Raw genomic sequence first — 72,089 nt, 5'->3', positions numbered from 1 at the left:
GGAACTCTTACTAAAGTAAAGTTGCTGAAAAGGTCATGGTTGAAAAGTTGGTACCTGTCATAAATCAAAAGGTGATGACATGGCAGACAAGGGCAGAACACAGGTTACACAAAAATGGCATTACTTGTAACATCTTGGATTTTTTGTATTTGTATTCGTTTATGTTTAAACCGATTCGGGAATGTAATTCGGATCTTTCAAACTATTTAAAACTAGTATTTGTTGGTATTTAACTTAGTTTAACTTATTTTATAATTTCATAACTTTCAATCATGCCAAATAGTTTTTAGAAACTCTTAAAATCGCTTAAAATGGCTAAAAATGCAGTTTCGGGAACTACAGGGACTAATTTTGCCAATTCTTTCCTATTTTCGATTAAATTAACGAAACTTAGACTCCAAGAAATGTTATTGCAGATCCCAAGTCATTTTCTTATTGTCCAAACCGAATTATTTTAGTTATTGTACCCGATTTTCTCATTAATAGCTTATTTCGTTTCTTAATCGAGTGGATTACTTCATAAACAAGTTATAATTCATTATACTTAATCAAAACACATCTCTAAACCCTGAAAACATCAGCCACCATCCCCTAATCTTGAAATCCACCTTCTACTTTATCAATTTCATAAAGATTGTTCAAGTTCTTTTATCTACGGTTTGACTTTGATGTTCAAGACCACTTTGACTTCGATTATCTCTTGTTCCATTCATCTTTTGGATAAGTTGTCTTCATGAAAAATGTTGGTTAATATCTAAAAAACAAAAGCCCTCAATAAATTTTACTGATTAATGGGATTTTATCGATCAATTGCTTTCCAACCCATTTAAGGGCAAAAAGTCAATTTTAAAGATTTTTCAATGACTATATCTTCTTATTGGAATTATCTTTCGGACCAGAAGACTTTTATGTTTGTTTCAAAATTTTGAATGTCCGGACCAAAACCCAACTCCTGACTCTCTGTTCGGATTCTGGTCAGTATCAGCTCGCTTATTTACTGAAAACCTCATAACCGGAGATCAAAGTAATTTTGATGATTCAATAATGTTATTAATTTGATAATGTTATTTCTTGAATTAGAAGTTCGTAGTTACTTCGACTGGATGAATCGTATCAATGGAATAATTAAGTCATAGTTCATTGGTTGAATATATCATTAACCATTTTTTTTTGTATGAGGAACTTATCATGAATCCATTGATTTCTGTTGCTTCCGTAATTGCTGCTGGATTGGCTGAAGGGCTTGCTTCTATTGGACCAAGAGTTGGTCAAGGTACTGCTGCGGGTCAAGCTGTAGAAGGTATCGCGAGACAGCCCAAGGTGGAAGGAAAATTACGAGGTACTTTATTGATACATCCGTTTGGATTGATTCCAATGACTATGTTCTCGGTTTTGACTCTATTTTATTTTGTATAAGTCTCAAGTCTGGTTGGATCAAAAAAATCATCCTGTTAACTTTGCTCGTTTATTATATCTCTCGGTTATTCACTTAATCGTCAAGGTGAGAAGCCATTCCCCATTCTTTACAACTTTTAAACGTTTTGGGGACACTTGCATACTTATCAGTATTTATATACTATATATTCGTACTAACAAACTATGAGTGTTGTGTGCTATCAATTAAATGTTAATTGCTTAATTGTTTACTTTATCGCATTCGGAGATGTCCATCATAATCACATTAAAGTATGATCATACGCCGTCTTAGTAGCCAAAGCCTGATTCGTATGGTGATGGTCAATCAACACCCACATTTGTATGTGCTAGTCATTGTAGCCAATGCCCGATTCGCAAGGTAACGGTCAACTGACACAACTATTTGCTCATAGTTTGATTGATTCACACGCACATTATTTTGTTTGCTCATTTTTTATATATTACTATTAGTGTCAAAACTGGTGACTTTTCTCACTCAACCTCATGTTGACAAATCTATATTATTTTGTACGCATTTGCAAGTTATCATTTGGTTTGAAGCTAAAATGAAGAAACAGTTAGAGAGACCTAAGTTAATAAATTAAAAGATATTTGTGTTCTATTTTTACTTTGGTAATTTGTTTAAACTTTGTATACTTGATTGAAATTTTGTAATAAATAAATAATTAGATATTGTCATATTTAACTTATATGATAGTGTCTTGTGAGCTGTGAACCAACGGTTCGCACCCTAGCATTTCCGCCTTAGGTTGGGTGTGATAGTACTAGTATGCATAAGCTGAAAGAAGAGTTGACCCGTTCCCCTTAAGAAGCTTAAGCTTCTCCAGAGAAGCTTCCGACTGCCTTTAAAAGGAACATTCCAGCCAAAGGTATCCCATCTTCATCCATCCTATTTCTCTCTACTCTCTCTTCATACTTACTCCTACAATCTCATTATCGTATCATATCACTGATTCTCACGAAGGAGGTTGATCGTAGGAGACCTCCCTCCCACGGTGAGACTAACCAGTCATGTTTACTTTGATTCTTGGCAAGTCAGGAAGCTCTGTTAGTGAATACTCTTGGACCGCCATACCTTTATTGTTGGCTATACTCGATGTAGCAACAGCTACTTTACTAAATCCAACTCACTTACATCCAACCATTCCATCAACAACTTTAACTTAAGTTCAAGCTACACAAAGCTACATCGTCCCAAATTCTCCAAATCCTAATGATAAACTATCCAATCTCTTAAGATACAAACACAAAATTGAAATTACAAAAAACTAAGATCACACAAAAATCATACAACATCCGGTAGAAATCTAACATAATTTGCATAAACGAAATCTTATACACAAGCTGCATTAGCCAGCTAGTCATATCAATTAAACCTAAGTCTAAACAAAGCAATTTAATATATGCATAACCTTACCTAAAACAGAAGCATGCGTCTCAATTTCATATGCTTAGGCTATGTGTAGTGGTTTTAACTAATTGTTTAGTTAAAATGCCACATAGACGCATGCGTCTCAATTTCATATGCTTTGGCTATGTGGGTTCACATTTCATTTTAACTAACTGTATTTATTAGTCCATCACTTTTTTATATACTTGTATTTTGTTATTTAATATACATGATAATTTAAATAATAAAATCACACAATTTAATACTAAAACATTTTACAAAAATAAAAGTTACAAACATGTAGGAATAAAAAAAAGGATGCTTGAAATAAGAAAAAAAAAGGATACTTGAAATGAAAAAGAAGATACTAGATCGGGGGAACCGGTTCTTCGGGTAGAACAAAATCAAGTTTATTGTCGGTGTCAATTATATTTATTTGGGCACAAGAAGGGAAAAAGAAGTCGGGTCTTGGTTGTGGGGTTACGGGTAGTGGTCGGTACACGATTTCATTCGTGCTTGTGTTGGAATAGTGCGGGTTGTTGCGATTATTCGTGACACGTATGTTTACGTAAAGCAGGTTGTTTGGATTGAAAGCGTTCATCGCATGGATCTTTTGGTTGTTTGGGTTCACAATTGCAAGAGATAGATGTAGAAAATATAAAGTTAGATATTTTTTGGTGTGATAAAAACTAAAAATTATTGAAATCGTTAGTTTATAATTTACATGGTGAAAAATGTAATTTAAGTTCTTTTTACTTTTTTGTATTTTCAAATATATATTCAAATGGCTGCTCCATATTTAAATACACTCCAAAAATGATTCCACCAAGTATCCTAAATTGATCAATTTACTCTAGGATTCACGCCGCTATGGGCTTGGCGAGCATAAGCCTTGCGCCTATATTGAAAACTTTGTAATGGAGTTTAACAAGAAATTGGCAGCTGCATCATCCTTTTAGCATTTCATTTATCAACCACTACGTGTAGTCTTACATCTAAATAAAAGGTTTAACAAGAGAATCCATAATTCAAACTGAATGATCAGTGATAAGCTATAAAACCTATGCAATCTAGAGAATCAATAAATTACAATGAATCCTAAAACTAAATAACTAAAGAGTGTACGAATAATGGAAGAAAAATTTAAACAAATTGTATCCCGTGTTTTTTAAGGGTATAAAATGACACTTAAACATGACACACAAATATGTGTGCCATCTTTTCTTCATTTTTTTTAAAGATTTTTATGGCCCGCACATACGTTTATACGTCAAGTATTCATTATGTGTCATGTTTAGCGTGTCATTGAAGGTTCATTTTCTAGTAGTGATTTTTGCACCCACACTATATACATGTATGAAAACACTGTGGATACAGAGGCGGATTTACGGCATGGCTGTCACACCTCAACCTAAGGCGGAAATGCCAGGGTGCGAACAGTGATTCATAGCTCACAAGGTACTATCATGCAATATAGATATGACAATATCTAATTAATTTATTTATTTCAAATTTCAAATAAAGTGCACAAGTTTCAAACTTATTCACATTATTTTAAATCCCGACTCATCCTTGAGTCCTCACTAGCACAATTCTATTACACTTCTCTATTATCTCACATTGGCTCATTCCCACAACTTACTCATTATCTCGTGAGGTTTCATCTTTAATCCTCATAGAATGTCTTCCCTAAGGATCTATTATTGTAACTAATTTCGTTCATTTGTTTCTCACGATCGTCGTTCGACTACAAGAATCGCCAAGGAGTTTGTTGCTACTATGTCGTTAATCAAACAACCGCCAACCTCAACAAAACCAAAATTCCCCGAACAAGAAATCTTATACTAACTCATATCCGTTATAATGTTATTATCATCTCTCATTTATTTCCATATTCTCAAACTATAAACTATCAATTGTATTTCAATCCCTACCCTCAACTTTAACTATAAATATTTTATTACTTCTTTTTTTTTTCTCAATCTCATGTTAGTTCTCACAACTTACTTTCCACTTTATAAATATTTATTATTAAAATTTAATTATTGTAAATTTGATTATTATTAACTAAATTTTTCATCCTCCAAATTTAATTTCCATTAGTAAATTAAATCTTCCATTAATTAATTTAATTTTTATCATTAAATTGATTTTTGATTAAATATCCATGGAAATCCATGTATAACTCGATCACTCACTTTATTTATTGATTAATTTTCGCTATTTAGTTGAAATTTAACGGTGGTTCGTAAATATTTCAACTCCCTAATTTGATTTTTGATACACCTTGAAAATTTTGAACGTTTTAATGATAACTTCGTGGTTGTTATAATAGTCATGGTGGTTCATGCATTTCAGCCTCGCGTTTATCTTATTTTATTATATTATTTCACTTCTTATTTTTTGTATCATAATTAATTTAATATTCATTATTTACTTGAATTTCCATTATAAATCATCAATAATTCAAATTACTTATTTCATATAATATTTATAACAATTTTGTGAAAATAGGAAGATCTCTCGTAATTCGTGGATTCTTCAATTACCCACCTTATATTTTATCTAAATTTTAAAGATTCAATTGAAATAGGACTATCTCGGTGATTCGGGAATATCCGTTTCCCAATTCAATCTATTAATGATTGGTTTGAATGCGTACATTTTCGCATTTTCATTAATATTACAATTATTATTTACTAATTATTATAATATTCTAAATTGAATTAATCTCATCTCAAAAATCACAACTTAAAAAGCTATAACTTTATATCAATTTCTCTTTAATTTCATAAGTTCTCAAACTAACCAAACTCGACTCATCAAAATTATCGTTAAGTATGTTTAAACTTGTGCTCTTGGATTTAAAAATTTTTCCTAAATATTACGATATTTAACAGATTTCACATGTCATTTTGAGATTTGTTGTTAATTAAACATTTGCGCATACCATCTCATGAATCAAGTTCCTTTATCTGTCAAGGTTAACTTCTCATAATAACCTACTTCAGTTTAAATGTCTGCTTCAAGAAATCCATTTCACTCTTCAAAATTTATATTTTGGTAATACAAGATGTCTTTAGAAATTTCCCTGTTTTATTAATCAACCTCGTACATTTATTAATTATCTTATGAATTTATATTTGAAATTATCAAAGCGTTTGCTTCTTGTAAAATGATGGTTTTCAATGTTTTATTAAACCACATGATGAAACAAGTTATGCGGACCATCCGACGATAAGAGTAATTATGGTCCGGAACATAATTATCCAAGTCCTCGCATGGAAATGATAACACGTACAATTGTATGTCAGGATCTAGAACCTAAGGTAGCTTGGGTAACTGTACGAATGATGAGATGATAAGGACATGGTGGATACGCCGCTGGTATATCCTATATATAAGTTCCCTTATCGGATTGTCATCTGTAGCGTTGCTTCGATTATTAGAAGTTCTATGTAATGATATTTTCCTTTAAAAGTTTAATTATTTTCAAAACAATGATGTTTGGTTCTCCTTAATTTCGGGACGAAATTTCCTAAAGTAGGGGAGACTTTAACATCTCGGATTTTTTGTTCACGATTAACCCGATTCGGGAACGTTATTCGGACCCTTATTATTTATAAGATCAAATAATTATAAGTATTTAAGATATAAGACTTTCATTTTATACCCTTTATGTTTTAAAAGTTGTTAGTTCCTTGTTTAAACTTTACAATAATCAATTTTAATCACATTTGATAATATAAGGACTAAACTTGAAAAAAAAATCAAAAGTTTTTCTTGGTTTCCCGGAGCGCCGCATGGCCGGAGGTCAGCTTGGTCGTCGCGCCCCGAGGTGGTGGGTCTGCACAGTTTGTGTATGTTTATACTGTTTCCTAGTTCGTTTTTGGCATACGAATCGCTAATTTTTGGCATAAATTGAGTAAATTAAAGTCCAAGAAAACTAACATAGCCTAGATACAAGTCCATATTCATTCCTCCTTGATCAATCACGAAAATTTACTGATCTTTCCTTGATTTCGTCATTAAATTACTTATTCGGTTACTTAAACCAACAAACTAACCAAAGTGGTTTGTTTTTGCATTTATTACATAAACAAGCCTCATATTCTCTGTCATAAACTTTCCTCATACCCTAATATATTAACCCTAGCCATCAACTACCTCTACCATACTTCATCTTCTTCGGTTTTTGCGTTATTGTTGAAGATACAAGCTCATACGGTTTGACTTTGCTTATACATCAACCTTTGACTTCCGTTTCTCATCGATTCAAGCCTTATCCGGGTAAGTTATCTTCTGTGAAATCATTCATATATAATCTCTAGTCAATAAAATTCAATCAATTTTGGTGATAGAAGGGTGTTGACTGGTTAATTTGTTTAAAACTCGTTAAAGGGCAAAACAATCAACAAGTTTGACTATTCGTTTTCTCATACTTCTGGTGGGATTCAACGTTCGGTCCAGAAGACTTTTATTCTCGTAACGAAATTATAAAGCTACTAACCAAATCCGACTTCCGACTCGCTATTCGGATTCTGGTCAGTACCGACTCGTTTAAATCTTAAATTTAACATAACCGGAGTTCTAAACATCCGTTTGGATTGATTCCAGCGGCCACGAGTTCGTTTTTACTTATATTATCATATATCAAAGTTTTAGGTTCTTATTGTTTATCTTGTTTGACGCATTTATGGACGAATCGCTTAAAATTTACTCATTTATTCGTAATTATATTCACTTGCCTTTAATCTAAGGTGAGTTTGATCATTCCCCTTTTTATCTATTGTTTTAAAACGTTTTTGGGATATATGTGTACTTATTCATATTTTCTATTATTTATTATACACAAACTCGCAAACATAATCATTGTGTGTATATCAATTAAATGATAATTGCTAATTGCTACTTGTTTAATTTTTTACTTTATCGCATTCGGAGAGGTCCAGCATTTTCGAGTTGTGAGCAATCAGCTCACGCCCCGGCATTTTCGCCTTAGGTTGGGGTGTGGCATGACCAGAATCCGAACAGCGAGTCGGAATTCGGGTTTTGGTCAGTAGCCTTAAAATATCAAGATAAAAATAAAATTCTTCTGGACCGAAGCTATTTTCAATTAGAAGATATAGTATTTGAAAAATCTTTAAAATTGACATTTATGCCCTTAAACGGGTCGGAAAGCAATTGACCGACAAAACCCCATCAATCAGTAAAATTGATTGAGGACTTTTGTTATTTGGATATAAACCAACATTTTTCATGAAGACAACTTACCCAAACGATGAATAGAACAAGAGATCATCGAGGTCAAAGTAGTCTTGAACATCAAATCAAAGTCAAACCGTAGACGAAAGAAATTGAAGAAACCGGCAATTGAGGAAGGGAATTTCGTGGGATATAGGGATGATGGCTGGTATTGAAGTAATAATTTAGGGTTTTATGATATGTCTTGTTTAAATATTAAGGGTTAAGGCTTGTTTATTAGGAAATAGCTCGTTTAGGAAACCAAATAATCAATTAATAACAAAATCGGGTATAATAACATAAGGATTTCGGTTTGGACAAGAAGAAAACAACTTGGGATCTGCAATAACATTTCTTGGAGTTTAATTTTCGTTAATTTAATCAAAAATAGGAAAGAATTGGCAAAATTAGTCCATGTGGTTCCCGAAAATGCGATTTTTAACCTTTTTAAGCGATTTTAAAGGTTGTTAAGGACTATTTGGCATGATTAAAAGTTATGAAATTATAAAATAAGTTAAACCAAGTTAAATACTAATAAATACAAGTTTTAAATATATATATATATGTAGGAAAACACTTTTCAATTAAGTTTTATAAGTTATTTTATAAAAGTGTTTTATTTTTCATTTTAGTTATTATTTTCTCATAATAGCAAATTTCAACGTTTTCGAGTCAGTTGTGACGCGAACCGTCTAGAATCAAACTTTACTATATTGTCCTCCTTTTCTACAATAACTTATGTTATGTACAAGTATTTTTTTAACTTTAGGGGATTTTCTAAAATAGTCCTTAAATGTCGTGTCGGTTTGCGTCAAATGAGTTGGATATTTCGACTATTTAAGCAAACGAGAACCAAACTAAATCAAGCAAAGCATCTAAATCATATAATGTACCAAACATGATCATCTTAACTTTTCTAAACCTAAAAAGTTCCAGAATTAATCATATGGCATGAACAATGCGTTTTTAGTAGCCTAAGATGGTCACTTTTGCATGTAACATGTTTATAGTAATAGTTTTTATTCATATAATGACTAAATTATTTAACGTTTATCATGTATCATTTATGAAACTTTAAAATTAGACTATGAAGTTATTAATTTGCTCTTTGTCCTACCTTTAATGATAAAACTAAATTTGAACTTTATGGATACATCATAAGCATGCATTTTTTTAACACCCACTTTACATCAAATCCTTCAACTAGCATGTTTTCCAATTTTTGACCTAAAAAAATTTGACATTATCATACATATAATATAATTCAAGATTCAATTATACATGCATAATATATCAAATTTCATACATACTCTCTTCTCTCTCCATCGGCTCCCTTTCTCTTTCTCTTAAAAATCCGAGTTCTATTAACATATAGTTCATGTTATGATCTACTCTAACATCAAAAGTATAAAAGTGAAAGCAACATGCACATGCATGGATAAACACACATACCTACCTGCACTCTATATATTTTTAAAATAAACCCATTTTATTTTTCAAGTTTCATAAAAAAATCAAAATAATCTAATACTAAATCAAGAAATTAAACAACACTTAAGCATTATGGATCATAAGAGCTAATACACATATGTGTATGTATGTGGGTGTGTGGCAACCCCACACTCACACACACACACATTCATGGCATACACACACACTTCATATTTCACACCAAATTTCATTTTCTTAAAATTAGTTTGTTTGTGTGAAGACTTTTAAGCTTGAAAGACATCATTTAAGCATATAAGTTGGAAAAACTCATAAAATGGTTGCCTTTGGTTTCTAGTGTGAGTGAAAAAGATGATGACTTTCTTGAGTGCGTGTTTGCTTATGGTGCTCTAATCCTCCTATCTTGCTTCTATATTCTTCTACTTGACCATGTTTCTTGATTTTTCACCTAGTTTAAATGTGATAATTGAAAGATGGTGATAGAAAGAGGGTGTGGAGGTGGGTACGGTTTTATAGAGAGAGGAAACGGGGGCCAAAGAGGTGATGTGGATTATAGTCTTAAAAGGTGGAAGTTTGATGGTGATGTAGGATTATCTGGCATCACATGGATAGTACAATACACTTTCTAGGCTAATGATGAAGAGTGTGGTATCATGCAACCAATGGGCACAAGTGGAAAAAGGGTGGTCGGTTTTTGGAGTTGAGTGATGAAGGTTTTTGTGTAGTTTAGGTGGATTTTAAACAAGGTCCTAACTTTATCGGTTCACGTTTTGCGAATTTTGATTAAGCAAACGAACTCTGTTTCAAACAATTTTATCATGTTTTATCCGATATTGGATTCCTGACAATATGGACTAAAGAAACTAAAATTTGGTGACAATTGAGTTCGAGTTCGTCCGGTGTCTGACACTGACTTTTGAACTGCTAACTTTACAAAAAAAAATTTCGAAACAAATATTCTAAAATAAGTTTACGGATTTTCTAGGGACGCCGCTCAATTTCTAAAACACCGGCCTATACGCAGCGTATAGGCCGGTGTTTCTAGAAAATCCAACCAATTTTGTCTTATTATGTTTTTTTTTTATTTTTTTCTTTGTTATTTTGTTATTATTATTATTATTATTATATATTAATAATAATATATAATTAATTAATTATTTATTATTTAATATCCTTTCGGTGAAAAACAGTTAACACATATATTTACCAAAAATCATTGTTAAATCCGTACAAATAAAAGAAAATACGACAACTAAAACATAAAATCTACGTGAAGTCCCCCATGTCCATGCCCATGTCGTCGTCGTGGCCCATGAGCCCCCCGAACGTGTCGCCAACGTCAGCGTCGTCCTCTCCCCTGCGCCTCGGCCCCGAACCGTCCGGGACATCCACGTCGTCGCCCCGTCCGTGTCTCACGCCAGACGTGCTCGCCTCGTGGTCAAAACTGGGGGTGGTGGCGGTGGCGGTGGCACGGTGTACTTCTGTCCAGACAGCTCCGCTACCCGATTGGCAACAAGCCAATCGATCTAGCGCGACATATGGCTCATCCGCCAATCAATCTGGCGCGACATCCACCTCATCTCCAACTCTAGGGCCTCCAACCTAGCGTCGGTGGCGAGACCCAGACGCACCGCGCGATATGTGTGTGGAACGTGCTGCGTTGGCCCCTAACAACAAAACCACATAAATACGTTTAATACGAAGTGGAATTAAAAGAAACGATAAAACGATAATATATTAAAACGTACCTAAGATGCGCCCGGATCCTCACGTCCGGCACCACCGTGGTCAAAATCCCCGCCGGCCCCCTCCCCCGCGTCGACAGGCTCATAGACAAGCTCCACCTCCGGTGCCGCGATCGGGGGAGGCTCGACTAAAGGCACCGGGACGTAAGGCGCACGTGCCCCTGCCCCGGCCACCAGTCGGTCCCGCGGGCCGTGGGGCCCGGGGAACGAACGCACAATGTGCATGCCGCCGCAACGCGGGCGGTCCAGCGGGCAGGGAGGGGTCGGAGTGATACGCAGGCCATCCACCAGGTCTCCATGGCCCAGAGATATCGCAAGCTGGGTGACGTACCCGCCACCCATCAAGGACCCTCGTCCCTGCCTGAACTAGTAGGCGACAAAATAGTCTGCAAACCCCCTAGCGAGGTTGCAGTGCCTGTGAGTCAGCAGACACCTCAAAAAAAAAGGTCGCGTAGGCTGCAGTGATCCGCGCCCTGATTGCGACTCGCAATGGACATCGCAATCAGTTTGTGAAGGTACCTGTGTAATATAAGATAATATAATTTATTAACAATAATAATAATTATATTATATTATATTATATTATATTATATTATATTATATTATATTATATTATATGTTAAAGCCGAACCTCGTAACTAACTTTTTGTTGCCCGTTTGCCTGCCACTTTATTGTAATCGTTTTATAGTAAATTATATAAAACTTCGATATTATTTTATGTATTATATTATATTATATATTACGTGAACGTACCTGTGCAGCGGGCCCCTAATAGACGAGACCTTGGAATTGGTGTCCAAGGTCCTATCCCCGAAGTCGTGATCACTGATGCCCCGCCACCATACCCGCAGCTCGTCCTCTGGCATCTGGTGGATGCTCTCCGTGTATATCGGGTTGCGTACCTCCTGCGCGGTGTATAAGCCCAGAGCAACCGCGAACTCCTCCATCGAGAGATGGACGTCATGCCCGAACATGCGAAAGTAAACCTCCGACTGTGTCATATCGCCTGGCACCCTCATCTCAATCTCTACCGTACCAGGCGCTCGGGGCCTGCAATAATATAATATAATATAATATAATATAATATAATATAATATAATATAATATAATATAATATAATAAAAACATAACAATGTGGAGTAAACTTACGTAACGCGTATCGTGTAGTAAACCTCCAGTGTCAGCTCCCGGTGAGCTGATAGTGGCATACTGAAGCATCGGCCCTAGGGCGTATCCTGTCCAATGTACTCAGCCGCCCGCTGGTGCGCGTCACAGGACTCCAAAAACGGGCAGGATATAATCGTGTTGGGAAACGGGTGCATCTGGCGTAGGCGAATGTATCGTGTGTGGGCGGAAGTACCCTCATCAAACTGCAGATGAGGGTAGGTGAGCAACACGTCGTTGCCCTCGAGGGGTCCGCGGCCCCGACCGTGGCCCCGGCCACGACATAGCCCTGGCCCCGCCCGAGCAGCTCAAGCTCGTGCTCAATCTCGTCGTCCACAAACTATAATAATAACAAATAATAATAATAATAATTAAAACAATAACAATTATAATAAATACTAATAATAAATATTAATAATAATATTTATAACAAATAATAATAATAATAATAATAATTATTATTATAAAAATATTAATAATAATAACAATAATAAAAAATGCTAATAATAAATACTAATAATAAATATTAATAATAATATTTATAATAATATTAATATTAATAATAATATTATTAATAATAATAAAAATAAACAGAAAAAAAATTATATCAGACGCCGCGTATAGGCCTATACGTGGCGTCTGATAGTCCCTGTAAACCGACGGCCGGACTCCGGCCGACAGTTTTATCCATCCAAACAACATAATCATCATCATCACATCATCAACAACACATCTTCATCATCATGATAACCTAATCATCACCACTAATATAATATTAAAAAATTACCTCCATATCGTGTCGGTGTCGGGTGAAATCTCGTCGGCTCGTTTGCTATTCCGGTCGGTGTCCGTTCGATATAGGCTCGTGTGTGGATGCTCGGTTGTTCGCGTGGGAGTTTTGAAATTTGAAAGTGTGGCAGCTGAGCAGGCGTCTACTGATATAAGGGGTCCTAGACGCGGCGTATAGGCCTATACGCGGCGTCTTAGGCCTATTTTTTTTTAATTATCATTATTTATTATTATTTATTATTTATTAGTTATTAATATTAATATTAATTTGTTATTTAGTTATTATTATTTTTTTTATTATTTTTTATATTATTTAGTTATTAATATTAATATTAATTTGTTATTTAATTATTGTTATTTAATTTTATTAAAATTATTATTTATTATTTATTATTATTATTATAGACTTTTTGTCCATTGATATAATGTCTTATATAAGCTGTCTAGATCTACATTAGAGGATTCCCTTCACCAACCCTGGCGTATGTCTTCGTACTCCTTCAAACGATGTCCGAACCGTGATTTCCATTCGAGCGCCGCTTGTACGGCTCTTCTTTCCCAATTAGGGTTTGGCGTAGGCATTGGGAAATCCCATACCAGGTTGATATATTTCCAGTGATCACCTCTCCAATTAGCGATGCCTTTAACCTGTGGATCCGGAACCAAGTCATGACTGATTCTCAATGGGAAGTAAGATTCGGTCTGATTGCCAACTAGGTTAACTAACACACACGCGTATGTTTGAGCAGCCACGTGCCCATGACCGGGTAAGCTGAACCAACGACTCGACGGCGCGGTTTGACCGTATTGTAGTATGGAATGTTGGAATGAACCCAGCTGTAAAATCTGTCATCCTCTTTGTTGAACATCGCCCTCCACCACCCTTCGTTCGTTTCCAGCTCGTTCTGCATCGCCCACCTAATATCCGGCCAAACTTTCTCATGTATCCCCAAACCCACTACGATTGATCGAAAACCGCAGTTACCGTCTGGCGTACGTTTTGAGGTCTGAGACGAACGGCTGGGCCCAGCTAGGAATGATGCTCCTAAGCGTTTCTATCGCCGGTACTTGCGCTGGCGAAACCATCAAAGGAAACCCGAGGTAAGCTCCCGTAGGTTTCGATGTCTTAGGTCGTCCACGAGGAGTTTTAAACCGCGACGCTGATTAGGACAACGAACAAATCAGCGAGGATGAGGTGGGGGTTTCTTGGCTGGGCCCATGTGACGAGGATGGGTTGTAAGAGCTATGTCTGGGGAGATCTGGAGCGGGGGTGTATGCACTGTGCCTCGGGGGATTTGGTTTTTTGGGACGCCCCCGAGGATCCTCTCTTTTTTTCTGGCTCCTTCTTTTTAAATCTCCCTGGAATAGCAGACAAGAGCCTAGCGAAAAAACTTTTCTTTTGATTAGGGTCATCTATGGACAATAGCGTATCTGTGATGTCCCGTAGACCTGCTGCGTAGTCTGGCTCTTCGTTCGGCGGATAGGCTGGATCAAAATTAAGCCTCCTCCAGAATGGGTCAACATCCTCTATTGGGATACACGTGTCGTTAACTATGTATATCTCAATCCGACAAGCACATGGCAGCCCCAAAGACGAATACAAATGGTGGTCGCATGAAGCGCCGCCTCACGCATCTTGTGTATCAACCCATACTCGTTCACAAGTAGACCCAGAGCGTGAATCGACACCCTGTTTATTAGCTTCTTCAACCAGACGTGCTGTCGATGTCTTTCCATGACCTTCGAACGGGAGGCTTCAAAAGATTTACTGATTTCTTTCATCTATGAGTTGACCATTTTAAGGATTTGACTGGCAATTGTGTTAAGCGAGTTGTTGCTTCCATTGATGTACCTTTTCAGATTTGGGTGCTGGCTCTCAACTCGGTTCGTCGTAGTTTCGCCGTAGTTTCGGCGTTCGTCGATCCAGCAGGCTACAAACTTGTGTTTGTATGGATCCAGTCAGCTCTTGCGAATGTATTGCCAGACCTCTCAAAAATAAAGGGAAACGTTATTAACACGTATGTTTAGGCTATTAAAAACTGTCAGGTGATACGAAGGACTCACCGGCTCTATCATCCCGTATCAAATGACGCTCCATGTTGAGGTGACGGTGGTCGTAGTCCTGAATCGTCGGCGACTGATACAGGACCTTCCACCAGTACGCAAAGTCCGTCCCCATTTCCGTACTATATAGGCCCTTAAATTTTCTCCTTATATTCTCGGATATGTGCCACCTGCATAAATTTTTGGTGGCATTAGGGAAGACCGCGTCGCATGCGTTCATGAGGGTCTGGTCCGCATCAGTCAGGATCACGCGTGGCTCCATGCAGTCGTAAAGCATTTGTTTAAGTTTCTCCGGAGCCCAGCCGAAGTTCCTCTGCCGTTCCCTGATCACAAACGCGGCGGCGATACAAAACGACTGTGATGTCGAGGTCACACCAATAAACTGAACCAACGGCCAGTCGTACATGTTGGTGTTGTACGTCGTGTCAACCATCAGCACCTCAGGGAACGCACGCCACATCTTATGCGACTTACTATGACAGAACAAAATTTCCTCCGTCCTGTCGTCGGTATCACTCTCCCGGGTATAGAACGTGAAACCGTTGCCTGCGAGAAAGTTTTCCAGCACCTGCATTGGATGAAATAAAACTTTGCTAAATATTACAAGCACGACAAGTACACATTAAAACTACAAGTGCTTTGAACTACCTTCATAGGGGTGTCGCCTAGTAGCCCATCCCTCCTAATCTTGGCGGTGTGGTTGTATATATCTTTTAATACAGGTTGCACACCAGGAAACTTTTCGCGGAGGGCTGCTTCGATTTCTTGCAGCTTCACGCCGGCCCTGTGTAAACTCTCAACCATAACCAGCTGGTCGGTGTTCATTTTTCTAAAAGACGCACACCCCTCCTCGAATTCAACGAGATCGTGGTTGTGAGTCTCATTTACCACTTGAACCCTCCAACATGCAACCCTCAAGTCGTGCCTGCCCAGGATCTTAAACGGACAACATTTTTGATGCTGCCGGTACGTCTCACCGTCGCCTTTATTTTGGGTTAGCCTCCACGATTGCATGCAAGGTCCACGGCGTTTTTCCTTGACCGCTGGACCACAACAACAAACCTATGCTCTCGTCCTCTAATTTTTACCCATTTCTCCAGCTCCTCGCGGCTCTCAAAAATCTGAAACAGTTTTACGCTAATTCTTAAGCCGTTTATTAAATAACATACAAACAAATAATTTTAACTTAAACAAAACACACGGTGTCTTACAGCATCTGTTTTATACGAAACCTTCACCTCGCGTATGTAGTCGTCATCGTACCCATCTTCGTTATTTGGGTTTGGCCCGGCATAATCATTTCGCCCGTGGTGCGATGAAGACTCGGTTCCATAAAACGGATCATTTGCTAATGGTGGCTGGTACGATGACGTAGCCTGACCTCCATAATCCGACCAGGCGACAGATGATGGGTACGAAAGCTGTCTACCGTAATCCGACACGAAGTACTCCTACCATACATAAATTAGAAATTCAAACAACAGTGTCAGTGGTAATAATTAATAATAATAATAATACCTATAATAATATAAAATATAATATTTTAATAATAAATAAGAATATTAAAATAATAATAACGAAGCCTGGTTCAAGTTTGGCAAGCCCGGCGAGCCAGTGTTACCATAAAACTGTTCAGGCTGGGTATCATACCCGACATACTCCTAACAAAACGTAATGCAGCATGTGTTAGTAAAAAAAAACTACCAAATTCATACTAAATAAATATATAACGAAACCTGGTTCAAGTCGGGTGACCACGACATGCCAGGCTGATCGTTAGCGGCGTAACCCGGGTCCTCCTCTGGAAATAAATGGTTAAACCAAGACATTCTGGGTGTATATAGCACAAATTTTGTGTTGTTTTTTGTTGAACGATGAAACATACAACAAAGACATTTATAATAAAGAAAGGAAGGAGGGAAAGGAGGGGAGCCGGCCTCCAATAATTCAGCAACATCAAGACGCCGTGTATAGAACTATACGCGGCGTCTAAGGTACGAGTTGACAACCTAGCCCAGCTTTAGCAGGGCAGGTTGTACAAACTAAGACGCCGCGTATAGACCTATACGCGGCGTCTTTCTCTTAAAAAGACGCTGCGGAAAGGTCTACAGGCGGCCGATAGGGGAGCTTTTCTAGAAAAACCCACCAGCTTGTCTTGTTATGTTTTTTGTTTTTTTTTATTTTCTTTTTTTTTTGCTATTTATAATCATTATTATTAATATTATTTTAATTATGAATAATATATTATTATTCACAATTCGACAAAGCGTGTTCGGTAGCAGGCCTTATATGGGAAAATTGACATTGCAAAACGACCCTTCAATTTATTGGCTGCTATCGTTATGGACATCTTGAATCAGTTACGGTGATTGCCTTGGAAAAAACTGACAGTGCCAAACGAACCCTTTCTTGGATGCTCTCGGTATCGGCACCTCAAATCCGACTCTTCAATATCTTCAAACTCTAACGGTCTTGACCTTCGGCCACCACCGGCAACCGTAGTTGTGTTCACTCGAACACATATCAGTCGTCACTAAGCTTAAGCTTAGGCTTGTTATTAGTTTTATTTTTAGTTGTGGGTATTCTAAGTTGGTCATGTTGCGTATATTAAAGAATTATCGGTGTATGTATATACGTATACATATATAGTAGATGTGCGTTATAAGAATTCATTGCGCCTACATAACCAGCACCAGATCGAGATGCTAGTTTGATGAGTTTCAATCTCTCGGATCCGCGGTATCCGTTAACGGCAGCGAGAACGTGAGCCCATACTTTGGACAGATAAGTGAAAATTCGGTCATTGCTCCAGCTCAACGAGCACCAGACTGAGATATTAGCCGGGACTTACCTGAACCGGTTGACACGTATGCTGACGTGGATTTAGGCTCCGTGCTGGTGCTAATATTAACACGTTTGCATAATACACAATGAAAGCACAAACTCAAACAACAATCCATACAATAGCAATTAGTCAAACAAGAAGAAGAGAAAAATAATGAAGACAATTGCTATTGTATGGATTGTTATTTGAGTTTGTGCTTTCATTGTGTATTATGCAAACGTGTCAACGAATGCTGTAAACAAACGTGTTAATATCCGGGTCAGAACCGAACCTAAATCCACGTCTGCATACGTGTCAACCGGTTCAGCTAAGTGCGAACTAATATCTCAATCTGGTGCTCGTTATGTTGGAACAATGACCGAATTTCCACCTATCTGTCCAAAGTAGGGGCTCCCGTTCTCGCTGCCGTTAGCGGATACCGCGGATCCGAGATATTCAAACTCATCAAACTAGCGTCTCGATCTGGTGCTGGTTATCTCGACGCAATGAATTCTTATACCGCACATCTACTATATATATATATATACGTATATATATAAGCCGATAATTCTTTAATATACGCAACATGAACAACTTAGAATACCCCCAACTAAAAATAAAACTAATAACAAGCCTAAGCTTAAGCTTAGTGACGACTGATATGTGTTCGAGTGAACACAACTACGGTTGTCAGTGGTGACCGGCGGTCAAGACCGTTGGAGTTCGAAGAAACCAAAGAGCCAGATTTGAGATGTCGATAACGAAAGCAGCCAAGAAATTGAAAGTTCGTTTGGAAATGCCAGTTTTCCCAAGTAAGCCACTGTAACTGATTGAAGATGCCCATAACGAAAGCAGCCAATAATTTAAAAGTTCGTTTCGCACTGTCAATTTTCCCAAATAAGTCCTGCTACTAAACGCCCTTTATCGAATTTCCAATAATAATATGTTATTGATAATTAAATATTATTAATATTAATAATAATCATAAATAACATTAATAATGACAAAAGAAAAGAAAATAAATAAAAAAAGGAAAAAAACCCATAATAAGACAACATTGGTGGGCTTTTCTAGAAAAACTCACTAACATAAATATAACATAATACAATAAAACATAATACAATATAATAATAGTATTATATTATATTATATTATATTATACAATACGCTATACAAACGTACCTCCGAATGTCTTGCGTCGCCGCCTAACCCCGGCATCTGACTCTCTGGCGTACATCAGGTACCTAATAATAATAATATTTTAGTACTAATAATAATAGAAAACTAAATACTTTAATACTAATAATTATATGTTTAGAATAAAAATAATAATAATATAATAATTAATATTTTAATAGTATTTTACTATAATTATTTTAATAATAATAATAATAATAATAAAAATATAATAATTTATATTTAAATAGTTTTCAAATATTATTATTTTAATAATAATACTATTTTAATAAATACAATAATAGTATTTTATTTTACTAACAATAATATTTTCATAACAACAATATCTTAATAATAATATTAATATTTTAATAGTAATAACATAATAAAAATTTTAGCGCTAACGGTAACAATACGGGAAATCTATTTTAAGTTTAGGAGGCCCGGCGAACTAGGGTTACCGTCAAACGGTCGGTGCCTAGACAAATTTCTAAAGTAAACCATTCACCAAATCTCTGTCCTAACATCTACAACTATGTCATAACATGTAAAAAATAAAGATAAAACGAAAACTGGTTTAACTCCGACTGACCGTTAGCGCCGTCCGGCATCTCCTCGTCCGACTCCGAAAACATACAAGGTTTAACTCCGACTGACCGTTACTCATCCGGCATCTCCTCGTCTGACTTTGGAAACATATATAGTTGTTGGTGTTGGTTGAATGAAGAGGGTGAGGGTTAAGAAAAAAAAATAAAGGAAAAAAGAAATGGTGGAGGGGGAGGGGAGGGAGCCGGGCTCCAAAAATATACAAAAGACAATACACCGCGTATAGGTCTATACACGACGTATAGCCCATACGATCCAACCACCCTATGACAGGCCAGGCTAGGACGTCAAATCGTACCCTAAAACGCCGCGTATAGACCTATACGCGGCGTCTAGGGTGGTGGTGGGGCGGTGTCCCTAGCAGGACCCTAAGTTTAGGGTATCACTTATTACTAATGTTCTTATAATAATTATGGTTTTTCGAGTCATTCCTAACACGTTTGGTCATTTAACAGTATTTAAGTTATTACCGTTGTTCGTTTCGCGTAGTGTTCACTATACGACAAATTTAAACTTTTTTGAACATTTAGTAATATATTTCTCATAATTTTGCCAATTTGGACTTAAAAAAATATTTTATTTATATAATTATTTTATTACATAATTACGGTTACATTAGTTGCTAATTTTTGCCGACTGCCACAGAACACTTGTTAACTTAAGAAGAGTGCATATTAAACACCTATTAACTTAAAAGGAGTGCATGCATTACTTCTTACTTAAAAAGAGTGCATAATAAACCTAGATAACCTGCTATCCATGTCCAATATCAATAATTGAAACACAAAATAAAGGTTAAGTGACCTAACTAGAACAAAACTTTATACCAGTGATCTGTCACACCCCAACCTAAGGCGGAAATGCCGGGGCATTAACAAAATTAGTGAATTCAAATTTGGTTGCAAATAAAGTGAAACCAACCCGTTCACAAGTCTTTATTACTCTTTAGCACCCCCAAATGGACAATTGTGTTCGTTTATTTAAATTTAAGCGAATAAAACTGAACAAAGATAAACGAACATGTATGAACAAATATAAATAAACACAAATATAAACAAACTTAAATGAAAACACTTAAATGAACACAAATTAACAAACATTCATTGCTGCAATCTTAAATGAACACTTAAATGAAAACACATAAATAAACGAACATAAATGAACGAATAGAACATGTGTTCATGTTCGTTCGTTTAATTAAACGAACACAAATTTTTTGTTCATGTTCGTTCGTTTATTAAATAAACGAACATAAACAAACTTTCCGCTGAGCAGTTCACGAATAGTTCACCAAACGTTCGGTTTATTTACATGCTTAACGATCATTAACAAGATTAGTAACATTAGTGAATTCAAATTTAGTTGCAAACAAAATAAAACCAACCAGTTCACAACTCCGTCTTTATTGCTCTTTAGCACCCCCAAATTTCAAAACCCCAAAAATGTTATCGTTCTTCCACTCGTTCGACAACAATGCATCCATAGAAATCAAACAATGACTCTCTTCAACCGATTATTATCATCATCATCATCATCATCATCCTCCTCTTCATCTTCAATCTCAATCCAATCACTCACCACTCTCATCAAATCCGGCATAAACCCAACTCCTAAACACTACACCAACTTCCTCATTCACCTCATCAAATCCAAGCAATTCCAATTCATCACACACTTCATATCCCAATTAACCTCCACCCAAGAACCCACAACCCATCTTCAAAATCGGATCTTGGATACATTAATTCAAGGCTTTTGCACCCATGACCAAAACCCAGAAAGGGGTTTCTCAGTTTTGCAACATTTCATGAAAAAAGATGGTGTTTTGCCTTCAAAGTTTGCAGTTTGTGCTTTAATTAGGGCTTTTTGTGAACAGGGTATGATGGATAGAGCAATTGAGGTTGTGGGGTTGATGAAAAGTGAGAAATTTGAGTACCCTTTTGATGAATTTGTTATTAGTTGTGTTGTTTCCGGGTTTCTTAATGTCGGAAAATATGATCTTGCTGTAGGGTTTTATGAAAAGGTTGCGAATTTGAATGGTGTGGAGATGAAGATGAATGTTGTTGGTTATACTTGTCTTTTGAGTGCTTATTGTAGGTTAGAAAGATTCGAAAAGGTTTACGATTTATGTTACGAAATTGAGAAGAATGGGTTGGGATATGATGTTGTGTTTTACGGTTGTTTGGTTCACGAGTATTTTAAAGTGGGAGTTGTGGATTTAGCTTTGGGGAAACATAAAGAAATAATGGAAAAGAAGGTTGAACCGGATGCAGTTAGTTACACGATACTTATAAATGGTTTTTCAAAGGAAGGGTTAGTGGAAAAGGGTGTGGGATTTTTGCATAAAATGGGAAAGGACGGGATTAAACCGAATTTGATTACGTATACGACGATCATGTTGGGATTTTGCAAGAAAGGTAAGTTAGAAGAGGCGTTAAATGTGTTTAAGGTTGTTGAGGATTTGGGGATGAAAGCAGATGAATATGTGTATGCTACATTGATTGATGGTTTTTGTAGGGTACATGATTTTGATAATGTGTTTCGTTTGCTTGATGAAATGAATGAAAAGGGTGTCCATCCAAGTGTTGTCACGTATAACACGATAATTAACGCTTTGTGTAAATCCGGTAGGACAGCTGAGGCGTGTGACATTTCGAGAAATGTTAATGGAGATGTTATTACTTATAGTACATTGTTGCATGGTTATATTAAAGAAAAAGATTCCTTAGGGTTGTTAACGACAAAGAAGAGACTTGAAGAAGCGGGAATTCATATGGATGTTATTATGTGCAACGTGCTTATCAAAGCATTGTTTACAGTAGGATCGTTTGAGGACGTAAATGGAATTTACAGGGGCATGCCAGAGATGGGATTGGTTCCAAACCATGTTACTTATTGTACTTTGATCGACGGGTATTGTAAAGCCAGTAGGATTGAGGATGCACTTGAGATATTTGACGAGTTTCGGATGACATCATCAGACTCAATCGCGTGTTACAATTGCATCATCAGTGGCCTCTGCAAGGGGAATATGATTGATATCGCGATTCAAGTCTTTTTCGAGCTTAATGAAAGAGGTATGCCCCTGGATCTTGGTATTTGTAGAATTTTACTAAAGTCGATATCAAGAACCGTGGGCCCACAAGGGATTTTGGATTTTGTTTCAAAGATTGGAAATTTGGGGGCCGAATTTATTCATATAATATGCAATGATGCTCTTTGTTTTCTATGTGATGAAGGCTTTTCTGAATCTGTTAACGACTTGTACACTTTTATGCGGAAAAATGGATTTGTTTTGACCGCGATGTCTTATAATTCACTCTTGGAATTGCTTTTTAAGGATGAAAAAACACGTCTTTCCATCATTTGCTTAAGTGATTTTGTGAAAAAGTTTGGAACTTTTGAGCCTAGAGTAAGCAAGATCATCTTAAACCACTTGTGTATGAAAGACGTACAACTTGCCATCAAGTTTCTTGAATCAAGAACCGCAAAAACAGAAAATCTTACTTTCTCGGTTTCAATTCTTGAGAAACTAATAAAGACCGGTAGGACCCACGACGCGTTTAAACTTTTGATGGGATCAAAAGAAAGATTGCCCTTTATGGATGTTTGTAACATCCGGAAATTTCAAAGGTAATATTAATTATATTACTTATTAATAGATGGGAAGTTTACTCGGGTTATCAGGAAATAAATAAAAGAAAGTTATGTTTAGTTATTTAATGTCGAGTAAGGAACGGGTCTTGGGCTTAGTTATTTTATGAACTCGGCCTGTCTCGACCCGTAGGAAGCCAACCCGAGCCTAACCAAACCCGTAGTATATAAACGAAAGTTCTTGACACTTCCACCATTTTCACCATCTTCCTTCACTTACACCCACCCAAACACTCTCATTTCTAGAGAGAGAAGCTAGAGAGAGAAAGTTCTCAAATCACAAATCCGAGTCCACAATCTTGTTCCTAATCGTTTTTGGTAAGTCCCTCTCGAGAATCATCCGTTTTCATAACCATTTTCGACCTCAAATCGAGCAAAAACTCCCATTTTCGTAACTTGAGTTTTCGGGTCAAAAACCGCCTTGTTTTGGTGTCAAAATGCAAGCTTTTGTGTTTAAAAGTACTAGGAATCGATAGCCCTTTCAATCCCGAGCATTTCCATGTCAAAAACTTCGATTTTGGGTCGAAATCTGGAAAATCCGGAAAAAACCCGTAGGTTTCTCCGTCGCCCAGCTTGAAGGAGTCGAATCAGTCCATTCGATCGAATGAGTCAATCGAACCAGTCCATTCGATCGAATGAGTCAATCGAACCAGTCCATTCGATCGAATAAGAAAGCAACCGAATGGTCTCCGCCTCATTCGACCGAATGAGATCCGTATTCGATCGAACGAGTATCTATCCGATCGAACGAGTGCCATGTTCGATCGAACGAGTTTTCCCAGCTGGTTCGATCGAGTGTGTGTCTAGTTCGATCGAGTGTGCCTCAGATTCGATCGAATATGTCCCTATTCGATCGAATCAAGCCAGAACCAAGTTGTTTCCAAGTTCGCCTAAGGTTTAACTTCGCCTGAAGTGAAGTTCGTTTATAAAATGAATTAAAAACCTAATGGAAAATGTGTTAAGGCAGTTATCGAAAATAAAATTTTTCCAAGCTGACCTGGCAGCTTAACCCCAGCCAGGGGCTCTGCCCCTTGGACCCCGCTAGGGGCTGCCGCCCCTAGAACCCCGCTGCCAGGGGCGCTGCCCCCGGACCCCCGTTCGTTGTGGGTCATATATAGATAGAAATACAAACGAGTAGCAGTAGTTAATTGATATGTGTAAATATTATACAGTTAGCCGAGCCCAGTTAAAGAAAGGAATTACAATCAACGGAGAACGTAACCGTGTTCAGGTGAGTTTCTAGCCCTCTTATGTGTTATGTTTTCGGGGCTGTGTGCATACTCAATATGTTGTTAATACGCTTATCCTAAGAGATAAGTGTATGCCTTATGTGAATGATATGATATGTATGAATGATTGCTTGATGTTACGTGAACGATCTTCGGATATTGCACGTACTGTCAGGTTGTAACGCTATGTGTAAGGTAAGTATGATATGTATGTTTACGTGTATGAACGTGATAAAGATAATAAAAGAAAGAAATGATAATGTATGGTTGTATGGTAACGAAGAGGGAATCGAACCCTACTAATATTCGAGAACTAGGGAACCGAACCCTACTAATGTTCGAGGAAAGAGGGTACCGAGCCCTAATAATACTCGAGGAAAGAGGGTACCGAGCCCTAATAATACTCGAGGAAGGAGGGTACCGAGCCCTAATAATACTCGAGGAAGGAGGGTACCGAGCCCTAATAATACTCGAGGAAAGAGGGTACCGAGCCCTAATAATACTCGAGGAAGGAGGGTACCGAGCCCTAATAATACTCGAGGAATGTAGGGCGTAATGCTCTTTATAACATAAGATATGAAAGTAAGTTAATACAAAAGAAAGTAAGAAAGTATGAAAGTAAGAAAGTATGAATGTAAGAAAGTAAGAAAGTATGAAAGTAAGAAAGTATGAAAGTATAAAAGTATGAATGAAAGGATGAATATATTGTTATGTGAATGGTATGATTATGTGATTATCTAGAACTCACTCAGCGTAGCTGACTTTTAGTATGCACGCAGGTGAGTAGAATGAGGCAGCTCGCTTGAGGGGACACATGGCACTGAACGAGAGTCTGGCATCTGAAGACTTGTGATGTGTTAACTTTAATGCTTTAATGTGAAAGACAATGAATGTTTTGAGACCAATTATGAATTATGTAATGTTTTATGAAAGTTTTACATTCCGCGTAAATGTTTTAAATAACTCTGATATTTAGAACTGTGTTTATGAGTAAATCCAACACGAAAGTAGGGTTACCGGTAACGGGGCCTTACAAGTTGGTATCAGAGCATAAGTTCGAGAGATTTAAGCATCCTACATGCTTAGACTCGAACAGAAAATGGGATTTAAGTAAGAAAGGAAAGAAGATGCCAGTTCAAGAATGCCATGTGTCGCTCAAGCAAGATCAGTAAAGGTAAGGTGTATGATTAAATGATATATGTTAATGAGAAAGGAAAGATATGAGAACGTCAGGGATAGGAATAATTGATTGTTTGATTTGACAAACTGCTTAAGTAGAACCAGCACAAATAGACTCATAAAGGGAAGTGTATAGGACACGGAAAGTAACGTGATCAGCTAATCACAACTGGCCACTGTTATTACCTGTTAGCCTTACTATCCTTGTACTAGATAGTTCCTTGAGTGATGATGTTTGTGTTTTCCCTTTTAGATTACGATGGCTGGAGCAAAAAGGTTTGTTGGTAAGGGAGGTCACACTGGACGTCCTCTTGGAATACGCGTTGTCCGAGAACCTTCTGAAGAACTAGTTACTACCACGAAAAAGGATAAAAGTGAAACTTTGCAAGGACCAAGCAGCAATGAAGGGTATCAGCTGGATCCTGTTACTCAATTTGCCATTTCTTACGCTGTAGCTGCTGCAGAGAAGAAAATTCGTACTGACAAGTCTGCCGAAAACCATGCAAGGGCCACTGAGAAGGCAGGAGGAGACGGAAAGAAGGGTGATGATTATAAGGGAGGAGCGAAAGGAACCAAAGGATCTGTAGATGTCGTGGAGTATGCGGGGAAGAAGATACTAAAGGTCGCGGGAAGGGAAACATGCAAAGTGTGCGGGAAGATGCACCTAGGAGAATGCAAGGCTGGTCCAAATCAGTGCTACCGATGTGGGAAGAAGGGACACATAACTCGTGATTGCACCGGGAACCAGAAATGTTATAAGTGTGGTAAGTCGGGTCACTTAGCTAGGGATTGTGGGGGAGCAAGAACGGTGGGGGAAAAGAAGAAAAAGAACCCAACTCCAGAACCAGAGGAAGCCGATGAGGTGGATCCACGCAAAAAGAAGGCAAGGCAAGAGGGGTTCACTGCTTGTGAAAAATGTGGGAAGAGACACCCCGGAGAGTGCAGAAAGGGATTAGGTGTTTGCTACAGGTGTGGAAGAGCAGGACATTCCTCTGGGGAATGTAATGATTACCATAGGTGTCACAACTGTGGAGGACGTGGGCACCTAGCAAGGGATTGCAAGAAGCCAAAGGAAGGACATGAAGGAGAAAAGAAGGAGAAGAAATGGGCTACCTCTGCTAAGCGGTCTGGCGAGATGGTGACAACAACTGATGAGAGGAAGGCCAAAGTTGGGAACAAGGATGCATGTAAGACGTGTGGGCAAGTGCACCTGGGAGAATGTAAGACTGGGACAGACAGGTGCTATCGGTGTGGAAAGAGTGGGCATTATTCTCGAGAATGCCCTGATCGTCCAAAGTGCTTCAAATGCGGAAAAGCTGACCACATGGCTAGGGATTGCAAGGAATCAGGGGCGGTAGGTGCGAAAGGATGAAGACTTTGGGAAACTGCAGAGAGGAACACCTGATGAAGGAATAATTGCTCATGCAATGGTTCTATTAAATTACATTTGCTTAAGAACTTGTTTTGTGTTAAGGTTTAAAACTTATGTTTATCTGTGGTGTGTAATTATTTTGAGTTTGGTTAAGAATGATTATCATGTTATGGTGAAATGTTGATTTAGACAATAGTGTTAAAAGTACTAATCGAAACCCTTAGAAGGATGAGATGAGTCTTGGTGCATCGAGGGTCTCATGGACAAGCTACCTTAAATAGCTAAAACACATGACCACCATTCGATGGCTGTAAAGTCGGAAGTAGGAAGGGTAACTCAGAAAGCGAAGGCAATTCTATAAAACGTGTAAATGTAAGAAGTTTTCCTTTTATAGGGAATAAGTTAGGTTTCGGGGACGAAACCTCTTTAAGGAGGGAAGACTTGTAACATCCGGAAATTTCAAAGGTAATATTAATTATATTACTTATTAATAGATGGGAAGTTTACTCGGGTTATCAGGAAATAAATAAAAGAAAGTTATGTTTAGTTATTTAATGTCGAGTAAGGAACGGGTCTTGGGCTTAGTTATTTTATGAACTCGGCCTGTCTCGACCCGTAGGAAGCCAACCCGAGCCTAACCAAACCCGTAGTATATAAACGAAAGTTCTTGACACTTCCACCATTTTCACCATCTTCCTTCACTTACACCCACCCAAACACTCTCATTTCTAGAGAGAGAAGCTAGAGAGAGAAAGTTCTCAAATCACAAATCCGAGTCCACAATCTTGTTCCTAATCGTTTTTGGTAAGTCCCTCTCGAGAATCATCCGTTTTCATAACCATTTTCGACCTCAAATCGAGCAAAAACTCCCATTTTCGTAACTTGAGTTTTCGGGTCAAAAACCGCCTTGTTTTGGTGTCAAAATGCAAGCTTTTGTGTTTAAAAGTACTAGGAATCGATAGCCCTTTCAATCCCGAGCATTTCCATGTCAAAAACTTCGATTTTGGGTCGAAATCTGGAAAATCCGGAAAAAACCCGTAGGTTTCTCCGTCGCCCAGCTTGAAGGAGTCGAATCAGTCCATTCGATCGAATGAGTCAATCGAACCAGTCCATTCGATCGAATGAGTCAATCGAACCAGTCCATTCGATCGAATAAGAAAGCAACCGAATGGTCTCCGCCTCATTCGACCGAATGAGATCCGTATTCGATCGAACGAGTATCTATCCGATCGAACGAGTGCCATGTTCGATCGAACGAGTTTTCCCAGCTGGTTCGATCGAGTGTGTGTCTAGTTCGATCGAGTGTGCCTCAGATTCGATCGAATATGTCCCTATTCGATCGAATCAAGCCAGAACCAAGTTGTTTCCAAGTTCGCCTAAGGTTTAACTTCGCCTGAAGTGAAGTTCGTTTATAAAATGAATTAAAAACCTAATGGAAAATGTGTTAAGGCAGTTATCGAAAATAAAATTTTTCCAAGCTGACCTGGCAGCTTAACCCCAGCCAGGGGCTCTGCCCCTTGGACCCCGCTAGGGGCTGCCGCCCCTAGAACCCCGCTGCCAGGGGCGCTGCCCCCGGACCCCCGTTCGTTGTGGGTCATATATAGATAGAAATACAAACGAGTAGCAGTAGTTAATTGATATGTGTAAATATTATACAGTTAGCCGAGCCCAGTTAAAGAAAGGAATTACAATCAACGGAGAACGTAACCGTGTTCAGGTGAGTTTCTAGCCCTCTTATGTGTTATGTTTTCGGGGCTGTGTGCATACTCAATATGTTGTTAATACGCTTATCCTAAGAGATAAGTGTATGCCTTATGTGAATGATATGATATGTATGAATGATTGCTTGATGTTACGTGAACGATCTTCGGATATTGCACGTACTGTCAGGTTGTAACGCTATGTGTAAGGTAAGTATGATATGTATGTTTACGTGTATGAACGTGATAAAGATAATAAAAGAAAGAAATGATAATGTATGGTTGTATGGTAACGAAGAGGGAATCGAACCCTACTAATATTCGAGAACTAGGGAACCGAACCCTACTAATGTTCGAGGAAAGAGGGTACCGAGCCCTAATAATACTCGAGGAAAGAGGGTACCGAGCCCTAATAATACTCGAGGAAGGAGGGTACCGAGCCCTAATAATACTCGAGGAAGGAGGGTACCGAGCCCTAATAATACTCGAGGAAAGAGGGTACCGAGCCCTAATAATACTCGAGGAAGGAGGGTACCGAGCCCTAATAATACTCGAGGAATGTAGGGCGTAATGCTCTTTATAACATAAGATATGAAAGTAAGTTAATACAAAAGAAAGTAAGAAAGTATGAAAGTAAGAAAGTATGAATGTAAGAAAGTAAGAAAGTATGAAAGTAAGAAAGTATGAAAGTATAAAAGTATGAATGAAAGGATGAATATATTGTTATGTGAATGGTATGATTATGTGATTATCTAGAACTCACTCAGCGTAGCTGACTTTTAGTATGCACGCAGGTGAGTAGAATGAGGCAGCTCGCTTGAGGGGACACATGGCACTGAACGAGAGTCTGGCATCTGAAGACTTGTGATGTGTTAACTTTAATGCTTTAATGTGAAAGACAATGAATGTTTTGAGACCAATTATGAATTATGTAATGTTTTATGAAAGTTTTACATTCCGCGTAAATGTTTTAAATAACTCTGATATTTAGAACTGTGTTTATGAGTAAATCCAACACGAAAGTAGGGTTACCGGTAACGGGGCCTTACAATGTTGTTGATTACACAATAGTTGTAAATGGTCTTTGTAAAGAAGGACATATTAGAAAAGCTTTAGAGGTATGCACTTTAGCTAAAAATTACGGAATTACCCTCAACACCGTCACTTATAACACAATCATCAACGGGCTATGCTGTCAAGGATGTTTTGTCGAAGCGTTTAGACTGTTTGACGCACTTGAAAATATTAACGTGACCCCCTCAGAGATCACGTACTCTACACTTATTGATTCTTTAAGCAAAGAAGGGTATCTTGACGATGCCAAGAAGCTTTTTGAAAGAATGGTTTTAAAGAATTTGAACCTTAATATACGCGTTTACAATTCTTTGATTAACGGTTATAGTAAAGTTGGAAACTTGTCACAAGTTTTGAAGATTGTAGATGAATTGGCTGAAAAAGGCGTTAAACCAGATGAATTTACGGTTAGTGTTGTGATTAATAGTTTTTGTAAAAGTGGTAATATGGAAGAGGCTCTGCAATATTATTTTGATTCCAAAGTGAACGGCTTTTCACCGGATTTATTGGGATTTTTTTATTTAATAAGAGGGTTATGTTCAAAAGGCAGAATGGAAGAATCTAGAGGCATCTTAAGGGAAATGCTTCAAAATGAAAAAGTTGTTGACTTGCTAAAAAATGTTGACACGGGAGATGAAACCGAGTCGGTTGACCGTTTTCTTGACTCTTTATGTGATCGGGGGAGTATTCGAGAAGCGGTTATGATTCTTGATGAAGTTGTAAGTTTGTTGTTTCCGGTTGGGAAAAAGGTTGATGAAATAGAGGTTCATGTTGTTGGATCTGAACCGTTGATTTCGAATGGTGATGATGACGTGGCGTGTGATGATTTTGATGGTTATTATAGCCTACTCGCATCACTTTGTTCAAGAGGGGAGTTAAAGAAAGCGAATAAAGTTGCTAAGCTAGTTACTGGTTTTGATGGCGGATGAGAGGGCGAAAATGTCATTTCGTTCGTGTCTTGGTGCATCTAGAGGTATGTTCTTTATGTGGCGGTTACTTGTACAAAAGTTGACCTGTTTTGACCAGTAACCCGGCTTGTCTGCATTGCCGACAAGGGGTGTCAACCGTGTTGATTGAATACTTGAATCCTTGAACCCGAACACGACCATGTATTTTTATTTGTGTCGATGATATAAACCTTAACTTGGACACACTTGAAATTGTGTAACTCGAACACAACCTGTTTAGCCCGTATATATAAACGGGTCAGATGAGTAGAGTAAATGTGTTATAAACGAGTTGGAGCCTGGAGCGGTGTAATAAATCGGTTAAATAGGTTGGTGGGTCGACTTGTTCAGTTAAATGGGTTAACGGGTTTAAACAGGTCAACCTGAAGATGGCCCATTAAATTAAACGGGTTAAACATGCCAGCCCGAACAGGACCCGCTTATTAAATGGCTTACATTTTGTGTTTCATAATCAAATTTGTAATAAACACAGTCACTAATTGGTGCAATGAATCCATAGTGCAGTGGAGTTGCTTCTGCATGGTTAATTGACCATTTTATCCCTCCCTGAGTCCTACGTGCTGTTGGAACAGGATCTTGCAGGTACATATCACTCTTCCAAAAATTTAACTTCATTTATAACTCAAAAATGTTTTCTATGATGTTGATGTAAAGTTGGAATTTAGTAGATTTATAATCTTCTAAGTCTTTAATTGGGGTCCAAGTCCACACTTGGTTGTGTTATATTGATATAAATTATAGTTTTAAACTAGTTTATAATCAATTTATTAGCTGGTCCCATATTTTGTATTATATTTGTTTACATTATATTAAAACTTTTTTAAAATTAATATAATACATTTGGTGAAATATTAATATTACTAAAAAATGTACAAATAACTGTTGAGGACAAATGCATTGCCAGGTCTTTTGTTACTAGAAATGAATGTAATTTAAAAATTGGCTTATCATTTGCATTGCAGGTGGCTCTAGGTAACGAGTTACAACGGATGACCGGATTGGAAACTCGTGCCTGCTTTTCGATGGAACTTCTGGGGCCCACGAGATCGTTTGCATAGATTGCAAATCAATCGCAACATGTTTGTGCCCTTTGACTGGCTTTTGAGGTGATAGTGCTAATAGAAGGGGATAAGGCGACTACGCGGTGGAATTTCGGACAGTTCGGGTTTGGTCTTGGATTTGGATGTTTTTAGACCCCTGTCCATAAAATTGAAAAGGTTTTTTTTCAAGTTGATCTATTTGATCTCTTTAATTAAAACAGAGTGACCATCAACACTTTTAATTAAACAAATCAACCCGCAAACGCATTTATAACCCTTCTCCCTTTTAAAACAACTTGCCAAACATGTTTTTGATCCGTCTCACACAACAAAACTTGCTTACTGGCAATTAGATCTCCCTTTGTTGGAAATAGTAGCTTAAAAATTGAGCCTTGTAAGTAACGAACCATTTCATTATAGATCTCAAATGACGCTATCTGAAGCCTAGCAAATGAAAGAGAAATAAAGTTGTGATATGCCTTAAAAAGATATTTTCACTCGTATAGCTTATGATACAAAAGAAAACTGCTCTATTTTAAATATACATCCGTTTCCAACAAAATTTATACCGAAATTTCGAGAAGAAAAAACTAAACACAACTATGTATTTGTGTTTTTTTTTAAGTTAATGAACATAAATTAATAGGAAAATCAAATTGAATAAAATTTAAATAATTTAAAGACTAATACTATTTGAAGTATAAGAAATGAAAATATGAAATTGAAACTAGCACTATGTTAACACCATGTTAATATACTTTAATATGTAGTGTAATTAAGATCTAATAATAATAATAATATAGGAACTAAAAAAAATAGAAGAGTTTGGAAAGGGAGTTGTCAGGTGTGTTCAAAATGTGAAGACTTTTTAATTAAGTTGGACAAAAACGTAAGAACCAATTTTTTTACATGTTTTTTTTTTCTTTTAACAGTAAAACTTTTCGGTTAAATTCCCTTTAATCTTATACTTTTTGATTTGAACTCACCACCTCATTTTTTGAATTGAGGGGCAAAAACTTCACCATTCACCAATACATCACTAGGTCACGGGCATACAATATTACTCGATTGTATGCAATTTTTATATATAAAATTATTTGAATGTGTTGAAGTTTGGTATTATGATATTTTAACAAATAACTCCGATTATTATTTTTTGAAGTTTAAAACATTAAAAGGTTTGACTGTCAACACCACTATTAAAAAACTAGGAACCTCATGCTTGCTTGACATGACAATGAGTTAATGTAATGGTGACAACATTAACACAATAGCTAGTTGCATAAGTGAGTCTGCGACACTTGATGTCATGATAAGGGAAAGATGTCCGAATAAGGAGGATGTTCTTGTTTTTTCATGTATTTTATTGAAATATCTGCTAAAGTAACTTTAGATAATCAGGTTAAGGTACATGTACTCATTCTTGTTTTATTTTCGACTTATTCGATAAAGGTTTCAAGACAATTACGCTAATTTGATTGATCTGTGATCATACATGATTCAGATAATCTAGATGTATTCCAAACTACGTGTATTCTAGATAAGTATGTGACTACTACACAACTTCAAAACCAACAAAGACAAAAGTGGCATTGATAAGATTAGATGTATTTTTGGGAGTACCTAGGCTTTTTTATGTGATTGTGAGGCCAGCCCACATGGTAGAGATGCAAGTCTCTTAGATAGAAGGTCTTGGGTTCAATCCTAACAATGGCTAAATTTGATGTAATTTAGGAACAAACAGAAGTAGCAAATGCCGTTAAGGAAAACCTGAACTTTTTTACGGGAACTTATACTATATTCTCATGCTACTTACTAAATATTTTATAGTGAACGTGCTTGAGACACCACAAGCCTCTAAAAGGATGACAACTTTTTCCATAATCTAGAATTCCTATTCATAATTCACTTTTATTTTACGCTACAAATGAGTCTATGTAATATTTGGTGTTGACTCATTTTAGATCTTGCATGCCTCTAGTTTACTAGTTTATTTAGAAACCTATTGAGAGATGCTAGCTTGCGATCACATGTATACTTAGGTCCCATCCTCTATCTCCAAATCAAAAATTACACTAAAATTCACTTTATTTTTTCTCTCTCTATTTCAATTATATAATACTTTTTATACCTTTTATCATTATATTTTCTCTTTCCTTCACTCACAACCATTTTCAAAATATATTAAAAAATTATAGGGGATGAATAGTAACTTTTCAAATATATAGAAAAATTGCTACTTTTTCTAAAATATAAAAACTCTTCACTCACAACACCCTGAATCACTCTCTAAATTATAAAAACACCCATCACATAATATAAGACGTTGGATGAGAATGCTCTTAACGATAATGGATCGTGCATTATACACTCCATCGACACTACATTACTTGCTTATCTAGATGTTGATTTAGGTGTCTTAATCCTCTTCGATCTACCGTTGGTTACTTGAAATTTTCATGGACTCAACAATATTAGTTAGAATTTCAAGAACCATCCCATCAACCATCACATTGTTTCCTGGTACAAAGGACGAGTATTGAACTAGCTTCTGTTGCTATCGAGAGTCGCATGGTTATGATTTTGCTTCATAATATATACATTTCTACCTACTCTGTAGTTTGACGAACTAGGAGCTACAAATCTTGCAGTGAATACGGTGTTTCATCAGCACATGAAGTATGTTGGGATTGACTTGCATTTTATTCATTTTTATCTCATAGGGTTCCTTATTTTCAAAAGCTTTCCATCTTTTGTCTTTTTGGCTTTTACACAATATAATTTATTAATTATCTTAGGTTCAAACTTCATGTCATGTCACTTAGTTCATTTACCTTTGTGCAGGCCGAGACTATATAGTTGAGGCGTGACACATGCAAACAAACACCATATCAACACTTTATATTCATTATACTAGATCTGTGTGGTCATATTATAATATATTCTCTATTAAAATAGTGATCGGAGCCACTAACAAGTGTCATAGTACTTATTATTCTTATAATAGTGACTCAATCTTGTCAAATTGGTTGGTTGAACTATTTAACTTAAACATAATCATATTTTTATTTGTGTCAAAAATATCAATTTAACTCACACATTTAAAACGTTGTAATCTAAACAAGGCATGTTGAACCATTTATCGAAACATGTCAAACGCGTTAGCTGGTAATAACCAAATTATAAACTAGTTAATCGAGTTAGTGGGCTGTAAAAAATGGGCTAATGGATTGACATGTTTAATTGAATAAGTGGCTGATCAACTATGTTTAACTGAAACACGTGGGCAATGATGACCATGTTTAATTAAACACGTCAACTCAAACATATTAATCGAAACACGACCCATTTATTAAAACAAGTTAAATAAAGTAACTCAATACTCGTTTATCTTCGTGACATGGTTATTGTCAGAAACACTCAAAATAACATATTTACACATAAATAGGTTTTTGAAAAGTGATTAATAATTTAATAATCATATAAAAAATGTTTTTATAGCAATAAGAAAATCAAAATGTGACGTAGACACAACTTTTTAGCCAACAAGATATTCCAAGTAGATTGGAATTGGATGGAGTGTTTTTTACTATATTTAATAATTAATTAATAATCCAAGAAACTTGAGATAGAAAGAAGAGAAATCAAGAATAAATGAATAATAGATTTTGAGTGAATGATAATATGCTCCTTCCTTCCTTCCTTAATCTTGCTTGTCATTTTCCACCATTTTTCTGCCCTAATTTACAAAACAAAATTACAAAAACAAAGAGCTTTGAATTTTGGAAATAACCTCATATTTCCATCTTCATAATAACAACTCCAAATATTAATCAAGAAGCCCCACTTAACTTCATTTTCAACACCTTTTGTTATATTTTTGTCATCATCATCAGCATCTAACAGAGAGAATCCAGGGTTTCAAGAACTTGGTGTTTAAGACAATACCCAGGTAAGATTTTTGATTCTTTGATATAAAGTTGTTGAATTTAGTCCAAAAAGATTGTGTTTGGCTTTTAGGGTTCTTCCGGTTTAAAGGTGTATGTTTGTATAATGCATGTTTTGTTCATATGGGGTTTTGTTGATTTGAGGATTTGAGGTTGGTAATTAGTGTTTAAGACAAATCCCAGGTAAGAATTTTGGTTCTTTAAATGAAAAGTTGTTGAATTTTGCCTAAAAAGATTGTTTTTTAAGTTTTAAGGTTCTTGCAATTTGATGATGTTAGCTGTTAAATACCCATTTGCCTGTTTGCATAACGCAAGTTTGTTTGTTTGTTTGTTTTTTTTTTTTTGAGGTTGGTAAATCAGTTGTTTAAGTTAAAACCCAGGCAAGAGTTTTGGTTCTTTAATAAAAAGTTCTTAAATTTTTCCTAAAAAGATTGTTTTTGATTTTTAGGGTTCTTGAATTTGAATCCATAACTGTTCAATACCCTTTTGCCTGTTTGCATACTGCATGTTATTTCATATGTTTTTTTTTTCTTTTTTTTTTTTAATTTGAGGAATTTGAGATAGGTAATCAGTTGTTTATAAGACAGAGCCCGGGTAAGAATTGTGGTTCTTTAATAATAAGTTCTTGAATTTTGCCCAAAAAGATTGTTTTTGAGTTTTTGGGGTTCTTCCAATTTGATGATATTAGCTGTTAAATACCCTTTTGCGTGTTTGCATAATGCAAGTTTTTTCATATGGGTTTTTGTTAAATTTGAGGTTAGTAATCGACAAAACCCACATAAGAATTATGGTTCTTTAATAAGTTCTTGAAGTTTGCCCAATTTTTTTTTTTTAGGTTCTTCCAGTTTGAAGCTATAAGCTGTTCAATACCCTTTTGCATGTTTGCATAATGCAAGTTTTTTCATATGGGTTTTTGTTAATTTTGAGAAATTTGAGGTTGGTAATCGGCTGTTTAAGACAAAACCCAGGCTTGAATTTTACCCAAAAGATTGTTTTTAAGTTTTTTGTTAATTTTGTTAAGACAAAACCCATGGAAGAATTTTGGTTCTTTAATAATAAGTTCTTTGAATTTAACCCAAAAAGATTTTAAGTTTTTTCATCATGCGTGTTTTCTGTTTTTGGAGTTCTTAGTTACAGGTGCAACGAATTAACAAGCGAAAGTCTTATCTAGAATTAATTTACAAGTACGTTATAAATATCTGTTGCCTTGTGCCTCGGCTTCTAGGACCCTAAACGCCTTGAGTCACGGCTTATAAAACCAAGATTGTGTTTCTAACATAGGGAATCACTAATCATATAAACATATATTATGGCAATCGTTATTGTCATAAAAAATACATGCCGTGTAGACTCCAAAATGGTATTTAATAACTCCCAACTGCCAAATGTGTTGCATATGATTCCTAGAGTTCGCATGCTACATGAACAAATTGCTAACACATTAATGTTTAAGGTCACACCATTCAAAATTTCTAACTATCAGAAACTAGGGATGTAACAAACCGAGCCCGGACTCGGCTCGTTTAGCATAAGAGAGGTCGGGCTTGTATTATTTAGAGTTCTATTTCTGTAGCTTGATCTCGGCTAGTGAGTAGGTTTTCAATCTCGGGATCGGCTCGTTAATTATTCAATTATATTATTTATCTATATTTTGTAATTATTTTTATATATTTTTTAATTATACTTTTATATATACCCTAGACACTACCAAAACTCTGCTATGAGTGAGATTATACCGGGTACATTTGCTTGTTTTACTTTTCTTATATAAACGCCCTGCTTGCGGTGCGCACATATAATGTATATATGTGTGAACCCTTGGGTGGGCAAAAGTAAAATTGCACTAATTTTGACGTTATTTTAATAATCACGTGAAAATAACGTTAAAAGTGGCGGAAGGTTAATCAGGCATCATGTGGTGGCGTTGATAGCCGAAAGACAAGGGCACATGCACCAATCAGCCGGTGTCCCGATGATTGAGTGTTATGTGTCTTATGTCCAAGGCTTGATTCAAAACTACTATCGAGCCGGGGGTCTCACCGGAAGCAGCCTCTCTATCCCTATGGGATAGAGGTAAGGCTGTCTACATCTTACCCTCCTCAGACCCTACCATAGCATTGCTATTGGTGGGATATACTGAGTACGATGATGATGATGATGACTTTTCTTATATAACATAATATAATATGAGTTAGCTATTTTATTGTAATTTTACATATAATATTAATTACATGTAGATATATATTTAATAAACTAATAAAAGTTGTAAATAATGGCCCCATTTAAGCTCACTAGCCTAGCAAGCTCGATAAGTGAAGCTCAAGCTGGTTTATTAATAAAATAGCTCCAATATAAGCTTAGAACTCGTTTAAGCTTGGCTCGGTTCGAGCTTTTAGTGAGCTGATTTACAATGGCTCACGAGCAGCTCGGTTCGTTTACACCCCTGTAAAACCATAAGTCAAATAAGTTTGTTAGAATTTTTTTTCGCATTAATTACGAGTCGACGTCACTCGCCTATTTAAGAAAACCACTGGCTAATCAACGGTGGATACGAGTTTGATCCAATGGTTACTCTCTAAGTAAAATTGAATATCGTGTTACATATCATATTTCTTTGCCTATATATATTTTCAGCCAAAAGAGGAAGCCTTCAACTTTCATAACACATATGTGTTGAAACTTCAAAAGCTCTTTGGATCAAAATGATTGCAGGACCGATTCAGAAAACTGAATCAAGTGGAAAATGGAGATTCCAAGGGCAAAATGGTAATTTGCCACCTATTCGAAGCGGAAGTGCGCCTCCAACCATCGAAGGTTCATTTGCAGCCATTGAAAACCTCAAGTCTAGTAATCTTTCTACTCATAAAGAAAAGTTGGAAGATGTGAAATCCCCGAAACGGGTAAGCTTATTTTATTTTAATTTTATGAAGATATTTTTAAAAAAGGAATCTTTTTTATGGTGTCGAGTTTATACTCAAGTGACAAGTTTGTTAAAGTTTTTGGGTGTTTCGATGTGCGTTGCGATTTGATCAATTAAATTATTTTATTGAATCCATGATGTTACTTGCTAAAATTGTACCCCGTGCGTGTCTTTAGATGCAACATCTTTTGATCCATTTACTTATGAATGTGTTGATTCGGGTTTTCGTTAATTCCTATGTGTTTGTAATTCATAAATCTCTAAAATCGTTCATTGTCATTTATTTGTTAATTGATAACTTTTAAATACTAATTTGAAGGACGAAAATAACTAAATAAATACTTCAATTGTTTTAAACACGACTGTGCAACGGTTTTCTCTTAAAACTAAATGATAAGTTTGTTGTTTTTTGTATTTTGCTTAATTAATAAATATTATTTTTTTGAGGAATTACTCTATTTCCTATTATATTATGACCCATGACCCGTTTTCCTATTATAACCCATGGCCCATAAGGCTTTATAAAATTTTGAAAAATATATTATTGTGTGATGCGGGTTTCGAACCCAAGACCTCGTGTTTCAAACCAAATGTGCTTACCAACTCCACTAAAATGGTAATTGTGTTTGATTTCTTAGCTTAACATATATAAATGTGATTTCTCTTCAATTATAAAACTAAAACTATATTTAATTGTTTTTCATAATTCATAATATGACATTGTCTTCTCATATCTCTTTAACACTACCATTTAAGATTGTTCATCGTTTCTCTCTTCATTTTAAAATATAATATATTTTTATTTATTTTCTTTTACAACACAACCTTAGTCTTTGTAAATTTAGTTTTTAAAGCTGTGGCAACATTTTGTTATAAATATCATTTTATACACACAATATTTAATATAACAATATCGGTATGAATGTTTTATTTGAAATAAATAAAACATGAAGATTTGGTTTTCAACTTAAAATTATAGTGCATAATATATCAAAAACTTAATAAAAAAGTCATAAATAAAAATTATTATATGAAACAATTAAATTTACGTATTACATATAATGATTTTTTTTATTTTTATTATATTTTTCACCCGTGTGGAACACTGGCTCTAACCTAGTATATTATAATACACATACATATTTATAATAATTATATGTTTACATTTGCAGAAGACATACATACATATATGCATGCATAAATATATGCGTGCATACATAAACACACACACACACATATTATGGTTATAAATGCAAAGTATATTTCTATACAGGAACCAAACGCAGAAACAGTTAACCATGCTGACTCCAACCCGACAACCGCCATTGTTTCCAGTTCACAATCAACAGATGGGACAGGGGGCGGTATAGTAAATAACCCACCCGTGAACGCAAGTTCAAATACTCACTCACAAGACCATGGTTTCTTTTTTGGTGCTTCTGATGCTAATATTTCTGATATAAGAAATAGAATAGATTCACTTAACATATCAAACTTTCCAAATTTAGAAAGAGAAGTCGTCCAAGTGGCGCCCCACCCTCAAACCATGTCATCACCTCAAACTTATGTTGGCCCGAATCAATTTCTTCAGAATCCTGCCAATTTTTCTTCATTGGGCTTCGGGTATATGCCTCCCGAGACTCCAGTTTACCCGTATATGATACCAGCTGGATACTACCCTCAACCGTTCGCGTATGGTTTCAACCTGCAACCCGTTTCACCATACGCATCCGGGTATCTCTATAATAACCCATTTCCAACGCTTTTTGGCAACATGGGGGGTCAAAGCTTTAGTGGTCAAAGTCAACCTTCTGGGGTCAACTTTGGGTATGCTGGGGCACCCATTTGGTGGGAAGATCGTGTGTCACAGTCTTCAGGGGTTGTGGGCCCCACAAATCCTTATTATTTTGGGAGCCCGACCGATAGGGATTTCTGGCAATCTTTTAATTCACCCGCTGCTAGCTCGTTAAGGCCACAGTCTCCTTATGGTGGACAAAAGGGGCATAATAGTAATTATGTTTTTAACAATTTGAAAACGGATTTGCTTCTTGAAGAGTTAAATTCAGGTAAAGGTCGAAGGCTAGAGCTATCGGAAGTTTGCGGGCACATTGTCGAATTTAGGCAAGTTCTATGCTTTTTAATAATTTTAAGCTGTCTGCTTCTTTTTATAATAAATTCTTAAATTTTTATAATAATTTGTGCAGCGTTCATCAATATGGAAGTAGATTTATTCAACAAAAGCTGGAATTCTGCAGCAATGAGGAGAGAGAATCTATTTTTAAAGAAGTTATTTCTCATGCTTCAAAGTTAATAACCGATGTTTTTGGAAATTATGTTATTCAGAAGGTGAGTGTTGACCATGAAAATGTCAAATGTTGACTAATGTGATAGGTTAGAGTGCATGTTTGACCAATTTCAACCGTTAAGTTTTAATCTTTGGTGAATATTAGATGATAGAGTATGGAAATGCTGAGCAGAGGAGGGAGTTTGGGAACCTGCTTGAAGGTCAAATATTGACTTTGACTTTACATATGTATGGTTGCCGTGTGATACAAAAGGTAAATTTTAGTTTTTTGTTTTAATTTGTTGGCTGGGTCGATCTGGGTTGTGTTTTATGGTCAAATAAAAAAATTAGCTAAAAGAGGCACGGGTCAAGATAATCAGTCACATGGGTAAAGGCTTGAAAGTCGCCAAAATCTATTTTAATGCATACAACCTCCTAAATTGTTTTTACTTGTAAATCTTGATTGTAGTCACAACAATATTATTTTTCTAATCATAATTAACAAATTATCTATTACAAAAAAACTAAAAAAAATGGACAAAAACCTTGTTTCGGACTAGTGCAAAAAGCTGGCGGCTTGTGGCTCAAAGTCGGCTCGTTTGTAAATGAGCCAAGTAAGCTCGGCTTGTTGGCTCGTTTAGCTTTGCTTATTGGATGCGCTTCCGCTTGTTTAACTAAAGCCAAAATTAAAATTATAACTTTTGTACTTTATTAATCATACATTTTGTTTATATTAAAGTTAATATTTTTTTTTCATTTTACATATATTTATGTGTAAAAATATACTTTTTTTTACTAAATAAACTAGCTGGATCGAGTCTTTTACGAGCCGAGCTTGAGCCCAACATTTCAACTCGTTAAGATAGCCAACCCTCGGCTTAGTTTCTAAATGGGTCGAGCTTGAGGCCAACCCGCATAAATCATAATCTTTCATTTTTTAAACTAATTTTCAAGACATGTTTTAATCTTTCATAGGCCCTTGAAGTATTTGACCTAGAACAAAAAATCAAGATTGTGCATGAACTCAAGGACTATGTTTTAAAATGTGTTTGTGATCAATATGGAAATCATGTGATACAAAAGTGTATAGAATGTTTGCCAACCGAACACATCAAAGTAGTGACATCATCTTTTCGTGGTCAAGTTGAATCAGCTTCAAGACATCCGTTTGGTTGCCGTGTCATTCAGGTAAACTACTATTTTTTTTATTTCATAGACATTACTTAATAAAGTTACTCTATTTTTATTCTATTTTTTTTAGAGGGCGTTAGAGTGTTCAACCGATGAACTAGAAAGCCAATTTATAGTGGACGAGATTTTGAACTCGGTTTATTGGCTTGCACAAGATCAGTATGGCAATTATGTTACTCAGGTTTGTTCCATTATGTGATTTAATTACCAATTTTAAAATATATTTTTTCCAAATTTTAAGATATTATTGTTTCATTTACATTTTCAGTTAATATTATGAAAAAATGACTTCAAAGTTTCTGATGATACTTCTTTTAGAATTTAAGAAATAAGTTATAGGAAAATGTTATTATAACTAATAAAAAAATATATTATCATTAGAAAAGATTATTCTTTTTGGTCAACTTATTATAATCAAATAATCAGAATTGTTTAACACTCAAAACAACTGATTATCTTATTACTGCAACTTTAGACTGTAAAAGCACATCAAACCAATTATCTTATTGTTATAACTATATTGATTATTATGTTTATTTATATTTTTACCCTATCTTAAAATATATATATATCATATATATATATATATATATATTCATCGAATCTTTCAGTTAAGATTATAGAAAAAAACTATGACTTATAGTTTTAGATGATACTTTTTTTTAGAGATTAAGAAATAAATTATTGAAAAGTGCTGTAATAACTAATAAAAAACATGTCGTCACGTTTGAAATTTACACTTTAGTGATATAAAAGAATGCCGTTTTTGCTCAACTTATTTGTTAGTTAATCAAATAATCAGAATTGTTAAAGCAGTCGAATAACCAATTATTTTATTATTATTATAACTAATTATCTTATTTCGGTATGGTACTCGCAGTATGTGTTGGTTGCACGGAAACCAGAGGAAAGAAGCCAAATTGTACACAAATTGGCCGGCCATATCGTGCAATTAAGCCAACACAAATATGCATCAAATGTTATTGAAAAGTGTTTGGAATATGGTGATGAAGACGCAAGGCAACTCGTGATTAAAGAGATTACTGATATTGTTAATGGCATTGATAACTTATTGGTGAGTCTACTTAAGTTTGAATGCCATCATTGACTTTTGTTGACCCATAGAGGTGACAAAACAGGCAGGATGGAAAACGGGTCAAAACGTGTAACTTTTGGTGCATGTCAGGTTGGATTGACCCGAAACACTTTTTGCTCAAATTTTTTTATTTTTTTTATGAATAACTAGCATGTCAAAACATGTTTAAAAATTTACTATTTCAACCCTCTAAGCTATTTTTTAGTTGACCTGTTGGAGAAAATATTAAATTAAAATTTTCGTCCTCGAACTATGGAAACTACAGAAATCATCCTTTTATGTTCATATGTTATAGCAGTTTACGTCCTTTCCTCTAACGAACGTCTTCTAAGTCCATTCATGTGCCTTGCATGTGCAGGCATTTTCGTCCTATTAACACCCTTAATAGGGAAAGACGTAAACTCTTACAGCATATGAACTTAAAGGATGATTACTGTAATTTCCTTAATTTAAGAACGAAAAGTATGAAATTTACTCTAAATGTTCTATGAATCTACCTGTTTATAAGTTAATGAGTTGAAATTGCACACCCACAGCATGTCTTTAAACGCGCTGTTTTTTAATGTATTTAGGTGTTGGTGAAGGACCAATATGCAAATTATGTGGTCCAAAAGGTTCTTCAAGTATGCAGTGGTCACCAACGGGCATCATTGCTAAGTCGTATAAAACTTCATCTTGATATGTTGAAGAAATATACTTATGGCAAACATATCGCTGCTCGCTTTGAACAATCCTATGGTACAGGTATATATACCCTATACTAAAATTACTTATTTACCCTTAGTTTTCGCCATTTAATATCTTGAAAAATTGGATTTTTTGTTTTATTTTATGACTTGCAGGAATTGAGGCGTCGGGTTCAAACTTGCAGCGGCCGATGAGTGGTGGAAATCGCCGGTCTGTATAGTTTCGGGTGAAGTGTGTGATCGTGCACAAGCCGGCTATTAGTCTTTAACAAACAAAGAAAGTTACTAAATGTCGCGTTTTAGGAATGAATCTTTTATAGTTTGATAGTTTGATGCAAAATACAAGGGGGGTTAGTCAAAACATATAGATCCTTCTTAGTTATATGTAAATGGCTAAATTACATGCTTTTATCTTATAAATTAACTATATTTAGGATAAAAGGTGGTTTTATGTGTTACTCATTTGTGTTTATGTCATTATGTGTATGTGGAGTGGTAATACAAGCTAGATAGGGTAGACAAGTGATAGCATGCGCTTTATATTCGATTGTGTTTTTATATCGCAACTTTTATAGACAAACCAGACAATATAATTTGAGCATATGCTGTATACATTCTAACATAGATTTACATTTTTATTACCTGCATAAAATATTTCAATCAGTTGATGTTCAAGAAAAGAAAACATAATTATTTCATAGTTTATTTAGCTTTCATCAACTATTTAGGTTTGATTTATATAATTAAAAGAGCTTGGTAATTAAAACTGTAATTTACTTCTATGGATATCAAGATATTTGTGCTTATGTTAATTTACATAGTTTGTCTATACTCTATTCAGACACCTTTTTTTTTGCTATTTACATATAGTTTCTCTCTTGTGCACATCCTTTCTAAAGGGTTAAACTAAAGGGTGTCTAAATAGCAATTCCCAATTTATATTGCTTTGTAAATATTACTAAAATAGGAAGGGTATAAAAACTTATTAGATACCACCATTGTATCTAATAAGTTCTACCTAGAATTCAAAAATTTTAATATATAATAAATTTTTAAAAGAATATAGTGGTTCACTGTTTCTCCTCATCCCAGGCCATTGGATTTTCAAGTAATGAATATGCACAGAATTAAATTGGTGGAACGATTAAATCATAAACGCTATGATGAATTCATCCCAAGATGAAGATGTTGGGGTGACATGAGTGATGTCACTGTTATACTTGTTCCGTGGCTAACAATAGCGTTTTTGTAACTAATATATAAAACGCGTAACTTATGCTGCTTATAATCCACAATTTTGAATGAAAAAAACAAAGAGGTTTTCGGTACAAATACAATCAATAAAGAAGAAAACTGCCAACCATCAATATTTCTACTAACGAAAAAACCTCAGGTGACCAAAATATAAACCTAAAACTCTTAAAACATCCATTAAAACCCGAACCATATACTCATTAGTAAGCAAAATTTAAATTATAACTCTCGTCACCGTTGCATCAACAGAAAGTAAAGATACGCTTATCTGACGTCACCATCCGTTTAGCCGGTGTGGTACCAACAATTCTCTCCAACTAAACAAAAATATAAGTAAAAGATAACAGTAAGTACATATTAACATATAGTTAGCTTAGAAAGAAAAAATATTTTATCGGAAAGTCAAAACAACTAATAATGGTTAAATGGTTACCTGGAGACCGTCAAAGCGAGAGAAGAGAACTGTGCAGTTCATGCTATGTGAACCATCAAGCATGTTAACAATCTGAAATCACATAATAATATTTATAACTAATACTTGACGAATAAAATCAAAATAACGAAACATTAGGGTTTGAAAAGCATACCTCAGGGTATAACTCTTTTCTCTCAGGAAGAGAATAAATTATCAAATTCTGAGTCCCGCGTATCTGTTTTCATTAAAATATGTCATACCAGTTAAACTAAAAGATTGAGTAAAGTGCCAAATTCGTCCTTGACGTTTGGTTACTTTTGCGACTTTTGTCCAAAATGTATTTTTTTTGCAATTGAGCCATTAAGGTTTCCCAATTGTTGCCAATATTGTCCAAATCACTAGCCCCGTTAAAATTTATCGTTAAGTCAGGGTCATTGTTGTCTTTTTACACCCACTACATTCAAAACAAACCCTAATTGACAAACTACTTGAACGACCAGCAACACCTACCCTGCAGCCACCACCAACAACCACGACTGGCACACCACCGTCACATCCACCCACCTCCTCCCAAATTTATCGTCTGAGACTGTCGGCCCAACATCGCCGTTAGCATCAAATTTTTCAACTTCCTCACCATAGTTCTTACAGTGGTCGCCACAACCTTTGTTCCGATGATCGATTTCGATTAGATCCGGCCAAAGTCGCGTAAACCGCCGATGACCTTCACCTGATTCAGGCCACCATCGTCTCAGACCTAACTGCCGTTCCATTCAGATGAGACGGTGGGATTAGAGACACAATCTGGGTCTCAGACGGTAGTGATCTAAACTCACCATTTGGGTCGTCGGAGTTCAGAGGTAACGGGTCATCTTCAAGATCTGCGGCAGTGGTCATGGAAGCTTATAGCAACGAGATCTGAGTGGGCGATTTGATTATTTAGTAATTTTAATGATCTAATTTTTGAATTTTGAGAAGAAATGAGAATTGATTTTTGTTATGTGCTTGGCTTTTCAAAGGTTATTGAAATGGTCAGCAAAAAATACATCATGTAAAAAGACTACATAGCCCTCTGACTTAACAGAGATTTTGGATGGTGTTAGACATTTGGACGACATTGGCAGCAATTGAGGAAACTTAAGGGTCCCATTGCAAAAAATAACATTTTTGGATGAAAGTCGCAAAAGTAACAAAACCTCAAGGATGATTTTGGCATTTTACTTTAAAAGATTTACCTGAAAAGATAACAGTAAAATGGGTCAAACGAGTCAAATCTACAAGCTTAATATAACTTGTATCGATGATAAAAATGGGCCCTTTCAGTGTACAGCATTATCTTCTTTTTTCCTTGAAAGAACCAAGCTCGTGAACGGGATATATCACTGTTTTGTGTGTACCTAAAGAGATCGAAAACGTCAAAAAAAAGAACATTAAAAAAATAACAAATGATTGAACAAAGACTTATAATAAAAGAAAAGAAAAGATATCTCGGTAACTCACTCTCCAACTAGACACATGGATGCGTCTTGTGACTTTAAAAAATTCCGTACGCGAACAAACTCAAAGTAAGAACTAATAAATATCATAATCCCACCCTGCATCAAATAAATAATTTATAATTTACAAAATTGCATCATTTAACTAACTATTTCCTATTATATCCTTAATAAAAATTTGCCTTTAATATAATTATAAAAATTATAATACTTTGGAAAAATCACAAATTTAGAGGCGTTTGACATGTTTCCTTTCAAGCTAACTTTTCCTATTATACCCTTTTGAAGCATGACCCGGGTCAACCTGTTTATATAAAAACTGATCAAACTCTCCATATCTTCATTTAATTTATGGATTATGATAATAAAAATACCTGGACAGAATCTTTAATTTTTGGGAAGACCTACAACAGCAAACATAAAAATGTCAAATGGGCTAATTTTTGTGGTTAATAGCCCATAGGCTGGGCCCATGGGCCTGATAAAGATACATTATTAAATAAAAAAACTAGAAAGGAAAATGAAAAATGATACCTTCTTCTTGAAGTAATCAAGGCGGGAATCATGCTCATCTTCTATTGATTCGGTATCAATACGCTCAAAAATCTGATCGTTAAAAAAAGAAAATTAAAATAACAATTTAAAATATATATAGATTTACAGATATTGATAATACAAACCTGGCTCACTTGAAGCAAAACCTTTGGAAGAACACCTTTGTGTTCATGTAACAATTTCACCTGCAAATTTAAACTTGAAACTTTTACGAATTTTAACTTTTAAATTTTATTACATTTACACAGCATAAATGATAGATTCTCACCTTTCCTTCATAGTTGGGACAACAGTTGTTAAACAAAACATTAATATCTATTTAAGAAAAAAACAAAACAAGATATATTCAAATATCATCATAATATCATATATGAAATAAATAAATAAAATGCATATATGAAGTCCCAACTGTTTTAGAATAACAATGATAACTAACCCTAATTATGTATGCTAGATTTTCATTAAATAATTGAAAGGCATAAATTATCAGAACAGAAATGACAGAATCTTACCTGGATTTATATAAGACCCTAAAATAATTGTCTGTCGATAAAACCGACCTTGTCCATCAAGATACCTATGCATCGAGACAGTTAGAAAAAGAAATTTCAAAAACACTTTAAAATCAAATCTTGTGCTAAAATATATTTATATTTAAGCTATTACAGATAAACAGATATACACGTAGCACTGTTTAAAAGTTTGTGGCTTGCTTAAAGTACGTTCGAAAAAAGCTTAGCTTGAAAAAAGCTCATATCCAAAGGAGCATGCTCGGCTCAGTTTCTAAACCAAATAATAATAACATACCAAAATATGAAAAAATAAAAAGAGTACATACAATATGCCACTTGATCTTAACAAATTAAAACAAAGAACAAAAGTAATACATACAATGTAATAAAATTTTGTTGTTTATATATTTTTTATTAGATGTATGTAAAAAATTATATTTTTGTCTTTCATATATCAATATTTGTATAAATGAAAAACAAATAAAAAGTAACAAGCCTATCCCCAGCCGGCTCGTTTAAACTTGAGCTCAAGCGCAAGCTCGTCCTCGGCTCATAATAATACACATAAGAGATATACCATGGTCTTATGCGCATTATATCAGTTCCATGTTGGATTTGACGGTATATGATTCAACTGCTCAACAACAGTATTCACATGGGACCAATTCTGCACAAGTGATGTTGAATATTTTACATTTTTATAAATCAAATAAAAATAAACTATACAGAAATTCTTATTCGACAGTTTTACCTGCATTGTTAACACATCTACATGGTCAATAATCAGCACCTATTCAAAACAGTTCCTTATATTATTAGCAAGTAATAAACAAGAAACAAGTGTGTGTGTGCGTGTGAAATACCTCGATAACAAAAATAAACGTTGTAACAGTAATATGAATTACCTCAATAGAAGACAAATAATCAACATCTTTTTCTTTTTCTACCTCAGCCTCCCCAATTTTCTAGGAAAAGAACAGATAAAATCTCACATTTTACAATAACAATATAACTAAAATAAAGCAACCTCAAATTTAAATTATTTGAACAAATGTATATAATAGCTTTCATATACTCACAGTGATCAAACCGAGAGGAGATGCAACAATTATGTCGGAGGTATAAAAATCACTGTACAACTTTATGGTCTTCCTACAAAATAAACAAGATAATAAAAAGATTAAAGCACTAATAAAAAAAAGAGATTTATCAAAAACACCATAGGAAAAACATAATAGTCTTTCCGAACAAATTGGACACACATAGTGTCATGTAAACAAACCAAGTGTTCAGTGAACAGTTCATGAACCAATCAATGGAAACAGGAAAGTTCGTTTATGCTCATCTATTTAATAAACTAACTAACATGAACACAAAAATTGTTCATTTAGTTTAACAAACGAACATGAACATGTCTCATTCATTCATTTTTGTTCGTTGACGATTGTTATTTAATTTCTTTTAGCATTCATTGGTTTAGGTTCATTAATGTCCGTTAGTTTACACTTGTTTAAGTTCATTAGTTTTTAAGCCCATCACAATAATCTCCACATTACTCTTAACTAGTTATAGCTCAGTTAAATTTGTGAATCTATATTCAGTTAGGTCCGTTCATTTATATCATTAATGAGCACACACAAACAAACACAAACATGCTCATTTTCTTAACAAGCAAACACGGACAAAAAAGCCCTGTTCGTTTGATAGTTCTTCAATCGTTTACTCGGTAACTCAGTTAAAGTTAAATGAGCTAACACAAACATGCTCCGTTCGTGTTCGTTCAGTTCATTTAGAAGCCTATGTCTTTGATTTCGAATTGAACGCACAACAAACTCATAACAACATAAACCTTATGGAAACAGATATGTTAAAAGTCTTTACTTGGTAAACTTGATACCGATCATGAAATGATCTGTATTATTCCCTCCAAAAAGTGCCTGATAGTCTGATGGCTTTGACTTTTTCCATGATTTGGAAACACCATCTTCATCCTCTTGGTCATCAGACGGTCCACCGCCAAATTCACCAGCAAACCGATCAATGCGATCCACGTTAACCTGTTGAAATCAAAAAAAAATTCTTATTCAAATTATATTCTTTTAATATGTCAAAAGTTATTCTCTGGTCAAATCTAAACTCAACTTATTCCCTTCAGGAGTCAACTGAATCAGTTTAGTAATTACTCTGTACGCAATGCTTGCCATTGGCAATAATATCAAAACCTGAAATCAATTACAGTAACAATTATCCAAAAAATGATATATTAGTAATAAGTGTTTTTTTTTCAATTTTATATTTACCTTGGGACGAGTAAAACCTTGGTCAAGAAACTTCTCACTGGTCAAAACTTCTGCACCCGACTCTTTTTGCTTTCCCAATGTTTTGTCATTCTTTGTTACAAGTTCTCTTGTTTTAAATATGTGATTTAGCTGCATTAATAAAAACCTTAATCACACTTCTAGTTAATACAATAAAACAGTTATATATGAGCTAATGTGATAGGTATTGAATTAGGAAATGTTGAGATGATTGAAATCAAATATGTAAAGTATATTATTATATTGAAGAAGATGATCTCATGAATCTACAAAGGATAACTAACCACCGAAGTGGTCCCGGGCTATGCCCTTCTCATGCTAATGCAATGAGCCTAACAACTTACCTAATATCTTTCTTATCCTTCCTAAATGACTATTGATCCTTACTTATAAGAATAGAAATTACACTTTCCCCCTCCCACAATTACAAACGACTATTAAGTATTAAGTAATAAGATCTCTATCAATACTTCCCCCATAACACAAGACTTGTCCTCAAGGCTTGATAGAAGACCCCCCACCCGGAAGAATGAACCCGTCAGCGCGGGAATCGTCCATATGCTCCAACTAACAATGCATCCCCTCAAAACCATCAGATTCATCATCCCCGAGTAACAACACACGAAGTTTTCCCTCCGGACACCTATGAGTTGGACCGTAGGGCTGTCCACACTTGTAGCATAATCCTTTCTTTCTGCGTTCCTCCCACTCGGTGCGAGATAAGGAACGAACTCCCTGATCATGACCGCCTACAAGCCCACCAGCAGGTCCATAGTTCCCAACAGTTTTGGACACCGTATTGCTCAACGAACGATGCCCAAATCCAGAATCCAATATTGGCAGCCCCGCATGTTGAGCGTACCGAAAACGAGACAGCAACGTTCTGGAATCCAATGGCCGAAGCATCAACTCAACATCCTTAGCCAAGGACATCGCCTCAATGCAAGAAGATGGACGACGCAAACGAACCCTTGGTTTGACATCATCCTTCAATCCCGCGATAAAATACCCGATAATTTGGGACTCCGGTAAACGAGGAACTAAGGACAACAGATACTCGAAATCATCTATGTAATCAAAGATTGAATCTGCTTGCTGAATAGTAGCTAAGTGTTCATATGGATTCTGAATTTCTAATCCACTAAATCGTTGCAATAATTCACCCTGAAATTCCACCCAAGAGAGAGAATCATGAACCTGAGTGACAATGGTGAACCAGTGTTGAGCGGTGCCTACCATGCTCAATTGAGCCAATCGAATGCGTGATTCTGCCGGCGTGCCATTGATGTCGAAATAGATGTTTGCCTTTTGGATCCACCCCCGAGGATCGAAACCATTGAACTCCGGTAACTTGACCTTCTTCACCACCCAAGGCAAACCAAACGGTGCAACATTATCAGAACTGGGATCTAACGGCAGTTGTGATGGAAACCCACCATTTCCGGAAAGACCAGATCCAGATGCCGGAGAACTAATCGAACGTTTATCCTGTTGCTTCATCCAATCGAGGACGGTTTTCTGAAATTCATTTGATTCCGATCGAGCTGCAGCCAACGATGCCTTAATCTCGGCAACATCCTGCTGTAATTGATGGATCTGCTGGTCATGAGTATCGAGGCGAGCTGTTTGATTCACCATAATTGAGTATGAAATTGAAGAAATAAAATGGAGGAATTCGGAGATATAAACCGTAATGAGAAATTGGATTCAGATCTGATAATCAGAACGGGAACTAATTGGATCTGAGATCCGAATGGGAGCACAGATCTGGAAATTGAAATTGTAAGGAAAACAGAGGTGCGAACACAGATCTGGAAGGTGAAATTGAAAGGGAAGCAGAGGTGAGGCAGGTCAGACCAATGATAGGTATTGAATTAGGAAATGTTGAGATGATTGAAATCAAATATGTAAAGTATATTATTATATTGAAGAAGATGATCTCAAGGATCTACAAAGGATAACTAACCACCGAAGTGGTCCCGGGCTATGCCCTTCTCATGCTAATGCAATGAGCCTAACAACTTACCTAATATCTTTCTTATCCTTCCTAAATGACTATTGATCCTTACTTATAAGAATAGAAATTACACTTATCCCCTCCCACAATTACAAACGACTATTAAGTATTAAGTAATAGAATAAGATCTCTATCATAATGTTAGTTTAATAAACAAATATAGAAATATACACACCGAGTGTAACAAGTAGGCATCCGTGATATTTGAGTCTTCTTCCCTTCCTTTATTATAAAACGGTTTTTTGTTGTGATGTAGGATATCACAATAGCGGTTGCCTATTTAAATAAGTAGATATGAAGTTAACCTAACAGTTATTGCAAACTGACTTACTGTCAATAAATCAGTGTGTATTAACAAGAGATTAATAACTTACAAAGAGAGAAGAATGATCTTTGTCTTGATGAATGAAGATCTTGACCTCCAGATGCCGTGTAATTTAACCAATGGTTATATAACTTCATATTTAGACCATAAGGAGAATTTGCCTGCAGATTGTTAACAGAAGTATTAAACTAAATATTTGTTAGAAAATCAAAATGTTAAATAATGGTAAAAATTACCTCTAGATTCAGCTCTCTAGTTGCCACCCACTTGCAGTTAGCGGCCTCAACCCCAAATTTATATTTATATTTCCCTCTGTTTGTTGGAAGATTTCTAACCTCTTCTGCTGATAATCTGTACTCCAGATGAGAGGAGAATGAACTGCATAAAGATCATAACAAAGTAGAATTTTAATACTTGACCTTTAGCGCAGAAATTACATTTATATGTCATCTATTTGACTCTTAATTTCTGTTCAACAAATAACTAATAGTAAAATATCATAATACCTTGAGCTTTCTAATTCTTGTGCAATTCCTAGAACTTCTTCTCCATCCTCATCTTGTTCATCGTCATCATCCTCATCCTCATCCTCATCATCATCTTCATTGTTTTCTTCAGTGGCTGCCAAACTACCATCTTGTTTATCATTTAGGTCCACATCGTCACCTTCAGACTCGTTTTCAGACACTAATCATCCAAACAAAAACGTTTAAAAATGTGGGACAACTTGGATATACAAAAGGAACAATATGTGCTTCTTACGATCATCATCATCATCATCTTCTTCAGAAACACTAACAGCTTCTGAACCATTTTCTTCATCTTCTTCAGAGTCATCAATACCTTCTTCTGCACGCTGTCTACACATAGTACATGCAGCCAATTATAACTCAAATCTTTAAACTTCAAACAGTTATCATATTAACTTCGAAAGCATCAACAGTTGATTATTCTTACAAACAGTGTACCTCCTCTTATAAGCATCAGCCATTGATTCACTAGCTGAACCAAGCGTCTTCAACAAATTATCATACATTGTTGGCTCTTTGTAAACTTCCTGTTCATCTTCTGAGGCAATATTTGAGTGTTCCTCAGCTGAAGTGCCTGCAACTCATAACCAATCAACTTCAATTAGAACTGTAAACGAACACAAGCATTAATTCGTCTTTCCTCATAATAATACATTTACAGTAGCCCTAATTCCTCCTAAATCAATAATAATAAATTGAGTTGCCTGAATCACTTGGAACTCTGTCATCTTCAGCACCGTGGTTTCTTCTCGCACGCTTGTTCGAGACTTGTCGGTTTGCTTTCGGACGCTTGAATCCTGTAAAGTAAGCATGATTCCCAATTAAATCAACTGAAAATATATATATAGAAGAAAGGTTTGAAAATATATATACATTTTCGGACGCTTGAATCCTTCTCCTTCTCTTCTGCTGCTATAAATAAAACAAGAACAGACGTTGAAGTCTGCTTTTGTATTTTGCTTTAACCCTTTCAAACCCTACTATTATCTCACTTTTTTTTTTATATATAAACCGTTTAAAAAATATATATATATTTTTTAATTGCCATTTGAATTTGAGTAACCGATGGACGAACGGACTACTATTCTCAAAACCAATTTAGGTTGATACCAGTTCAGTTTTGTCAACAAAAGACAAAACTGATTTATGGTCGGTTTTGGTCGGTTAACCAGTTTGGAATCCAGTTTTGGTAGGGAAAATTACAAACAGATTCTGAACCTACAGTTTTAATCGGTTCCAAACCGGTCTACATAATCAGTTTCAAACCGATTCGATTTTCAAGTTGGTTCGGTTAACCGTTTATTTGCCCACTTCTACTAGTCACTGACTTTCACTCTAGGAAACCCTTGGCCCAACCTGAAACCTGGAACTAGAGGTGCACAAAAAATCAAACCCGGAACCGGAACCTGTTTTTTTTTATATCCGGGTTTTTAATACCCATACCCGACCCTACCCGTAGGGTACGGATAAGGTATGCGTTTCAATACCAAACCCCATACCCAAAAACCGGACCCGATTTGTACCCGGTAGTACCCGAAATTTTCCAATACCCAAAACCATGTTTTTCAAATACCCAATCTATACCTGAAAAACACCTGAAACATACTCCTAAAAAGTGCAACCCCTTAAAAAATTCCAATCTACAACCGAAAAAACCTGAAAATAACCAAAAATAGGATTTTTTTTTCAATACCCAGAAATAAGGTATTCATATACCCGATTCTATACCCAACCCGAACCTGATGCATAGAGTATAGTTTTATAGGCATACCCGGACCCGAACCCCACATGGGTATTGCTAATACCCGGTCATACTCGAACCCGGATTTGGAAACCCCGATTTGTGCGCCTCTACTAAGTATCTAACAACTTGGATCATTTTTTGACTTTCGTTTAAATAGTTTTTTTTCTTCTTTCTTTGTTTCAATTGAACCTTTGAGGTTTACCAGTTGTTGTGGTCATTGAGGTCCAAATCGTTAACTTCATTAATTTTCATCGTAAACTCGGTGACAAAATCGTCTTTTCACTAAGTTATGAACGGGCATTTTTGTCTTTTTAAATAAAATATAATTTAATATGTACAATTTTGTTGTGAAACTAGCCTAATAGCAATGAATAAGAGATAGACATGTCAGGAGAAAGGGAAAGATTTTCATTATTCAGGATGTGTATTACAATGAAGTACAATGAGAAGTATATATAGGATAGGAAAACTTGGGGGAGAAAACTAATCTATATTGGGTATTGATAACCAAAATATTAATATATTTATAACACCCCCTAGTTATTAACTTAATATGCTTGAAGATGTTGCCTCATTAAAAACCTTTATAGGAAAACACAGTGGGACAAAACCATAGCTAAGGGAAAAAAAGAGCAGCGCGTATTGTCTCCCCTAATTTATATATTCGTTAAAATGGTAAATATTGATCTTCTGTGAAAGTTGCTCAAAACCTTGACGTTTGAATCCTTAAGCTGAACAATGTTGTGTGATCTTCACGTGAAAACTTCTATTGCTTCATCTGTTAAACATATCAATTGTATCTATGATTCTGTTGTGGTTCTCTGTATCAACAAGACTAACCAACTTGTTTTAATGGGTTAGTAAATTATAAGCGCGTATCTTTCATATCTGAAGTATATATTTAACCCATTCTGATGTCTCATAGCTGGACACATGCTGATATATATAAATAATAAAAATAATAATCATATATAGCTAACAATACGACATAATGCGCATAAGCATTTAATATTTTCGAACCAAGAATATTTCATATTCATATAGGAAATTATATAGAGTCATTGTTAGGCATCCTTTAACGTGCTAAAAAGATTAAATTTTTTCATGGTAAAATGTCTCAACATTTTCTAGATACACTTTGATGGATTTATAAACATATAATTACATATATACTCGAACTATAAGTCGAGCAATAATCACACCGTGTCAAGGTCTTTCAAAAAGAATTCTCTCTTAAAAGCTCATAAGTTTGTTTCGATGATGTGCACATCATCATTGTAATCTGTGATTAGAATGAAATTTTGATAAAAGTATGGCTAATTATATACAACGTATCTCCCTCTTTATCAAAATATCTATTGATTTGTGCCAAGCTCAATCTGAATAATTTAATTAGATCCATGCATTTACCAATTCATTATGGACTTCTTTTCAACTTGACGAATTATGCATACACATTCACTTTTCCAGGATTTTTGTTGCATAAACTTGTTCTTCATTAACACATCATTTTGTATCACATGTCAAAAATCCATATTGTACAACTTCTTTGTTTATTGAGATATTGTACTCATTACGTACATTATCTTCTATATATATTTGTTGATACACTAGAATTACATCATTATGATGTTTCAATTAACCTTTCAAGCATTCAAGTAGCTTAGAAGTTCATTATAAGTTCCATTTATATTCAACATATTCAATAATCGTAACATATTCAAATATGATTCTGTACACAAAAATTATTGTGTTCTCAAGAATTTACTTTACATGATTTTAATTATTTAAATACTTCATTGATTTTCATGTAAACTTTCAATATTAAGTGAATCACCACGCTTATTAGACGCATATTAATTCTCTCTTTGTATTACCAGACTCATTATATGTTGGAAAATCATTGCGTCCACCACTAGAGAATATGTCTCATAGTAATCACTTACAAATATTTGCGAAAATCCTTGTTGTTTTGCTTTATATCCTTCTTTCATTATTTCACATAATTTTTCGCGCGAAAGACTTTTCTTATATACAACATATTTTTCAACTTCATGCGTATGGACTACAAGTCCAATAACTTTCATTTCATTAGAGAATCCATTTCTACCTCTTTTGCGTCTTATCAATTTGGCCAATCATTTATACTTTTCATTCACAAGCAAATCTTTGATCCTCACCATTCTCATTATTTCTAGCGCTATATAAAAGATCAGCAGCGTCGATTTTGTTTCGATTCCATACATTTCTAGACATGATATAATATATTGAGAGCTCTTTATTTATTAGGCACCTACGATTCATCAAGAACCATCATGTCAAATGTCTCTCCAAGAGATCTTCTTACTACACCTCGATTTGATCATCTTGATTACTTGCTCCAACTTTTGAGGAAATTTTACTTTGGAATAGACTAGTCTACCATGCTTCATGTGTACGTTAGACTCATTATCAATCTGTAACATCTCGGAAAAACCAATATTTATTTTGGGCCAAATATGTCTACTTTGAAAGTTGAAGGATTAAAAATAATTTCAAAGGCAAGTAATGGGAAGAATAAGATAAGAAAAACAAAGCATTCTTATGTTAAGGAAATAAGAAAATTATATCCCACATGAAAAGATGGAAGAAAGTGGAAGCATTCCACATAGGTATAAATAAGGAAAAGATACTTTCATCCTAGATGGAAACAAGAAAAGAAATGAAAGCTCTTTATACGGAAGAAAGTTTCCATAGAAATGTTTTAATATGGCTAACCACTCTCCATAGTCCTAGCGGAGGTTGTGAAGCACCCGACGCGCACGGACTCGGACTCGGGCGATGGGCGTAATGTGGAGTTTTGATGGCGCACTTGGCACTTCGCATGCTCGCATCGCCGCGAGCCGCATAAGGGGGGCCGCTTTAGTATTTTTGGAAAATGGAAGTATGACCAAGAAGTGGCAAGTTATCAAAGACGAAGGACCAAAAGTGAAAAATCTGATTTCAGGACCCATCGCGCTACGCGATGAGCCCAGGAACAGCATCATCGTGCTACGCGATGCTCTTCCCTAGAAATAAAAAAAAGGGGGCGCCGTGCTGCGCGATAACCAAGGGTTAAGAGGCATCGCGCTACGCGATGACCCCCTTAAGTAACCTGTGCCACGTGCCCGGCTACGTGTCAATACGTGGCAGCATCTCAACAATTGCGGCGTCGCGCTACGCGATGCCCTAAGAGAAGGGACCATCGCGCTACGCGATGGATCCCAATTTCAACTATAAAAGGGAGGGGTACGGCACATTCCATCTCACATCTCCAACACACATTTTCACCAACTTTTACACACACTAGTCTCGGTTTGCGTGCCGGTCTCGTGAAACGTGCCCAGCTCCGAAGCTCTGACGGTTTAAGCTGTAGTACGCGATATAGAGTAGCAGTGCCGCTCGTTCAATCTTAGATAACCAACTCCACATACCCGTGAGAGGTAGGGGTTCTGATTAAGTTATTATTTTATTATTATTATTATAATAGCTTAGGCCATAGTCAGGGGTATAGCCCGAACCTTGATTACTGATAAACATAATATAACCTTTTATAAGCAAAGGTTATAGCTAATTATAGTTTCTTCATGATTAAGAAACGTAATCATTTACATGCAAAGGTTATAGTTAAATAGTATTTCTTAATGATTAAGAAAGATACTATTCATTCACATAGATAAAGTAATGTTTCTCCCTGAAGAAGAAACCTGATATATAATTAATAAATAAACAAAGGAACTAAATGTCCATATGTTTTGTACAAATAAATAAATTATCAAGGTTACAGCTATACAAAACAGACTACGGGGTCTGAAGCTAGATCGTTGATCTAGACATTTATACAAATATTATTCTCATACTATAGGTGTGAGATAACAGTCAATCAATCAATCTGAAAGCTGAAAACAGAAACAGGAATCAGTAGCAGAAACTGATCAATATACAGGAATCAGTGTCAGAAACTGATTACAATCATATAAGGTGAATACGCCCCAACCTTTTACAACTCTTTTAGACTCTGAACTGTTTGCATGGGATTTACGAATCCTTAAAACTTTGTGTTACAATAATGAGAAACGGGCATACTCAAATTAAGAGTATACATGTGTCTGGATCCATACATACATGGTGACTCGGATTTCCCCGAGGCCATGCATATCATCAAACATGCCTCTGGTAGTCTACGGGACTGATCAGAGAAATGATATTGTATATATGATTAATTGTACATGTACCTAGGTAATTGTAACCCAATTGAGTTGGGTGCCTAATGAGTATTGTCACAAAGGTATTGTTATTGTTTACACACTGGTATTGTAACCCAATTGAGTTGGGTGCCTAATGAGTATTGTAACCCAATTGAGTTGGGTGCCTAATGAGTATTGTAACCCAATTGAGTTGGGTGCCTAATGAGTATTCCCCCACATTTCAGGGAAACTGTAAATAATATAACTGACAGGCAATACTGACAGAAGATTGGAGACATAGTCATTAGAGGTGTCTGAGGGCTCAGATATTTTATTTAGAATATTATATTTTCAAAAGACAGTTAATTGAAATATCAAACGGGTATTCTGACCCGACAGTTTATAAATGAATATTATATTTTAAAAGATTTCCGCTAATAACCAGCAACTCTGATATATTTTCAAAACCGGATACCAACTAACGGGCGTCGCACCCAGGCCCCGAGTAGGGGTGTGACAGGTTGGTATCAGAGCCATCGGTCTTAGCGAATTAGGTATACTTATTACCTAGGCTTTGACTAGAAATAAGGAAATTCCTGAAAATCTTGGTATTTAATACCAACTGATATAATCACTAAATGATTAAATATGATACGGATAGGATTTAATCCTACACGAGTACTTATTCAAACAAAATAGGTACTTAACTAAAAGTATCTAAATACGATCACTTAATAAATAAAACTGTTACGGATAAGATAGGAACGCGATCCTATTTCTCATCTAACATCGTACAGATGTCTGATCGTCAATCCAGCCAAGGATCATATCAACCTCAGTCAGGTAAAGGAAAAGGGCCTATAGGGACAACTTTACTTCCAATCCCTATATCTAGTAGTGAAGACTCATATCAGACCTCAATGGAGGAAAATTCAGATTCATTCGATTCCAACATTCCACTAGCCCATATCATGCGAAGACAAGATGTGCAGGGAACAAGATCAAGTGGATCAAGTGGGTCCCAAAGATCAATAAAGTTAAAAGGAAAAGGGATAATGACTGATCAGGAAGAAAATCCTCAGGGGCAGGGATACTTCAATTATCCAATAAACCAAGATCCTTACTTTGCTCATCCTCAAAATGAACGCCGGAGCACAGATTATGAAGGACTGTACATCAGAGATGATTTAACATGTTATGAAGTCGATGTTACAAAAATAGCTGAATCAATGCTCAACGATATAGAAATGGAAGAAGAGAAGGAGAAGGAAAAAAGAAAAGGAAAAGAAAAGGAAACAACCGAGAATACCAAAAAGGACAGCAAGATCAAGAAATTAATTGTCCGCTGGAAGAAATAGATAATAAGAACTGTAGTAGTTGTAACAAGTGTAATTAATGATAATGTTGTGCACTTTTGTAAACTACAATATGATAAATAAAGGATATGTTTTAAATTCCTCGAATGTTGAACTTATCTTTAAATTTTATTGTAGTATGTTAAAAGAAGAAAATGCACACTCGCAGAACAATCCTTCCAATAAAGTTGGAAGCAGAGAGAATGATGAAAACAAGGAACTTCCCGCCTAGTATAAAGATGAAATCCAGAAAATGATACAAGAAGCTATCAATGATAATTCTATCAATCAAAGTCAACCAAAACCTACTAAGAAAAGCCAAAGTAAATTTGTTCATTCAAGAAAGGAAGAAGTTTATGATAGCTCTGCATCTAACAATAACTCAAGGGACAAACCCCAAAAGAAGTTGAAGCATCAAACATGATGCAACTTTAAGAATTTCCAAGCTTACAAACCTAAGGAATTCTATGGAGACAAAGATGCTATAGTCGCTCTAAGATGGCTTGAGGAACAAGAAGCAATTGTCTACATTAGTAAATGTACAAACGAAGAAGCTATTCAGTATTCTTCTCAAATGTTCAAGGGAGAAGCTCTTGAATGGTGGAATACCCTGATCTGGAATAAAGGAAGAGAAACAATGTACAATCTAAGCTGGGAAGAATTCAAAGATCTTGTTATAAATAAATATTGTCCACTTCATGAGATGGATCGAATTCAAACTCAGTTGTGGAATCACAAGGTTGTTGGAACAAATCTCAGGGAATACAATACTAAATTCCTTGAATATTGCCGACTAGTCCCAAATCTGGTTACCCCAGAATATAATAAGATAACTCGTTATATATATGGGTTGCCAAGAGAAATAAGAGACTTGGTAAGAGCTAATATGCCTCAAAAAATTGAGTCGGCCATGGAAGTAGTTGGATACTTTATTAATAGCATGATAAGAAATCAAGAGTAAGAAAAGAAAGAAGAAAAAGAAACCAAGAAACCGAAAGATTACGAGAAGATAGAGAAAGAAGGAAATATTTCAAAACCCACTTGTAAAATTTGTGGAAGAAAACATTTTGGGAAATGTCGACGAGAAGGCACAGATAAGTGTGCGTACTGTAATAGAGAAGGTCACACAATACAAGAATGTCGGAAGAAATCAGGAGTATGTTACATATGTGGAGAAACGGGCCACTTCAAAACAAATTGTCCAAAAGGAAAAGTTAATCAAGACTGACACTAATGTCAGAAGAAATCATAAATATCTGACAACGAATAACATAGTTAACTTCTGTACATTAGTTGTAACTCGTTCTGAAAACGAGAAGTTTTGTAAACTGAGAAAGGGTATTTAATTTCCTCTAAGATATTAGCATACAAATCTTGTCAACACACAAGAATGCTTGAAAGACAATCGAATGACTGAAATTAAAGCTGACATTCAAAATTGATTAACATGTTAAACTGGGTTATCGTCTGATAGATTCATCCAGATGGAATGAACTATCTTTATTAGGCTAAGATGTATTAAACTTCATATGTAAATACAAAATATAAAACGACTATAAAACTTTGTTAAGGTTAAGTGAAACTAAAGAGTCTGCTGAACCGAATCAGACTAATAGTCTGCTGATCAGACCAAGAGTCTGCTGAACTAAAACAAACTTAAAAGTTTGCTGATCAGACCAAGAGTTTGCTGAATTAAATCAAACATAAAAGTTTGCTGATCAGACTAAAAGTCTGCTGAAATAAATTATGCTTAAAAATCTGCTGATCAGACCACAAGTCTGCTGCCACGAATCTGCTAAACTGAAACAGACTTAAAGTCTGATGATTAACCAAGAAACACCATCTAGATATTTATGCAAGCCTATTAGGTTAATAGCATACTGAGGGACCAAGATTCTGAATATCACTGATGTTACGAGATATCAAAATATGCAAAGATAGCATATCATTGAAAAGAAATCTCTAGGAAATGCTGTTAAAGGAATGATGAATAAAGATTGATCAAAAAGTCAAAAGGAACTCGAGAATGTTTAAGAGACATGATTGTATAGCATATCGGATATGATTGCTCAAAAGTACAAAGGTACTGTTATGACGTAAGGAAAACAAATGATAAGGATCAAGAGATTGAATTGATTCGACAGATCGAATCCAAGAAGCAATAAAGCTAACATTGGTAAATGTTTAGAATACGAAAGGTAAGGTACATAATTAAACACAACTGGCCACTGTGTTTAGCAATTTAAAATTTCTTATGATATTCTGAACTATTGACTGATTACATCAATCGAGATGTAAAGTTAGCAACAGTGTAAGACCCTGAATCCCGGGAACCCTACAGTTGGTATTCATACAAAATACTTAAACTCAAAAACAGTTCATTTCATTAAAACAACCAACTAAGAGTATAATTCAGCGGAAAACCATAATTAATACAATAAGTTTCCAAAACCAATTTAAATATGTTTAATAAAACTTTTTTTTTTTAAAATGTTTAATAATGAAATCTTCCATCCACGTATACCCTTCACCGTCCAAGTAGCTTCGTGCACGTCCAAGCGATAAGGCATCCTCCTCATAACCTGAAACTCACACTAACATGCACACAAAGTCAGCTTGAGCTGAGTGAGTTCAAGTTTTAATAAATAACATCAATAATAATAATAATAATAATAATAATAATAGTCATTCCAAAGGTTTTAAATTATAAAAGGGATAAATCGGTTAGGCCATCATCTTTGATAAATAATCATCCTTATACACACACACACACACACATATACATACATACATATAAACATCATTATAAGTGCATCCCTATATATATATATAGCATCCAAGTAATAACATCAGGGTCGAGCAAACGTATAACCCAAACACGTAACATCTCATCAAGGTATGCAAACACAAAGTATGCATACGTAACATCCGTAGTCGATAACAACTACTAACATCGCTAAATATTGGCCATACAATAATACATACATACTATAACATCCCAAGGCCTACCATATACTAGCAAGCCTATATAAAATAGTTTAAACGTTTCATCAAGCAAAATCGCTTAGGTGTGCATGCTAGCACAAAAACTTAAAAAGAGTTAAAAGGGGCATCATGAACTCACCTAACACAAGACACATATCCACCACGAGCTAGATGATCCCTAAGTAATCCCAAAACTCAAACACCTGTCGGTTTACATACAAACATTACAATCGACATCGAAAGGACTCGTTTATCCTACGAGACGTTCTAACATGGTTCGAGTTACCTAAACCCTCGACCTCATCAAACTAAATCACAACAGCCCTCGAGGCCTCAAATTCACCAAAATGACCCTTAGGTACTCCCGGGGATAAAGAATTCCCAATTTGCCCCCGGAAGCACTAGGTGACACTAACACGCGCGTTTAAGAGTCGTTTAGGCCGTTAACATCCAACTCAGCCCCGTGTGGACCCAATATGATAAAATCACAGCCAACAAGTCCATACGACACTACACGAGTCAAATGGGTCGGTAACTCACAAGTACGACGCACCAGCTATTCAATAAACGCAATTGCGCGTTGTACCGACCTGTTGGAGTAACCGACAACCAATTCTGCCCCAAAACTTATAAAAATGATTTTTCAACAGCCCGTACATCAAACCGAGTGCCCCCGAGCTGAATTGGTCGTTAATCACATCAACACTCGCGTTAAACGCATCAAACTACAATTCTAGTCAACCAAACACTAATAAACTAACTACAACTAGTTGACCAATCTAACGAACACCAATGAATATGATTTTTAAGTATGTTATACTAGACATACCTAGGAAGATTTTGGTGCAAAAACCTCAACCAAAACAGTCCCGAAACTGCTCAATTGGAGAGCCACCCAGTTAACCTAAAACAAGTCGTTTATCGGTCAATACGCGTAATACAAAGATCAATTAAGGTGTAAAAGACATGGTGATTCATAAAACCAACCTTGAATCGAAGTTTTATGGCTTAAACTTGGCTGCACAGAAGAAAATCGCAAGGGGGGGGGGGGTTCTCTGGTCCGATCGGCGCTAGAATGGGGGCTAGGGTTAGATTTTTTTTTATGATATAAATAAATATGTTACACACTAGCCCTTCTAGTTTAAGGGATATGGCAACTTATGAGGAAAGATTAGATAACTTAACCAACCGGGAAGATGATAGGGTCAACGAAATATGCCGGTTAACTCTTGAGAAATATACATACTTTACATGCTTTAATTCTTTTAAACCGGAAATTAACGAGTGTTACAAACAGATCTGAAAATTTTCATCGTTCTACAATGATAGTTAAATGCAAGAATAAGATTAGATAGAATCTAATCACTGATTAACAGAGTAAAAACATCCAAACCTAAGACAAGCAAATCTCGAGGACGAGATTCATTTCAAGGTGGGGAGGAAGTAACATCTCGGAAAAACCAATATTTATTTTGGGCCAAATATGTCTACTCTGAAAGTTGAAGGATTAAAAATAATTTCAAAGGCAAGTAATGGGAAGAATAAGATAAGAAAAACAAGGCATTCTTTTGTTAAGGAAATAAGAAAATTACATCCCACATGAAAAGATGGAAGAAAGTGGAAACATTCCACATAGGTATAAATAAGGAAAAGATACTTTCATCCTGGATGGAAACAAGAAAAGAAATGAAAGCTCTTTATAAGGAAGAAAGTTTCCATAGAAATGTTTTAATATGGATAACCACTCTCCATAGTCCTAGCGGAGGGTGCGAAGCACCCGACGCGCACGCGCACGGACTCGGACTCGGACTCGGGCAATGGGCGTAATGTGGCGTTTTGATGGCGCACTTGGCACTTCGCATGCTCGCATCGCCGCGAGCCGCATAAGGGGGGCCGCTTTAGTATTTTTGGAAAATGGAAGTATGACCAAGAAGTGGCAAGTTATCAAAGACGAATGACCAAAAGTGAAAAATCTTATTCCAGGACCCATCGCGCTACGCGATGAGCCCAGGAACAGCATCATCGCGCTACGCGATGCTCTTCCCTAGAAATAAAAAAAAGGGGGCGCCATGCTGCGCGATGACCAAGGGTTAAGAGGCATCGCGCTACGCGATGACCCCATTAAGTAACCTGTGCCACGTGCCCAGCCACGTGTCAATACGTGGCAGCATCTCAACAATTGCGGCGTCGCGCTACGCAATGCCCTAAGAGAAGGGACCATCGCGCTACGCGATGGATCCCAATTTCAACTATAAAAGGGAGGGGTACGACACATTCCATCTCACACCTCCAACACACATTTTCACCAACTTTTACACACACTAGTCTCGGTTTGCGTGCCGGTCTCGTGAAACGTGCCAAGCTCCGAAGCTCTGACGGTTTAAGCTGTAGTACGCGATATAGAGTAGCAGTGCCGCTCGTTCAATCTTAAATAACCAACTCCACATACCCGTGAGAGGTAGGGGTTCTGATTAAGTTATTATTTTATTATTATTATTATTATTATAATAGCTTAGGCCATAGTCAGGGGTATAGCCCGAACCTTGATAACTGATAAACATAATATAACCTTTTATAAGCAAAGGTTATAGCTAATTATAGTTTCTTCATGATTAAGAAACGTAATCATTTACATGCAAAGGTTATAGTTAAATAGTATTTCTTAATGATTAAGAAAGATACTATTCATTCACACAGATAAAGTAATGTTTCTCCTTGAAGAAGAAACCTGATATATAATTAATAAATAAACAAAGGAACTAAATGTCCAAATGTTTTGTACAAATAAATTATCAAGGTTACAGCTATACAAAACAGACTACGGGGTCTGAAGCTAAATCGTTGATCTAGACATTTATACAAATGTTATTCTCATACTATAGGTGTGAGATAACAGTCAATCAATTAATCTGAAAGCTGAAAACAGAAACAGGAATCAGTAACAGAAACTGATTTACAGACAGGGGTCAGTAGCAGAAACTGATCAATATACAGGAATCAGTGTCAGAAACTGATTACAATCATATAAGGTGAATACGCCCCAACCTTTTACCACTCTTTTAGACTCTGAACTGTTTGCATGGGATTTACGAATCCTTAAAACTTTGTGTTACAATAATGAGAAACGGGCATACTCAAATTAAGAGTATACATGTGTCTGGATCCATACATACATGGTGACTCGGATTTCCCCGAGGCCATGCATATCATCAAACATGCCTCTGGTAGTCTACGGGGCTGATCAGAGAAATGATATTGTGTATATGATTAATTGTACATGTGCTTAGGGTAATTGTAACCCAATTGAGTTGGGTGCCTAATGAGTATTGTCACAATGGTATTGTTATTGTTTACACACTGGTATTATTGAGTCGGCGTCATTCACCGGCTCGTATTGGTTTGTATTGGTATTATCTTCTATGTATACTAGCAGAAGTGTCCGCTTACTGCTGTGGGTTTATGTAAATTATCCCCTCGTATTGGTTTGCATTTTTTGGTGTGGTGTGTAATTGGTTATCAGTGCGAGCGCGCTGCCACATGTGCATATATGTAGTTTGTTGGATGTTGTTTTTTGTGTGGGGTGCGCACTAAAATGTTGATGAATGTATATATATGATGGATATAACGTGTTTTGTGAAATATTTGTTATAAAATTAGGCTTATGGGTTGTAAGGCCCCGTTCCCGGTAACCCTACTTTGGTGTTGGATTTACTCATAAACACAATTCTAAAATCAGAGTTAATAAAAACTTTCGCGGAATAATTAAAACTTCACACATTACATTACAAAACATCAAATCATGTCTTAACATACAAGTTATCTTTTCATAAACATTAACATAAAACAGTCATGACAGTTCTTCATTGATGCCAGTCTCTTTAGCTCATGCCATGTGTCCCTCCTCAAGCCAGCTGCCTCAACCTATTTGCCTGCATGCATACTAAAAGTCAGCTACGCTGAGTGAGTTCTAGTTAATCAAATAACATATATTACATTCATATCCTTACTCATATGTGTTCGAAGATATGTATTCATACCTTACTTACTATTACTTCTTGCATAAATACCTTATATACATGCATACGTACTTACATACTTTCTTTCATAAAAACCTATTGTAAGACCCCGAATCCCGGGAATCCTACAGTTGGTAATCACATCCATAATTTCACAAAAATTTAAAACCCAACAATACTTTGTATTTAAAACCAGTTCAGAGTAAATAACAGCGGAAAAGTTTAAGTGTTAAAAATCCCAAAACACGGGTACAGGTGTCCAAAATCAATTGTAAATAAAATATTCGTTTTATTTGAAATCCTTGACCAGAAATGCCTTCAACTTCCGAGTAGTCTCCAGCACGTCCAAGCGGTAGCATCAACTTCTTAACCTGAAAGTCAATCTAACACACACACAAAATCAGCTTGAGCTGAGTGAGTTCAAGTTTTCATAAACAATAATTCGTACTTGTTTTCAAAGTTATAGTTATAAATAATAGAGAGGATAAAATAAAGTAAATAATATAATTCACCAAGTAATACATTCATCGTCGAACACACGTACACGGGCCTCTCCACCACGAGTCAAGACTTGAGTAATATATTTGACCCGGACGCGGTAAGACCTAAGCATGTGACACGAGCCTCTCCATCAAGGGTCAAACTCGAGTAATATATTTGACTCGGTCACAGCTTACACATCCAAGCACGAGATATGGGCCTCTCCACCACGGGTACAACCCGAGTAATATATTTGACCCGGTCTCGGATCACACATCCAAGCACGTGATACGGGCCTCTCCACCACGGGTACAACCCGAGTGATATATTTGACCCGATCGCGGCTCAACATCCAACAGGCCTCTTAACCACGGGATTTTAAAACCCGAGTAATATATTTGACCCGCCAAAATGATGATCACGTCACACGGGCCTCTCCACTACGGGTACAACCCGAGTAATATATTTGACCCGGCTGTGAATCACCATGCAAACACACATCAATAAGCCTACTCACATCATTCTTAGTCACGAGGAACTAAATATCATCACACAACCGTAGGCTAGAAGGTAACACATACCCATACATACATACATACATACATACATACATACATACATACATACATACGTACATACATATATATATATATATATCATCCCATACGGGAACTAAGTAAATAGGTCTACTCATATTCAAGTACTACCAAGTCTACTAACATCCTCAAGTCTAGACCATTAATAATGTACGTAACCTTAAAGGATACAAGACCATAAACGAGTCTAAAATATTCTAAAGCATATAAAATAATTCAAATATAACTTTCAAAATGCACAATCACGAATGAGACCATGTAGTACCATTCAAATAGTTGTAACGGGTAAAATCGTATAAAATTGGATTTCGGTGTGTATGCTAGCCCAAAACTTAAAAGAGTTAAAAGGGGGTATTATGAACTCACCTGAAATCAATCGAACACCTGCAACGAGCTAGGAAATCCCTAAGTGCACAATCACAAGCAAGGGTCTGTAAATTATACACAACGCGTTACTAAACTAGACCGCAAGAACACACTTGCCTAATGGGCCGCTCAAGCCTAACTCTTTGGCCCAAGGCCCAACACTTGTCCCAAGGCCCAACAACTTGGCCCAAGGCCCAATACTTTGGCCCAAGGCCCAATACTTTACCTCAGCCCCTAAAACCCTTCAACTAATCAAATCCACCCTACGATTATGGCTGGGGCTAACCATGATGCACAACTCACCCGCCGGTAATCAAATCGAGTCGAATACGCGTGTAATAAATCTTAAAACCAATTGTCAAACGAATCAGCCCCAAATGGACTAAATTCCCATCTTAACCTTTTCTTACATCATAATTATGTCACCCGAGTTGATAGGGTTGACGGTTCCTTTTTACAACTTTCAATTTAACATTTAAACGAAAATTCGCGCACCGCCGACTCGATTGACCAATCACCAACCAAAACAGCCCCGAGTATCAAAAATATAATTTTCCCACAGCCCTTAGACTCCCCTAGGGCCATGCAAACTGATTCGGTTGGTCATCCAACCGATTAACGCATCAAAATCAACAATTTACAATTCTACACCCGATAAACCCTAGTTTTCGAACTAAAATCGATTGACCGACCTAACCACCTCCATTGGCCATGAAATTTTATTATGTTGTAAGTGATATACCTAGGAAGTTGACGAAGCACGAACTTCAATTATAACAGCCCCGAAAGATGCAAGAAAGGGCAGCCACCGGTTAAGCCTAAAACGAACTTATCGATCAATAACGAATATAACATGCAGATTTTAGCATGCAAAGATGTATTTTATTATATAGGAAAACCATGGAATTAAATTATTAAACTTTTACCAGGGTTGCATAAATATCTTAAGTTTATAAAAATATTTTTATTAAATTTTTCTAGTGGACAAAAAAATCTGTAAAATTCCTCCAACACAGAAAAGTATGTGCAGCTATTTCAGCGCGCAACAAAATGGTTTTATTTTTATAAAATTCATTACCAAACCAAATTAAATGATTCCAATTGGGTTTGATTCTTAACTCAAAATATTAAGTTCAAGAAGTGGAACCAACTAATTTGGACTTGTTGAAAAAGAGTTATGATGTCGGGAATACAGACTAGAATCCGACATCTCGCATCAGCTTTGACACTCGATTTTATAAAATCTCAAAAACCATTCAAATCTCGTCCAAAAATTACGTATTATACCTTTCTGGAAACTAGACTCAAAGTAAAACATCATGGAATCAAGAATCAATCAAATAAAGTGGATTAACATTGCGTTACAGACCCTACAATAAACATATACGAATCTGTCAGCAAGCTGTTATCATCAAAACTCAATCTTAACGACCAATAAACGCGTTAATATGATCAATTAAGGTGTAAAAGACATGGGGAATCAGAAAACTGACCTTGAATTGAAGTTTTCACGGCTGAAACTTGGCTGGGCAGAAGAAAAACGAGCAGGGGGGGTCTTAGCTGCGATCGGCTGCTGGTAGGAGTTAGGGTTAGGGTTTGTTTTGTTTTATGATATAAAAACAAAAGTTACATCCAAGTCCCTACAAGTTGAAGTGTAAGGCAAAATGGAAGGAAAGTTAAATGGTTTAATGTACCGAGATGATGCAAAGGCTTCCGAGAAATGTCGGATAAATCCCGAGAATTATACATACTCTACAAACTTTAATTCTTGAAACCGGAATTAACGGGCGTTACACCTATGGTATACCATAAGCTATTCTATCTAAAACATCACAGATATTGTAAGGGTCTGGTCCCTAACATCACAGATATTATGAGGATCTGGTCCCTATCATCACAGATATTATGAGGGTCTGGTCCCTATCATCTCAGATATTATAAGGGTTTGGTCCCTATCATCTCAGATATTATAAGGGTCTGGTCCCTAACATCTCAGATATTATAAGGGTCTGGTCCCTTCCGTCTCGATTAACCATACAACTATACCTGTCTCGTCGATCATCCATACATTTAATCATACGTGCATACTTTACCTGTCTTATGTATATAATATATATATATATATACACATGCTCATTCATACAATCATCATATAGTAATAACATTCAATACATGGTCATACACGTATCATACACTTATCAATTAAGTAAATGTATTTACTATCACATAGGAGTATGCACACAGCCCCGAAAACATAACAGATAAAGGGGGCTAGAACTCACCTAAAGCCGATTTCTCCCGCCGTTAATGGTAATGCCCTTCCTTAGCTGTGCACGGCTAACTGTGCAACACATTACAAGTGGGAATTATCTATTACTACTGTCTCATATATCTATGCTAATGAAATCCTCAACTAACAGGGGTCCGGGGGCAGCGCCCCTGGTAGCGGGGTCTAGGGGCGGTAGCCCCTAGCAGGGTCCAAGGGGCAGAGCCCCTGGCTGGGGTTGAGCTGCGAGGTCAGCTCGGAAAAATTTTATTTTCATTAATAGGTCCCTTATCAAAAACGCATCAGAAAATGGGTTTCATAGAATTTCGCATTGAATTTCGCATGGCATGGGAAGGTTTCGCTTCGCACGGCCATTTCGCTTCGCATGGCCATTTCGCTTTGCATGCTTATTTCGCTTCGCATGG

At 36.0% G+C, this 72,089-nt stretch overlaps 2 protein-coding genes and 1 pseudogene across 3 annotated transcripts; 2 read left to right on the top strand and 1 right to left on the bottom strand.

Annotated features, from left to right (window-relative positions):
- Positions 1-21,384: 21,384 nt before the first annotated feature.
- Positions 21,385-31,613, top strand: LOC143616567 (pentatricopeptide repeat-containing protein At5g57250, mitochondrial pseudogene; annotated as a pseudogene). The gene is made up of 3 exons (XR_013150678.1): positions 21,385-23,494; positions 30,074-31,070; positions 31,570-31,613. The product of XR_013150678.1 is annotated as a pentatricopeptide repeat-containing protein At5g57250, mitochondrial pseudogene (transcript).
- A 4,391-nt stretch (positions 31,614-36,004) lies between these two features.
- LOC143616564 (pumilio homolog 5-like) lies at positions 36,005-44,606 on the top strand. The gene is made up of 10 exons (XM_077089362.1): positions 36,005-36,057; positions 38,687-38,952; positions 40,246-41,093; positions 41,177-41,318; positions 41,423-41,530; positions 42,232-42,444; positions 42,518-42,628; positions 43,328-43,522; positions 44,116-44,287; positions 44,386-44,606. Exons 2-10 carry the CDS (start codon positions 38,755-38,757, stop codon positions 44,448-44,450), a joined length of 2,052 nt encoding a protein of 683 aa, XP_076945477.1. The 5' UTR covers positions 36,005-36,057; positions 38,687-38,754; the 3' UTR covers positions 44,451-44,606.
- A 4,453-nt stretch (positions 44,607-49,059) lies between these two features.
- On the bottom strand, positions 49,060-50,896 carry LOC143616565 (protein NUCLEOLAR FACTOR 1-like). Its single transcript, XM_077089363.1, has 7 exons — positions 50,762-50,896; positions 50,645-50,683; positions 50,343-50,518; positions 49,541-49,613; positions 49,367-49,426; positions 49,213-49,251; positions 49,060-49,128 (listed from the first exon to the last, which is right to left on the bottom strand). Exons 1-7 carry the CDS (start codon positions 50,894-50,896, stop codon positions 49,060-49,062), a joined length of 591 nt encoding a protein of 196 aa, XP_076945478.1.
- Between the last annotated feature and the right edge of the window lie 21,193 nt (positions 50,897-72,089).

This window comes from Bidens hawaiensis, unplaced genomic scaffold (assembly GCF_021521415.1).
Source record: "Bidens hawaiensis isolate Kalapana, Puna unplaced genomic scaffold, B.hawaiensis_p1.1 tig00048155_1, whole genome shotgun sequence".
Classification (NCBI taxonomy): domain Eukaryota; kingdom Viridiplantae; phylum Streptophyta; class Magnoliopsida; order Asterales; family Asteraceae; genus Bidens; species Bidens hawaiensis.
This window is presented reverse-complemented; position numbering and strand designations above follow the sequence as displayed.

What these genes read in the sequence shown, in the direction of transcription:
- LOC143616564 (XM_077089362.1), top strand. Translation starts at nt 38,755, where the DNA reads ATGATTGCAGGACCGATTCAGAAAACTGAATCAAGTGGAAAATGGAGA. An exon ending in GAAATTATGTTATTCAGAAG is followed by an intron (nt 41,319 to 41,422) that starts GTGAGTGTTGAC and finishes GGTGAATATTAG; the next exon opens with ATGATAGAGTATGGAAATGC. An exon ending in ATGGCATTGATAACTTATTG is followed by an intron (nt 43,523 to 44,115) that starts GTGAGTCTACTT and finishes TAATGTATTTAG; the next exon opens with GTGTTGGTGAAGGACCAATA.
- LOC143616565 (XM_077089363.1), bottom strand. Translation starts at nt 50,896, where the DNA reads ATGCAGCTAAATCACATATTTAAAACAAGAGAACTTGTAACAAAGAAT. An exon ending in TGGCAAGCATTGCGTACAGA is followed by an intron (nt 50,519 to 50,644) that starts GTAATTACTAAA and finishes TGATTTCAACAG; the next exon opens with GTTAACGTGGATCGCATTGA. An exon ending in TAGATGTGTTAACAATGCAG is followed by an intron (nt 49,129 to 49,212) that starts GTAAAACTGTCG and finishes TCACTTGTGCAG; the next exon opens with AATTGGTCCCATGTGAATAC.